Genomic DNA, 72089 nt, shown 5'->3' with positions numbered 1-72089 from the left:
CCTAAGATTTCTTCATTAATGTGTAATTTTATTTACTTACCCTCGTGGGTTAACTATAAATTAACAGGCCTACAAAGCTAAAATTCGAAATTCAATTTCCCACGGTGAACAGAGTAAGGATGGCCTACTGTAAAGTTTTGTCCTTCAATAAAGTAAACAAACAAGTGGTAGATAAGGTCATATCTGTTTGTTTTGGTTCTAGTAACTCAACTGTAAAACTAAAAAAATGTCTTACAATTTTAACAATCGAGTTTCGATATCCACGGTGAGCATAGCACACCATTGTGTAGCTCTGTGCTTACCTTTTTCTACATATTTTACGTATGTTGCACACAACGCTTTGCCCACTACACAATCTTTTGTCTCTCTAGTCGTACACTGTAACGTTGTGTAATTATAGTGTGTGTAATATTTCCTTTGTATGTCTCTTTATGGCCGATATCACCAGGTGGTTAGGTCACTTCACTTGTAATCGCGAGTTCGAATTTTCGTCGCGTTAAATATGCTCGTGCTTTCAGTCGTGTGGGAATTATAATGTAACGCTCAATCCCACTATTCGATGGTAAAAGAATAACCCAAGAATTAGTGGTGGGTGGTGATGACTAGCTGACTTCACTGTAGTTTTACACTGTTAAATTAAGGACGACTAGCGCAGAGAGCCCTCGTGTAGCTTTGCGCGAAATTACAAAAAAAACACACAAAAAATAGATAATTAATCTTAATTGCATTAATACTCCAAAACCTGTACATGCTGGTACATCCAACCTGTGTGTACAAAAACAGGAATTTTGAAAGGTTTTATAAGTGTGAGCAATTCGTTTGCTTATTTATTTGAAATTAAACAGAAAACTACACAGTGGACAAAGTGTTCTCTGCACTCCACGGGTATTGAAACCTGGATTTTAGCGTTTCAACTACACAAACATAACGTTGTGCCACTGGAAGACATTATGAGTACCAGAAATGTTAAATGTCGTAATCGTTTTCTTTTCAAGCTCCCTCTGGTGATCGAAGTTACAATATCCTTTTTCACTTTTTTCATTTTCTTTTGTGTGTGTTTTCTTGTAGCAAAACCACATCGGGCTATGTGTCAAGTCCACCAAGTAGAATGGAATCCCTGATTTTAGCGTTTATTTTCTTGTGTCGGACATGGCCTAATGATTATCGCGGCAAACTGTAAATCCCAGATTCCATATTTTGTGATCCGTTACTACAGATTCTTCTCCGCCCTGGAAAACTGCCAGTGCATTATAAGAGTGACAGTGAAATCTCATTATTCCATTAGAGAGGTTCCATTGTTGGCGGCGTGTACCGTTGATAAGCTGCCATCTCTCTTGACAGACTGTTATAATATAATGCCGTTTGGTGGGATCAACCTTTATCTGTATTTCGCGAATGTTCGAAATAAAGAAACAAATATATTTATACAAACAAGCCTTAAAAGGTAAGTTTAAACCATTTTTCTCTCACACAAAGTTAATTATTACTTTGTACTTTTCGACAATTTTATGATTACTGATCAATGTGGCGGTCAAATAAAATTTATTGTTTTATATATTTTGTTCTTTATTGAATTTTCCTTTAGGAATAAATTTCTTTCTAAGCCTAATGCTATAAATCGGACGCAAAATTCGACCAATAGATGGATTTTATTTGACATTGAAAACCAATGTCGTTCGTTGTGTTCGAATTTCGCGCAAACCTATATGAGGTTTATCTGCGTTATCCGAATCCAATTTCGCAGTGTGAGACAAGGGGAAGGGCAGCTAGTCATTACTGCCCACGGCCAACTCTTAAGCTACTCTTTTAACAGTGACAAATAGGATTGATTGTCACTTTATAACGCCTTCACAGAAGAAAAACATATCAGTGGAATGCATACTTCTGCCACGCAGTATTGATCAGTTGTGGCCCTCAAAAACAAAAACATAGAAACGTGTCCGAATATCCGTCATTTTCGATTAACACGCGCCGTTTTTACAGGACAATAGAAATAATGTTTTATCAGCATTCGAATGATTTCGACCGCCAATGTATAGCAAATACTGTGTGAAAAATCAACGTTAACACATGGAGATTTTTTGAATTTTCGTAACTTTTCTGTCACTTTGAATCTCCAAAACCTAATAACTTGTGACATATATCAATGTCCATATGTATAACAATTTTCGTCCAAATTCATTCAGCCGTTTTGGAGAAATCTTGGTGATAAACAGAGAAATAAAAATGTAACCTCCGACAAACACACACAAAGGAATGAAACCATAACCTCTGTGCACTCATTGTGGCAAAGACAAAAATGAAAACTTTTACGTACAATAGATCAAGAAATTTTGAACCAGTGTAACGATATGCAGCCATTTCTGTATTGTTTTGTGGTTAAAGTTATTAGTAGGAATTATACTTGAAGACGTGTAATAAAGTACAGAAATAAAATGCCCTTTGTTATTATTTACATGTTGTAACCTGAGTAAACAGTTTTGTTTCGTAGCAGCTTGAAATTTACTGACTGCATATATTTCATTATCTTTACAATATAGATTTTAAATTTACACCTGATCCACTCAACGCAGATGTGAAATTTACACGGTATCTTCTCAATGCAAATAAACGAAATGACAAAAGACATTTGTAAACAGCCCACTAAACAATCATATTGCATACACACTGCGATCCTATATTTGGGTTAACTGTCAATTGTATGCTTGTTCATCGTAATGTTTCAGGATAATTACTGTTGAACTATTTTAATGGTTTTGTGCTTGATGATATAAACATTACTACCTAACTGAAGTATGGTTTGTTATTTTAACATTTTAAAAACCCTTGGTTATTTAAGATGTTCTCTTTGCCACAGCCATTAATAGTTACACTGTTTTCCTCTAAACTATACTTATACAGCAGAGATATAGCATTGAAATTTATTTCGCATTATATTAATAACATTGTGAACATATTTAAACAATCTCTGGTTTAGTATTTTAAACCAAATTATACCAACAGTAGTTAAAGAATATTATTTCATGGAATAGTATTTATAAGTTTATCATCAAAGCTTCTGAAACTTATAAATTCGTGAAGTAAGACTGCACCTGATTGGTTCATCAACGGAACACCAGTATTTCAGTACAAACAAATGTCCAATCTCGAACCATCTGACACATTTTCCAGAACGTGTAATCACGTGCTTTATTTTTAACAGAGTAGTGCGAAATGGTGTACAATAATTTCTTGTTTTTATAATAACGTTTAGAAGCAACGTTATTAAAAGAAAACTAATTGGTTATTTAATCAAAATTAAACAGTTTTTATTTGATGAAATTTTACAGTTTTTTCATATACTACAGGAGACAAAATTTTATCATTTCTAACAGGAGTTTTTCGACATCAGGGACACCTCACTGATACGGTAAGATTTCAAATGATTGAAGTGGATATGATGGTACTTGTCCTGCAAAATAAATGTTAATGAGAGATAGAAAGTAGAGCCAACAATGATCATCATTCCCACTGATGTTTAATAAAGATAATTTATTTCATGTGTACAAACAAAGATATTAACAAAACATATTTTCATTGCATAATTGATAAAGGTTAATGTAAATAACTGGAATGGAAACAAACCCTTATCTCAGGTGAAACGTAACTAAAGTTTAACATGAATGGCTGTTATTATGACTTGATAACAAATTGTTCTTGATGTTGTTTTATATTGAAACATAGATCATATACTGACCTTTAATCCCACCACCAGCCATATCGTCCCCCATATCTTCCACCTCGACCACCTCGACCACCATAGCCACCACCTCCACCACCATAGCCACCAAGTCCACCACCATAACCACCAAGTCCACCGCCAAAACCACCAAGTCCACCGCCATAGCCTCCTCCAAGTACAACACCAGTAAGACCTATTGGAATAGAAATAAGCCTAGCGCCTCCTCCAAAACCTCCAATTCCACCTATGCCACCAATTCCACCTATGCCACCAATTCCGCCGATACCTCCCCCGTAACCTCCACCATAGCCTCCGCCGTAACCTCCGCCATATCCGCCACCGTAACCTCCGCCATATCCGCCACCGTACCCGGTTGCCTCAGCCTGTAAGTCTTCTTTCTCATCAATAGTTTTCTCCTCTGCTCGTATAGCCAGAACCAGAACGGTGAACCAGATGATAACAAACAACTTTAAGGATAGATAAAAGTAAAGAGACGTTATAGCTCTTCTTACAAACACAGCGGAAGGAAAAAAACTACAAAAAACGTGATGTTGATCAAGTCTTATGTTACCATGTGGTCCATTTGATAAAAAATAAATTAAACCATATTGTAAAATCAAATTGTATTGTTGATTAAGTCTTGTGGTACCATTTGGTTAACTTGAAGATTAATAAATTAAACCATATTGTAAAACCAAATTGTATTGTTGATTAAGTCTTGTGGTACCATTTGGTTAACTTGAAGATTAATACTTTGAACTGGATTTGTAAATTAAACTAAAAATGCAAAGTATGAAGAGAAACAGCCAGACATAGTTTCACCTAAACATATAACTTTAGTTTATTTTAAATATTTCTACTTTGTTTCTGTAACTTTTCATTTATATTGTTTTATATCAAATATCATTAATGTCTTACCTTTTTCTGAAACATCTTTGGTGGTTTCTAAACGAAACTTGTGAGTGATGTGGCTTCTAGTTGTGCTCATTGTCATATTTATAGTCAGAGTCAATAAACGATGCGTAAAGTTGTCATAATATTTTCTCAAATAGAGCTCTTCAATTGGTTTATTAACACCACGTGTCATCGTGAAGAGATTTTTTACTATTTTCTTGTTGTGGCTGAAGGCCACACCTTCCAAGTAGTTTTCGAAACCTTTTATCGCTAAAACGTCACACTTTTGGCAGGAGCTAAAAACAAAACAAAACGGGTGTATTAATAGGCCAATGAACATTCTAACAAATATATTTATAAACTAGCTTTATTACACTTATACAAAAACAAATATATATATATATTTATAAGTTCCGCATGAGTAGGTAAAAACTAGTATTACTACAAGAAAATTAATTCAGTTTCCAGACAAACGTATCTTTCCAGAAAAACAAAAATTGTATGTAGTGCTCACGATTTCTTCTTCGTTCTGCTGACATTCTAAGTAAATACTATTGTTATTGTAGCAAACTTAACAAAGAACGTGTCTCAAAAGTAAATAATATTCCCATAACAGGTACTTAGTCTTCTACATGTAAAGAAATTCAACGGAATGGTTTGTTTGTTTTTAAATTTCGCGCAAAACTACACGAGTGCTATCTTCGCTACTTGTTCCTAATTTAGTGGTGTAAGACCAGAGGGATGACAATTGGTCTTTACCACTCACTTTAAATTTCGGGCTACTATTTTACCAACGTATAGAGGGACTTACCGTCATGTTATAAGGCCCACTATAGCTGAAAGGGCAAACATGTCTGGTGGACGGGAATTCAAACTCGCGACTTTGAGATTACGATTCGATCACGCTAATTAACTGACCATGCCGGACCTCACCTGAATGGAAACTGACATGGTGTTTATTGAACTTCTTGCGGTTACCAAAAGAAAGTATAATTTTCTTCTTTATGTCTTACATTCTTTATCAATGAATTGGTGACCGATAATGACTCTTCACTCTGGTTGGAAGTCTCTGGTGAACAATAACTGCTGTTACAAGTTTCAAATCTCTTTCAGTCACCTTTTAAAACAAGTGTCCATAGAGTACAGCTTTATTGACCAATCAAAAAAATTCTTTTAAAATATTTATTTCTCTTCTGCACGATGGTAAAAATGTATATACATATATTGGTAGTCGATTTAGAAATATAGACATTTTAGCAACGTGTAGGTTCTGTAACATCTACATAAGTAAAACATGTAGCTTCTGGAATATTTGTAGAAGTAAAACGTGTAGCTTCTTTAGTATCTATACAAGTAACATAAGTACATATATGTTATTTCGTGTTTACGACTGTTCATTTAATAGCCACAGTTTGATATTACGTCAAATTACAAAGATAACCTAAGATTTCTTCATTAATGTGTAATTTTATTTACTTACCCTCGTGTGTTAACTATAAATTAACAGGCTTACAAAGCTAAAATTCGAACTTCAATTTCCCACGGTGAACAGAGTAAAGATGGCCTACTGTAAAGTTTTGTCCTTCAATAAAGTAAACAAACAAGTGGTTGATGTCAGAAAAAGGTCATATTTGTTTGTTTTGGTTCTAGTAACTCAACTGTAAAACTAAAGAATGTCTTACGATTTTAACAAACGAGTTTCGATATCCACGGTGAGCATAGCACACCATTGTGTAGCTCTGTGCTTACGTTTTTTCTACATATTTTTATGTATGTTGCACATAACGCTTTGCCCACTACACAATCTTTTGTCTCTCTCGTTGTACACTGTAGCGTTGTGTAATTATGGTATGTATAATATTTCAAAAGGTTCAAATGTTGGCGGCGTGTACCGTTGACAAGCTGCCATCTCTCTTGACAGACTGTTATAATATAATGCCGTTTGGTGGGATCAACCTTTATCTGTATTTCGCGAATGTTCGAAATAAAGAAACAAATATATTTATACAAACAAGCCTTAAAAGGTTAGTTTAAACCATCTTTCTCTCACACAAAGTGAATTATTACTTTGTACTTTTCGACAATTTTATGATTACTGATCAATGTGGCGGTCAAATAAAATTTATTGTTTTATATATTTTGTTCTTTATTAAATTTTCCTTTATGAATAAATTTCTTTCTAAGCCTAATGCTATAAATCGGACGCAAAATTCGGCCAATAGAGAGATTTTATCTAACATTGAAAACCAATGTCGTACGTTGTGTTCGAATTTCGCGCCAACCTATAGTGAATTTATCTGCGTTATCCGACTCCAATTTAGCAGTGTAAGACTAGGGGAAGGGCAGATTGTCATTACTGCCCACGGCCAACTCTTAAGCTACTCTTTTACCAATGACAAATAGGATTTATTGTCACTTTATAACGCCCCCACAACACGTAATGACAGAAGAAAAGCATATCAGTGGAGTGCATACTTCTGCCACGCAGCATTGATCAGTTGAGGCCCTCAAAAACAAAAAAAAAGAAACGTGTCCGAATATCCGTCATTATCGATTAACACTCGCCGTTTTTACAGGACAATAATGTTTCATCAGCATTCGAATAATTCCGACCGCCAATTTAGAGCAAATACTGTGTGGAAAACACAGTGTGAAAAATCAACGTTAAGATATGGAGTTTTTAAATTTTCGTAATTTTTCTGTGATCTTTGCCCTTCAAAAGCTATTAACTTCTAAGTAAGTTAGATCGATATCCAAAAGTATATTAATTTTCGTCCAAATTAATTCAGCCGTTTCCGAGAAATCTTACTGGTACGCACGAAGGTAAAAACATAACCTTTGACAAACACAAACATGAATGAAAACATGACCTCTGTCCACCTTTGGTGTTAGAGATAACAATTGAAACTTTTACGTACAATAAGTTAAGGAAATTTTGAACCAATGTAACAGTATGTAGTCTACACCTAAGTTGTTTTGATTGTTGAAGGTATTAATACGTATTATACTTGAAGACGTGAAATAAAGTATGGAAATAAAATGCCCTTTGTTATTATTTACAGGTTGTAACCTGAGTAAACAGTTTCGTTTCGTGATAGCTTGAAAGCTACTGAGTGCATAAATTTCATTATTTTTACAATGTAGATGTACTTACACCTGATCTACTCAATGTAGATGTACTTACATCTGATCTACTCAATGTAGATGTACTTACACCTGATCTACTCAATGTAGATGTTACATTTACACGTGATCTACTCAATGTAGATGTTACATTTACACGTGATCTACTCAATGTAGATGTTAAATTCCAAAAAAAAAAATTTCTGAGAACTCACTGTAAGCAGAACAGTGTTTGTTTTTGAATTTCGCGCAAAGCTACTCGAGAGCTATCTGCGCTAACCGTCCCTAATATAGAAGTGTAAGAATAGAGGGAAGGCAGCTAGTTACCCCCACCTACAGTCAACTCTTGGGCTACTCTTTAACCAATGAATAATGAGACTGAACGCACGTAATAACACCCCCACGGCTGAAAGGGCGAGCATGATTGGTGCGACGGGGATTCGAACATGCGACCTTCAGAGTGCGAGTCGAACGCCTCAACTCACCTGGCTAAACCGGTCCCAGGTAGAACAGAAATTGTATGAATGACATTTATTCTTACTGTACAACTAAACCATCAAAATATGAAAAGGATCTTTTCTCTGAGCTCTTTCTGGCCAAGTCCTACCACCAGTCTTTCCTTCAGTTTCTTCGCTTGGCTTGTCTAGGCCACTGAACGTGTAACCATACAACGATGTAGATTTTTTATTCTTTACACTATACTGGTTTTCTCTCTCTTTTTTTAAAAGTTTAACAATGGCATACTAAAAATAAACATGAAGCTATAACAAAGAAATGGTTTAGAATTTGTCACTGAGTTATACCTGTCTTGGTGGAATTAACTCTCTTATCAGTGACACCAGATAAACGAAACAACAATACAAGTGGCGAGCTTATATATTAATTTACAGTGTTTTATCTTTTATTTACATGAGTTTTGTTTGTTTTTGTTTTGTGGTTCTTTGAGATGAGCTATCTTATCTGCGTCCATCACAAATATTGAAACTTGTTTGTTAACTTTATGAGCCTTCAGATTTACCACCGAGTCACCGGATGGCTCTCACTAGAATGAACCTGTGTTTACATTTAGAAGGCGAAGACTCAAAATGCTGGTAATTTGAGTCTGTTTAGGTTTTTAGAGACAAGGTATTTCAAGTGATGAAAACAATGACATGTCTACCAGAACTTAACGTAACATAAAAGTGATAAAACATTTGATGAAAATTTTACCAAGACTTCTAATATAGAGGGGAAAAAATTCTTTAAGCTTAAAGGACCAATGATCGTGATAAAAATCACGCTAAAGTGCAGTATTTTGTTGTATTTATCATTTTCAATTAGTCCATCTCGAATTTATTATCACAGGTATATCCAACAGTAGACTTCCAAATTTGTCTTTTCTTCGCAACAGTTATCCGCCAAAAATCTGTCACGTTAATTGTAGAACTCGTCAACTGTTCCTGATTTTACTGCGACCAGGAACTGAACTAAAATTCTACCTTATACAGTATGATTAAAAAAATTGTCAAATACATTAACTTGTCCAAAATGTGCACACTATGATTTATTATTCGCGCCCCGTTGCTGTGTAACACCCAGTAAACCCACTATAAGAATGAGAGTTAGAACCAAATATTCTACGAGTTGGAAACAGTCAAAGAGTTGATAGAGGGCGCTGTTGGACAGTTAACCTTTCTTTAGTCTATCAGTAATAATTTAGGTTTTGCTGTCTTTGGCTTACTTAGTGTGACAGCTATAAAAACAAATAACCTGCTTATGTAGTTGCGAAGCAAATGATATTTTTCAATCTGTTGACTGACACGTAATGTAAAGCTGTCGAAGTTTCAATGTTTCTAACGTTATGAACTGTCAGAATTATGGCTAAGCCACTAAGTGTGGAGAGAGCCAACTGCCTAAAACATGTTTCTCATCTCTAAGGAACTGTTATTATACGTAAACTTCTATTCAGTATTTGAAATAAATGTCTTTGTGTGTACGTACGTGTGCATTACATGATTATTTTGATGCTTCGTTGTACAAAGTTACATAATTGGTTATTTATATTTTGTCCACCGCGTCGAATTCAACTCCAGATTTCAACGTTGGTGTGATATGGAACAAAAACGATAATCTTGAAGATAACTAATTCATTACACGAAGAGCTATTTTATTCAATAAGTTTCTATAGAAATCACATACACAATAAATCTAAAAATCCGCAAACCTCGAAGACAATTTTTATTTTGGTTTAAAAGAAATATGTTAAAATCAGAAAGCAGATGGCATCACATGTCTGTGTGATAACGTGGTGTTGAACTGTGGAGAGAAGCAAAATACGTATAAGTTAAACATCACAAGTAAATTTTAATAACCAAATTATTTAATAAGTAGACGTTTTGTATGATATAAAATTAAAGGTAGTAAGGTAATAAAGGTAATCACGTGGTGGTGTCTGGAATAAAAGGTTTTTTTAGCGCTTTCAATAAAGCTGAATTTTTTTTCAAAAGTTCCAACTTTGTTTTGCTTATGTAATAATGTACGTCGATAGCCAATGAAGTTAATATGATGGTTACTATGAATACTGTTATCTGTATTAAAAAAGTACACGTTATATATTGCCAAGTAAAATTCATACAAACCTTTAGTCTCGCCACCATCCGTATCCTCTTCTACCACCTAGACCTCCTCCAAATCCGCCTGTACCTATAAAGCCTCCACCACCTAGACCTCCTCCAAATCCGCCTGTACCTATAAAGCCTCCACCACCATAACCACCTCTTCCAAAGCCTCCAACACCAAAGCCGCGGCCTCCAAACCCTCCACCACCAAATCCTCCTCTTAAAGTGATGCCAGCAAGACTTATTGGAATAGCAATGACTTGGGCCCCACCGCCACCCTTACCAAATCCGCCACCACCAAAACCACCGAGTCCACCAAAGCCACCAAATCCACCTAAACCACCGAATCCACCTCCCCCAAACCCTTTTCCAATACCGCCTCCACTATAACCAGTTGCCTCAGCCTGGAGATCTTTAACTTCCACCTTAGTTTCGTCCTCTGCTCGCACGGTGAGGACAAGTAGAATGAAACAGACGATTGTGAAGAGCTTTAAGCAAAAATATACAATAATTATTAGATCTCGTATTCTAAGAAAAACAGCAAAATAATTAAATGATAACAGAGAGTTTGTTTTTCACAAGAATAGAGAAAGAAGAAATATAACTTCATATTAAAATGATTCTCTATTACATGAACTATTTCAAATATATACATAATAAATAAAACAGTGCCCTGAACTCTAACCTCAGTTCTGACAATGTTCCATGATAAAATAGTAATACATTTGCAAAACGTAACTAAATGTTTAGATAGTCTAGTTTTGAAAAAAACTATATCCATTTTATTTAGAAATTTCAAAGATAAACTTGTAGTTAAGTTCTTTCTCTTGAGGTTTCTTTTAATATCGCAATTAAGGTTTTCATGAAGTGATAACAAATGAAATAAGATCAGTTAAGCCTACATAAAACTCCAGTGCTGCATAAAACTTTAGTGCTACACAAAACTCCAGTGCTACATAAAACTCCAGTGGTACATAAAACTCTAGTGCTACAGGAAACTCTAGTGCTACATGAAACTCCAGTGCTACATAAAACTCTAGTGCTACACAAAACTATAGTGCTACATAAAACTCCAGTGCTATATAAAACTCTAGTGCTACAAAAACCTCCAGTGCTACATAAAACTCCAGTGCTACATGAAACTCCAGTGCTACATGAAACTCTAGTGTTACATGAAACTCCAGTGCTACATAAAACTCTAGTGCTACACAAAACTCTAGTGCTACATAAAACTCCAGTGCTATATAAAACTCTAGTGCTACACAAAACTCCAGTGCTACATAAAACTCCAGTGCTACATGAAACTCCAGTGCTGTTTCTCAGTATTTTTAGAGTTGCCTTTTTTTTTTTGGTAATAAACTAGATATCCTAGTTTCGCTTGTGATCCACAAACCTGAACAATAATAAAATATACAGGCTTCTCTTCATCAAGCGAGTACTTGGTCAGAAATAGAGAATTTTGTCACGCATAGCGTTTTACAAGTGTGTTTAGCAGACATATTAGTACGTGTTTGTGTTTTTGTAGCAAAACCACATCGGGCTACCTGCTAAAACATCCGCAGGCAATCGAACCCCTCATTTTAGCGTTGTAAATCCGTAGACTTATTGCTGTACTAGCGGAGGGCCGGCACATAATTAATGCTATAATAAGCATATTAATAAACCGCCTACCTTTTCCACCATATTTTTGATATTCAAATTGAAGGGATCTTTTTGAGTCAGTTTCTGTTTATCAGATCCCCATATTTATAGCCAGAGAAAGTCGCTAATGAGGAGAATTTCAATCATTTCCTCTTTGAACTCGGCGACCCTGGTGCACGAAAATGAGCACGTGGTCCAAAAGGTGGAATCTCTCTTAATTTTCTGGAACAGTGACCTTACTTACGTTCACCATGCACATCAGTCCTGCAGCACACATCCAGACACCAAGAGCTAGACCAGTATTTGTTGTTACTGTTTATTTTATGTGGCAAAGTGATAACATGAGAGCAACAAAAACTGGTAATAGCAGATGGCGTGCGCGTCGGACTTAATTCAAGTGAATGCTAACAAAAGTCTGTTAGCAAAATGTTACCCTCAGGATACAACAACAACCACGTGTTCCTTAAGTCTTGTTTACAGCGAACCGTTACCCTTTTCAAAGAAACTAAACAAAATGTAAGCTAAATTACTATGAGTATATTTACAATACATTTTTTGGTGTGTCGGTTTTATGTCTTTCTGAAACGCTATTGGACAAGAAAATAGGTCTTTAAACAACATCAAGTTAAATCACGTTCTAGCAATATTCCAGGATTATTAATCATATCCATTAAACACAACGTATGACCAAAAACTCACTGACTCATGTCAGAGAGCATCTAACTTTTTTTTTTCATTTATTATTTAAGACTGACAGAAACACGCATTAAATAGGTCAATAAAACATTGATTTAAATCACAAATTGAGACAAGATTAAACCGAAAAGCAAGCTCGAGTTCGACATGTAAATCTCAGAACAAAATCTGTGATTTACATGAAAAACAGTAAATTTATTTGAAGGCGATTCCATAGGTGGTAAGATAGTAGGTAATTTGACGTTGGAAAAAAGCGCTTTCCAAAACTTCGCTACAACGTATAACGTGAACATTTATTTAGAAAACAGGCCTGGTGGTAAAAGTGCTCGAGTAGTAGCCTGAGAGTTGCGGGTTCGAGTCCCTTCACCGAATAAGCTTGCCCTTTTATATGTCGGGGCGTTATTACGTGGAGGTCAAGCCCACTGTTTGTTGATAAAGTAGAAAGCCAAGAGTTAACTAAATTAGGGACAACTAATGCAGATAACTAAATTAGGGACAACTGATGCAGATAACTAAATTAGGGACAACTGATATAGATAACCTTTGTATAGCTTTGTCATTGATAAAACTACTTTACACTTCACATGAGATTGATAGTTAAAGACTTAGTTATTCTAAAGTTCAATACTTCCAACCCTCATTAATTAAAATGTTAGTAATGGTGTTCCCGTATTCTAAAACATTACCGTACAGTTAAGCTGGACTATAAAATCATCTGTTAAAAATATAACGACCGTAGGAAATCGTCATGGAATAACAAAATTTAATACTTTGTTAGACGTGTGTATAACTTATTAGTTAGCCTGTGGACGACTGTGTATAACTTATTAGTTAACCTGTGGATGACTGTGTATAACTTATTAGTTAACCTGTGGACGACTGTGTATAATTTATTAGTTAACCTGTGGACGACTGTGTATAACTTATTAGTTAACCTGTGGACGACCGTGTATAATTTATTAGTTAACCTGTGGACGACCGTGTATAATTTATTAGTTAACCTGTGGACGACTGTGTGTAATTTATTAGTTAACCTGTGGATGTCTGTGAATCCGAGAATTTATTGTTAGTGCCTTGTTATCCCTTTCTTAACCCTTTCGTTACGTAGCTCGAGTGTGTTTGTGTGCTTTACTTATAACAAAGCCACATCGGACTATCTGCTGAGTCCACCGTACTAGGTTCGAAATAATTATTTTGTTTAAATTTCGCGCAAAGCTACACAAGGGTTATTTATGCCAGCCATCCCTAATTCAGCAGTGAAAATATTAGATGTAAGGCAGCTAGTCATTACCACCCTCCGCCAACTCTTAAGCTACATTTTTACCAACGAATAATGAGATTAAACGCATGTAATAACATCCCCAAGGATGAAAGAGAAAACATGTTTGATATGATGAGAATTCGAACCTGTGACCCTCAGAGTGCGAGTGACACTCTATAGCCACTTAGCTAAGTATTAGTTAACGAACGATCTATAAATTGGATAATAACTAAAAAGGAAAGAAGCGAACATTTAGTGTTATGCCAGAAAACACTTTTAGGAACAAACATTTGTAATTCTAAGCGTGTAACAATCTTTACTGGAAATGTTCTTAATAAGTTGCTATTCAATTAATGATCTATTTCGTAACTGGTGAGTATCGTACCTCAGTCTCTAAGAAGCACCGCCCGAATATAGATTAATAATAGCCAAGAATATGTATCTCACCCAGTTATTTTTCTGAATGAGTGGTTCAAGACACATCCGTTGTAGACGTGTTATTAAAATAACAGATTGTTCTACTGATTGATTCAAAGTGCCGGACGAAAACCTTCCAATGACGGTACTGCTGGCTTTACTTTTACCAGTGGTTCACAACTGTAGGGACATTTGTGTCCGAGCCATAGGAGAACAAAGGTCTCTAACTTGGCCCGTTAGTTGAATGAGTTGCCATGAGATTAAACATTTATGTTCCCTTTTGGAAAAGTAAATATATATTGGTTCTTGCAGAATGTTTGGGTTATAAACGTTTGTGGAGTAACGAATGTTATTACGGTTTGGGTTATAAACATTTGTGGAGTAACGGGTGTTATTACTGTTTGGGATATAAACGTTTGTGGAATAAGTAATTACTGTTTGGGATATAAACGTTTGTGGAATAACGGGTGTTATTACTGTTTGGGATATAAACGTTTATGGAGTAATGAGTGTTATTACTGTTTGGGTTATAAACGTTTGTGAAGTAATGAGTGTTATTACTGTTTGGGTTATAAACGTTTGTGAAGTAACGGGTGTTATTACTGTTTGGGAAAAAACGTTTGTGAAGTTACGGGTGTTATTACTGCTTGGGATATAAACGTTTATGGAGTAATGAGTGTAATTACTGTTTGGGATATAAACGTTTGTGGAGTAACGGGTGTTATTACTGTTTGGGATATAAACGTTTGTGGAATAACGGGTGTAATTACTGTTTGAAATATGAACGTTTATGGAGTAATGAATGTTATTACTGTTTGGGATATAAACGTTTATGGAGTAATGAGTGTTATTACTGTTTGGGTTATAAACGTTTGTGAAGTAATGAGTGTTATTACTGTTTGGGTTATAAACGTTTGTGAAGTAATGAGTGTTATTACTGTTTGGGTTATAAACGTTTGTGGAGTTACGGGTGTTATTACTGCTTGGGATATAAACGTTTATGGAGTAACGGGTGTTATTACTGTTTGGGATGTAAACGTTTGTGGAGTAATGAGTATTATTACTGTTTGGGTTATAAACGTTTGTGGAGTTACGGGTGTTATTACTGCTTGGGATATAAACGTTTGTGAAGTAACGGGTGTTATTACTGTTTGGGTTATAAACGTTTGTGAAGTAACGAGTGTTATTACTGTTTGGGTTATAAACGTTTGTGGAGTTACGGGTGTTATTACTGCTTGGGTTATAAACGTTTGTGGAGTAACGAGTATTATTACTGTTTGGGTTATAAACGTTTATGGAGTAATGAGTGTTATTACTGTTTGGGTTATAAACGTTTGTGGAGATACGGGTGTTATTACTGCTTGGGATATAAACGTTTGTGAAGTAACGGGTGTTATTACTGTTTGGGTTATAAACGTTTGTGAAGTAACGAGTGTTATTACTGTTTGAAATATGAACGTTTGTGGAGTAACGGGTGTTATTACTGTTTGGGATATAAACGTTTATGGAGTAACGAGTATTATTACTGTTTGGGTTATAAACGTTTGTGAAGTAACGAGTGTTATTACTGTTTGGGTTATAAACGTTTGTGAAGTAACGAGTGTTATTACTGTTTGGGTTATAAACGTTTGTGGAGTTACGGGTGTTATTACTGCTTGGGATATAAACGTTTGTGAAGTAACGGGTGTTATTACTGTTTGGGTTATAAACGTTTGTGAAGTAACGAGTGTTATTACTGTTTGGGTTATAAACGTTTGTGGAGTTACGGGTGTTATTACTGTTTGGGTTATAAACGTTTGTGGAGTAACGAGTATTATAAATGTTTGGGTTATAAACGTTTATGGAGTAATGAGTGTTATTACTGTTTGGGTTATAAACGTTTGTGAAGTAACGGGTGTTATTACTGTTTGAAATATGAACGTTTGTGGAGTAACGGGTGTTATTACTGTTTGGGATATAAACGTTTATGGAGTAACGAGTATTATTACTGTTTGGGTTATAAACGTTTGTGAAGTAACGAGTGTTATTACTGTTTGGGTTATAAACGTTTGTGAAGTAACGAGTGTTATTACTGTTTGGGTTATAAACGTTTGTGAAGTAACGAGTGTTATTACTGTTTGGGATGTAAACGTTTGTGGAGTAACGGGTGTTATTACTGTTTGAAATATGAACGTTTGTGGAGTAATGAGTGTTATTACTGTTTGAAATATGAACGTTTGTGGAGTAACGGGTGTTATTACTGTTTGGGATATAAACGTTTGTGGAGTTACGGGTGTTATTACTGCTTGGGATATAAACGTTTTTGGAGTAATGAGTGTAATTACTGTTTGGGATGTAAACGTTTGTGGAGTAACGAGTATTATTACTGTTTGGGATGTAAACGTTTGTGAAGTAACGAGTGTTATTACTGCTTGGGATATAAACGTTTGTGGAGTAATGAGTGTTATTACTGCTTGGGAAGTAAATGTTTGTGAATTAATGAGTATTATATTTTTTTAATATTTTACTAGGAGTTTATAGTCATTTTTTCACGGACGAATCCTCAAAATGCATACTTTACTAAAGCGTACTTAAAAACGTCTCACGTTTCAGTTCTCTCTGTACTTGGTTATCTTGACGTTTCTTAAGTTTATTTGCTTGAAGTTAAGAAGAAAACAATAATTTAGGCTATCTGTTCTCTACCCATCATCGGTATTGAAACCAGGTTTTTAGCGGTCTCAGTCTGCTGTGCCACTCGGAGGAAGCATTGTTAAGACAAAAACCAATTTCGAACTTCTGCCAGATAGAAAAGACGCTTGTTCTTCAAGTCATGTTAACTTTCAACGAGTCACCCTTATCAAGCTTATATATTATTTATAAAATTATTGTCCAAGTTGTACCAGCTGTAGAAGTCAGTTTTCTATCAAACCATGTTAATTTTAAAACGTCCCATTTTGAAATTCTGTATAACAGCTAAAGAGTTCATTCGTCTAAACAAACCATCTAATTTTTCAGACAGTTTCCATTTCAATGTTATACCAGCTTTAGATATCCCTTGTCATGCTACCATTTCATGTTATACCAGCTATAGATATCCCTTGTCATGCTACCATTTCAATGTTATACCAGCTATAGATATCCCTTGTCATGCTACCATTTCATGTTATACCAGCTATAGATATCCCTTGTCATGCTACCATTTCAATGTTATACCAGCTATAGATATCCCTTGTCATGCTACCATTTCAATGTTATACCAGCTATAGATATCCCTTGTCATGCTACCATTTCAATGTTATACCAGCTATAGATATCCCTTGTCATGCTACCATTTCAATGTTATACCAGCTGTAGATATCCCTTGTCATGCTACCATTTCAATGTTATACCAGCTATAGATATCCCTTGTCATGCTACCATTTCAATGTTCTACCAGCTATAGATATCCCTTGTCATGCTACCATTTCAATGTTATACCAGCTGTAGATATCCCTTGTCATGCTACCATTTCAATGTTATACCAGCTATAGATATCCCTTGTCATGCTACCATTTCAATGTTCTACCAGCTATAGATATCCCTTGTCATGCTACCATTTCAATGTTATACCAGCTATAGATATCCCTTGTCATGCTACCATTTCAATGTTATACCAGCTATAGATATCCCTTGTCATGCTACCATTTCAATGTTATACCAGCTATAGATATCCCTTGTCATGCTACCATTTCAATGTTATACCAGCTATAGATATCCCTTGTCATGCTACCATTTCAATGTTATACCAGCTATAGATATCCCTTGTCATGCTACCATTTCAATGTTATACCAGCTGTAGATATCCCTTGTCATGCTACAGTCACGATGTTCAAGTTCCACCAAACATTGAAGCAATTAGTCCTTGATTTTTTTTTTGGAAGTCCTAACTTTCGAATTCCAGTTTGGTTTATTTTAAATTTCGCAGTATAAGACTAGAGGAAAGACAGCTAGTCATCATAAACTCTTGGGTAACTCTTTTTACCAACGAATAGTTGGATTGACCGTCACATAATAACGCCCCCACGGCTGAAAGGGAGAGCATGTTTGGTGTGACGGGAATTCGAACCCGCGACTCTCGAATTACGAGTCGAGTGCCTTAACCACCCGGCCATGCTGGGCCCGCACAAACAATTGAACCTAAGCTCAATATTTATTAAACAAGTACATGTATATTTTCCCAACGCCCTCTAGTAAAACAACATGGGATTGAATCCAAAAGCTTCCTTAACTCGTAGCTCTAAGTAAAATTAATGTTTTTCCAAATATTTTGGAGCTACGCCAAACAATTATTTTAAGAGAAATATAAGTGAATGTGTTTCATTATCGAGTTTCATTTTTAGGTAAAATATTAAAGATTTTGTCCTAGTTAGCACAAATATGACTGTAAACTGACGTTCTGTTACCTTAGAACTTTTAAGGTGTTCTGGATGGTTGTATACGTTATTGAACTGTGGACTGTCATTCTTAATTGGAATGTTAAAATCAGAAGGTATTTTGTCTCCCAATAAACAGCGAGAAAAAGAACCACGAAAGTTACGAAAATATTTGTGTCTGAATGAAGTATATGTTTATTTACGTATTTTTTTATACAGCAGTTTCATGTACAATAAAAAGAACTTATATCTATTTAACTTTAATAGAAACATCTTGGAAGCAGAGGGCGTTGTTTCAACACTTCTGAGGGTGAAAGTGGAGAATGACCTATAAAAACGATAAAGTATTGTAACATATAAATTCCAAAGTCAATAAATTATCTCTTAAGTATTAAAAAGACACTGGTTTTATATAAACACAAGTTCACCTCAGGAATAAATATATCTCTTCCTTTTTTTATAAGGAGTACCTTAGTATAACTTTCGTGCATTTGTGTATATATCAACACTGGGGGTTAACCTAATAAAGAAAATAATTAATTAAAAAAACAATTTAATTATAAGTATATAGTGTAACAAACAATAACACATAATTAGAATAAACGTACTGATCAATTGGGTTTTCAATATATATAGAAATAGCACAGGCAATTTAACAATGAATTTTAACACTGACCTTTAATCCCACCACCATTTGCCTATGCCGCCTCCTAAACGTCCACCAAGTCCGATCCCATAGCCGCCTCCTCCGAAGCCGCCTCCTCCGTAGCCGCCTCCTCCATAGCTGCCGCCTCCATAGCTGCTGCCTCCTACAACCAGTCTTACTGGAACAGCAAGAATATGGGCTACACCACTGTATCCACCAATCCCTCCTCCTATTCCCCCAATCCCTCCTCCTATTCCTCCAATCCCTCCTCCTATTCCTCCAATCCCTCCTCCTATTCCCCCACCATAGCCTCCCCCACCATAGCCTCCACCACCATAGCCTCCACCACCGTACCCTCCTCCGCCGTACCCTCCTCCACCGTAACCAGTTGCTTCAGCTTGAAGATCTTCAGTCTTGCCATCAGCTTTATCTTCTGCACGTGCCACCAGGACCACCACAGTGAAACAGACGACTATAAATAGCTTTCAGTAAAAATACAGAACTATTAGAAGTAAACAGAAATTATGCATTTTAAACAACATATTTAAAACAAAAAGATAATTATACAACAATATTTGAAGCGTATTAAAAAGCGTGAACTTCTTAACATATGAAAAATTTGCCAAGACATGGATTATAGTAAGCGCTTTTTACACACAAAGTAAACTCGATTTTTCGAGCACTCTCTGCCTTCTTTCAGTCTTACATTACATTAATTTTACCAAGAGACAAATATACGTAAACAAATTATGGATAATTAGTAAAATATTACGAAGTTATAAAACTTGTCAAATTGTCAGATCGTCCAAAATTATCTTGGTTCAATTTTTGATAAATGAAACATTCCAGTGTGTTTCTCTCAGAATTTATGATATTTCAATCGTTAAGTCGTACTGAGTTAACATACGTCTTCTGTTCACCGTGTGAGAGTTAGTTCAGAATATTGTTTCGGATTGTTCTCCGGACAAAGCAGCTAATAAAGCATTATAACATACAATACAACGATTGTCCTCATAACTCCTACCATACCTTTCTCATCGTTGTCTTTGTAGCTCTCTTCAAGAATTGATTGACGAAGTTGGTGGTAGTGTTCTGGTCGACTCTATTTATACCCTAAATTGGGAGGTGGTCCAAAGAATTAAATCCTTTCTTCTTTCAACCTATCGGCGTACAGTGCGTGCGAAATGATCACGTGATAAATTGAGAACCATAATTTGACGCTTCCCTAGGACCGTTCTCGCCTATTTACCCAAACTAAGCCATTTCCAAATTGCACAGGCCAATGAACATAATAATAACAAGGAAGGGAAAAAAATAGAAAAAACAAAACAAAAACGAAATCTTGTGTCTGATTTTATCACAAGCAAACAATGGCAGAAAATGTGAGTAACATATAACCCTCGCGATAAAACAACTAACAAGTTTACTACAGATGAACCTATTTACCATGGAAGGTTACACTTCAAATGGAAAAAAAATGTATATATATATTTATATATCAATTAACATAAGCACTCAGAACATTTATAATTTCTTTCATGTTACGTTTACGTATAACGTGATGTAAACAGTTGAAAAAGTAGGTCCCTAAATAACATTCAATCAGGTTTTGAAATGACAAAAATAACAAGAAGGCATTCACGATGAAAAAACAACAACAAAACTAACCTAACGAAAAAGATGTGGTAAACTAAAAGTGATGGATATATGTGTACATATATGAAACTACAGAACATCTGCCGCTCAAATTTTTTGCATTATCATGAACAAAACTACATAGAAAATAGGTCAGCGTATTATTGCGGTGCGTCTAGAAATAACAGAAATGCGCTGAAATGAAACCAAAACAGTATTTGTCCATTTCACAATTAACGCACGTGGTCTACGTAAAAACACAAATGAGTAACTGACTTAACAGAATATTATTCCGCTCACGTGTTTTTTGAAGAGTTAATAGGAAAACGAACAGTGATCTCACGAACCTGTCAAGACAGTTTAAAGACACCTTGTCGACGCTGTAAGTTTTTCAAAGACTAGATATATCATACTATTATTATTGAACCACTGATAGCTTGTTACAATATAAATATGACAATAGGCAGCGAGAGAGTAAAATTTATAGATCCTTCAATAGAACATTTTAACTTCAAAAGCACCGTACTGCTAGATACATTTTAAAATGAGGAAACTAACTGTACGAAGAAATGCACGTAAACTGGTGCATAGTGGCTTCTTTTAATATCCTGAAGTTTCACGAGTATGAATATTTCACGCAGAACAGTGAACTAACTTTTCCACGAGTCGTTATTACAGCCTCTCTTAATTACAATCGGATACTGTTTTGGTGGTAAAACTGTGAAGATACGTTTTCTGACAAAAAATATAAGTTGTTTATCTACTGTTGAATTTTATGCCAAAATAAATTTGGTGTAAGTACTTCCTTCTCCTTATTACTGGAAAAATGTATTTCATATTTGTGGCAGCAAATAACGAATTTTAATCTATTACTCAAGAGATTCGTTTCTTTGTTGTTAAGCTACACAACGAACTATTTGTGCCCATCACGTCCGTCAATAAAGATTTATCATTTAGTCAAGACATGACCAGGTGCTTAAGACATTCGACTCGTAATCCGAGGGTCGCGGGTTCGATTTCCCATCACACCAAGTATGCTCGCCCTTTCAACTGTGGGGTGTTATAATATGATGGTCAAACCCACTATTCGTTGGTAAAAGAGTAGCGCAAGAGTTGGCGGTGGGTGGTGATGACTAGCTGCTTTCCCTCTAGTCTGACACTGCTAAATTAGGAACGACTAGCGCAGATAGCCTTCGAGTATCTTTGCGCGAAATTCAAAACAAACCAAATCATTTACTCAATGTAAATAATTCCGACACTCATAGCTAACAAATCTTTATGGAATTGTACCACGGACATGATATGTTGTGGATGAGTTTTAATGGAATTGTACCACTGACATGATATGTTGTGGATGAGTTTTAATGGAGTTGTACCACTGACATGATATGTTGTGGATGCGTTTTAATGGAATTGTACCACTGACATGATTGGTGTGGATGAGTTTTATGGAGTTGTACCTGTGGATGAGTTTTATGGAGTTGTACCACTGACATGATATGTTGTGGATGAGTTTTAATGGAATTGTACCACTGACATGATATGTTGTGGATGAGTTTTAATGGAATTGTACCACTGGCATGATATGTTGTGGATGCGTTTTAATGGAATTGTACCACTGACATGATTGGTGTGGATGAGTTTTATGGAGTTGTACCTGTGGATGAGTTTTATGGAGTTGTACCACTGACATGATATGTTGTGGATGAGTATTGTGGAGTTGTACCACTGGCATGATATGTTGTGGATGAGTTTTGTGGAGTTGTACCACTGGCATGATATGTTGTGGATGAGTTTAATGGAGTTGTACCACTGGCATGATATGTTGTGGATGAGTTTTGTGGAGTTGTACCACTGGCATGATATGTTGTGGATGAGTTTTGTGGAGCCAAAACCACTGGCATGATATGTTGTGGATGAGTTTAATGGAGTTGTACCACTGGCATGATATGTTGTGGATGAGTTTTGTGGAGTTGTACCACTGGCATGATATGTTGTGGATGAGTTTTGTGGAGCTGTACCACTGGCATGATATGTTGTGGATGAGTTTAATGGAGTTGTACCACTGGCATGATATGTTGTGGATGAGTTTTGTGGAGTTGTACCACTGGCATGATATGTTGTGGATGAGTTTAATGGAGTTGTACCACTGGCATGACATGGTATGGATGAGTTTAATGGAGTTGTACCACTGGCATGTTATAGTATGGATGAGTTTTAGTCTCACATACCACTAAAACACAAAATGATTTCTCAGAGGTTCTTCACATCTGCACCATGTAGCAAGTTATTAAAATCCCGAATTGTTCAGCATTGTTCAAGTTTAGCGCATAATAAACAGTAGAAAACGAAAAGTTCAATAAGAAATAACTATTTACATTATAAGATAAAACTGAAGGTGGATCTATTATTGATTTTTTTTTTTATCAGCTAACGATATCATAATTAAACGTTTAATTTCTTAACTTGGTGTTTCAAGACGTTATCTACATATTTATGTACTGGTCTTGATATAAATGTTGAAGATTTATGGTTACAGGTTTGTTTTAACTGTATTTCTTGAAGATCTATGGATACAGGTTCGTCTCAATCGTATTTTGTTTTACTAGCTAATAAGGCTTAAGGCTTAATCTGTACAAACTATAACTACACACAATTTTACTTTATCTCTGTAGGCCTTAAGTGCTAGTGCTACGTTTAAGATTTTGTTAAATTAAAATTTTTTCACGATGGTGATAAACCCATTTGAAGTATAAACGTATTCTCAAGACAACTGGTATGGGTATTAAAACTTTAATTAAATAAAGCACAGAAGAACGTTTCGACCGTCTTAGGTCATCTTCAGGTTAACAAACAGAATTGGCCCGGCATGGCCAAGCGCGTTAAGGCGTTCGACTCGTAATCTAAGGGTTGCGGGTTCGAATCCCGGTCGCACCAAACATGCTCGCCCTTTCAGACGTTGGGGCGTTATAATATGACAGTCAATACCACTATTCGTTGGTAAAAAGAGTAGCCCAAGAGTTGGCGGAGGGTGGTGATGACTAGCTGCCTTCCCTCTAGTCTTACACTGCTAAATTAGGGACAGCTAGCACAGATAGCCCTCGAGTAGCTTTGTGCGAAATTCGAAACAAACAAACAGAATTTGCAAATGACGGTTGCCGGGTAAATGTCTAAGGTATGAGAGTGTAAACAGAAACGAGATTGTAGGGGCGCTGCAGTTTGATGTCATGTTGTTAAATAATATAGGTATAAAAGTGTTCCTCTGTATTCGTTCAATTTTGGTTTGATTTTGTTTGTATTTGTTTTCCTATTTATTATGTTGTTGTTGTTTTTTTCTATGGTTCGGTTGTTCATTTGATTTGCAGTGTTCAAAAACTTGCGAAAGTCTCTTATTGTGTTCTTTGAATCTGGTTTTCATTTTTCTGCTTTTTCCGATATACGTCGTGGCAGTTGTTGTATTGTATTTTTTAAATAATATTACTATTGTGTTTTTCAGTGTAGTTTTTACATAGTATAGACTTTATTGTTGTTCCTGATTTGCAAATAAATTTAATGTTTACTGGAGTGTCATGTTTTGATGTAAGTTTTCCGAAATGATGGTATTTTTTTCGCTAATATTGGGAATATACAGTAGTGTAAGATTTTATAGTTAGATGTTTTATTGAATCTAGATGTGTATACCAAGGGGAATCTAGGTGTGTATACCAAGGGGAATCTAGGTGTGTATACCGAGGAGAATCTAGGTGTGTACACCGAGGGGAATCTAGGAGTGTATATAGAGGGGAATCTAGGTGTGTACACCGAGGGAAATCTAGGTGTGTACACCGATGGAAATCTTGGTGTGTACACCGAGGGGAATCTAAGTGTGTACACCGAGGGGAATCTAGGAGTGTAAACCGAGGGAAATCTAGGTGTGTACAGCGAGGGGAATCTAGGTGTGTACACCGATGGAAATCTAGGTGTATATATAGAGGGGAATCTAGGTGTGTACACCGAGGGGAATCTAGGAGTGTAAACCGAGGGAAATCTAGGTGTGTACACCGAGGGAAATCTTGGTGTGTACGCCGAGGGGAATCTAAGTGTGTATACCGAGGGGAATCTAGGAGTGTAAACCGAGGGGAATCTAGGAGTGTAAACCGAGGGAAATCTAGGTGTGTACACCGAGGGAAATCTTGGTGTGTACACCGAGGGGAATCTAAGTGTGTATACCGAGGGGAATCTAGGTGTGTACACCGAGGGGAATCTAGGAGTGTAAACCGAGGGAAATCTAGGTGTGTACACCGAGGGAAATCTAGGTGTGTACACCGATGGAAATCTAGGTGTGTACACCGATGGAAATCTAGGTGTATATATAGAGGGGAATCTAGGTGTGTGCTTATTATTATTTCAATGGTTTTTGAAGGAAATTTGTTGATGTTGATGAGATTTTGTTTCATTTGGCTAACCTGAAGATGACCTAAGAAGATCGAAATATTGCTCTGTACTTTATTTTAATTAAAGTTTTAATACCAACACCAATTGTATTGAGAATACGTTTTCATTTTTGGTTCTTTTTACTAAACGTGACTGCAGTATTATAACATATGATCTTTCAAATAAACATTGGTATTACGTATTATCGTCCTGTCATTTCTTTGTGTTAATACAAACGCCTCTGGCCCGGCATGGACATGTGGTTAAGATACTCGACTCATAATCTGAGGGTCGAGGGTTCGAATCCCCGTCGCACCAAACATGCTCGCCCTTTCAGCCGTGGGAACGTTATAATGTGACGGTCAATCCCACTATTCGCTGGTAAAAGAGTAGCCCAAGAGTTGGCGGTGGGTAGTGATGACAAGCTGCTTTCCCTCTTGTCTTACACTGCTAAATTAGGGACGGCTAGCTGAGATCGCTCTCGTGTAGTTTTGTGCGAAATTCAAAACAAACAAACGCTTCAGTTAAGGTTTCAATAGAGAAACTGAAATGAACATTGTGTTTCAAAACATTCGCTTTTATGTGCCCTTAAGATAAGGGGTTTCAGAGAATGTGTCATTGAGACCATGAAATAACATTGATAAACAGTTTTAAATAGAACTTATAACATTTGGTCTACTTTATAATGGATGAAATGTAGTTATTAAATAAAATAAGAACGGGGTTTAAATGTGTCAGTTTAAATAGGTGGAAGATCTATTAGAAATGCACGATTAACCAAGATAGACGAAGTCAAGGAAGGCAAAACATATTCAAGTAATTTTGTAGCGGGAACTGTCGATTTGAAGGTATTTAAATAATTTTCAGCGAAACGAAACACGCGGATAGTTTCGATCTAATTTCCCATCAAAAAGTAATTTTTAACTAGTTATCCAGTGTAAGGACACTCTCTATACATACACGTGTATGAAGGTGTCATTAGATCAATTTGAGAAAAGCTGGTTTAGATTGTGTTGATTATCTGGGACAAAGAGTGGGTTTTGTAATAGAAATATTCTTCCTACACTCACTGAAAAATAACACCACACTAGACTTTCTTCGTTAATATTACTACTGGGAAAAAAAAATACATTCTTAGCTAAGAAAAATAAACCCAAGGCTATTACATAATAACAACCTCACAGAGAATTATTTTTTGGCCACAAATTTATGCTCTAAGTTTATGAATATAATCCTAGATTTATGCAATTTCTGAATACTTCACCCCGCTTATACAGCGGTAAGTCTGCAGATTTACAACTCTAAAATCAGGAGTTCGATCCCCCTCGGTGGACGCAGTAAATAGTCCAATGTGAGTTTGCTGTAAAAAAAAAAAGACGTACGCTAAATACTTACAGAGGTGTTTTTTTACAGGAGTGGATCTTATTTTCTTGTTTAACAGTTGTAGACTTTGACCTATTCACTCATTAAATTCTTACAGGGGTTAATTCTTATCTGACAGTTATAAACCCTGGCTTAGTTGTCAAATACTTACAGGGAATTCCACTGGATGAGAATATTACTTTCAAATATAGCGACTAATGATGTAGACATTTTTCACTTATCGAAATTGTAGAAAATAATCTAAGTTTGCTTTTGTGACTTATCTGTTATAGGTTGAACTTCATTGAAAGAGACGAGAGTCGTCGCTTTAACTCATATGTATGGATATGTGTGTAAACGAAGGTGTTTTAACATGCCTTTATAATTGTTAATGTATTTAAATGTACATGAATATGATACAAATATCTAAGACGTACATTTTGAAGTACGTTCATGCTAAAACCGTATCCTAACATTTGGTTCTTTGTCTTATATTGTTGCTTTCTCAATCTGTTGGCAAACAAATATTGAAATGTAATTTGGCTGTGAACTCAATACGTACAACGTTACGTAGCAGCATAAGCGCATTAATACATTGTAGCTAAAACACAATCGCGTTAGATTACTGCGTGTTGAAGTTTTTCTTAGAGGTACGTAACAGGATTTCCTTCGTCAAAGTTTCTTTAATACAAAGTTTCAAAATGCACTGTAGCGTGTTCTTACTAAATATATCTACAGGAATACTTATTAGTTTAAGAATGTGATGTGATTTCTCGACAATAAATTTAATCTGCCTGTCTAACTAGTTTTGGAACAGTCGTCTTCATGCTGTTGTTGATAATTTGTTAATTCAACAAACCCGTTTTCTGAGCTATATTTATAACCATATTCGAACCAAAATTGTTTTTCTGTAATAACGTGAAATGATTAACACAGTACACCTAAGTGTGCTGATTAACACAGAACACCTAAGTGTGCTATTCATTCTCTGAAGCCGTCGCTCAGCGCGATGATACAAACAGTGCTTTCTTTTTTACTGAAATATTGTAAAAGAATAACGCAGCTAAACACACATATGCACGTGCTTATATGACAATTTTAATTTTCAGACTGTATTAAAAATGTAGAGGTGTCGTTGCGGACATTTATCTGTGAGCAAACAAAAAGCAATTTTCAAAAAAAAAAATTTTTCGTTAGTTGGACAAAAGTAAACTCGAACCGTTTTGTTTTGTCTGAAGATTACATGTTCGAAGCTATTTTTATCAAAAATGTAAACATTTACCAAAAAGACCCGAAGATTGAAGAATAGAAACACTAAAAGTATGAAATGTATAGGATAGTGTGATTTGTAATACACCAGGAACACCTGAAGAGTGAAAGGTGTAAAACCTATAGGATAGTATTATTTATAATACACCAGAAACATCTGAAGAGTGAAATGTGTAAAACGTATAGGATAGTATTATTTATAATACACCAAAAAACCTGAAACGTGAAAGGTATAAAACTACAGGTGTAAATAAGAATGGAATAGTATTATTTCTAATAACTACGGGTGTAAATAAGTGTGGGATCGTGTTATTTGTAATACACCAGAAACACCTGAAGAGTGAAAGGTGTAAATAAGTGTGGGATCGTGTTATTTGTAATACACCAGAAACACCTGAAGAGTGAAAGGTGTAAATAAGTGTGAGATCGTGTTATTTGTAATACACCAGAAACACCTGAAGAGTGAAAGGTGTAAATAAGTGTGGGATTGTTATTTGTAATACACCAGAAACACCTGAAGAGTGAAAGGTGTAAATAAGTGTGAGATCGTGTTATTTGTAATACACCAGAAACACCTGAAGAGTGAAAGGTGTAAATAAGTGTGGGATAGTATTATATACAAGATTCAGGATCTGGACCTGGTGGTTGCCATAGTAATTGTATTACGAATATCTATTGCAAGTATCGAAACCCAATTTTAGTGTTAAACCATCACTCATCACACCGCTGAACAACCTAGGGGATTGACAGACATAAGTGATTCAAATCTAGGTCTTTCGAACAATATTGAGGGGTGAGGACTCAAATAAAACGTCTTTCTTGGTGTACCACAGAAACTGATATGAGCTAATTAGTAGCTGCAGAAGTAGCGTAATGAACAAAACTAATTCTAATAAAGGTGTAATTGTTTAGACAACCACGACTTAATACCAACAACTGAGCTGTGTCAGGGATTCCCCGCAGTCAACATGCACCCTCTCTCTCAAAACACGTCAAATTCAGAATGTTGTTCTCATCCTTTCTGTGCTCGTGCCTGGCACCATCTGTGAAAAGGTAAACGTCCTTTTAAGTCATTTTATTGGATAGGTGATTTCGAAATCTTTCAAGGAATAAAAAACACTGCATTCGTTACAAAAGTAAGCAAATTCATATAGGTACGTTAAGTCGTGAAGTTAGTTTAAGTCAGTTGGAAGACCTGATTACTATTCTCGGACATAACACGTCATAACATCAGTATCACAGAACCTACTACTCTGTCTTACTAGCCTAGAATGACGAACAAAACAAAGAAAAGTTAATAATTTGTTTAACAAGAGCGTAGAAATATAATTTTCTCTATGGTGAAAAAAATCACATTTTCATTGTAAACATATTTTCTTTTTAAAGAAATTAGTTCGTGAACACAATAGTTAAATTATATTTTAAGTAGTTCGAAGTGTTTTGACTCTAATGTTCCAGCTAATGTTATAAGAAATATCACGTTAAAAGATTCGTTAGGATTTTTGTATCATTAGACTAGTTTTAACTTGATAAGAACAAGTTAATGTTTGAGACCGTAATATTTCAAACAGAAAGATTTGACTTTTTTCTTCCTCAAAATGTTTTACTTTAAAGCCGAACGGTTTGGTTACACAATTTTATCAATAGGTTACACAACCAAGAGAAATCTCTGTTACAAACGTAGAGTAGGATTTCAGCGACAACACAAAAGATTCATCATTGTAAGATTCGTCCTGTCGATAAAGTCAAGTTTTGTCATTTCTACACTACTTGCATTATCCTTGAAACATTAGCTATAGTAGTTATAGTGTAGCAGCCGAAGCAATATGTAATTAATTATATCATTAAACATTATCATGACAGTTTAATTATTGTAAGGTGATATTACCATTCTACCTTTTAGACTTGTAAGGCAAAGCTGTGTTGTACATTATTGTAATGCGTTAATTCTTTTAAGGTTTAAGTATCTATAGTTTTGTTTTGTTTTTAATTTCGCCTGAAACTACATAAGGGCTATCTGCGCTAGCCGTCTATAATTTAGCAGTGTAAGACTAGAAGGAAGGCAGCTAGTCATCACCATCACCCGCCAACTCTTGGGCTACTCTTTTACCAACGAATAGTGGAATTGACCGCCACATTACAACATGCACGCCCTTTCAGCCGTGGGAGCTTTTTAATACGACGGTCGTTGGTTAAAAAGTAGCCCAAGAGTTAGCAGTGAATGGTGACGACTAGTGGACCCTCTTTAATTTAACTTAATGTAACAGTTCTGATAACACTTCCTTATCATAAGATATTAATGATCCACCTAAGTTAATGGAAATTTAATAGGTATAAAGATAAATTTAATAGGTATACAGATAAATTTAATAGGTATACAGATAAATGGGCATTTAAAATTTTGTAGACAAGAAATAATTTATATGTTCAGTAGTATTGTTGTAAACAAAAAGTCGTTTATATTTTTAGTAGTATTGTTGTAAATAAGAAGTCGTTTATATCTTTAGTAGTATTGTTGTAAATAAGAAGTCGTTTATAAGTTTAGTAGTATTGTTGTAAATAAGAAGTCGTTTATATGTTTAGTAGTATTGTTGTAAATAAGAAGTCGTTTATATGTTTAGTAGTATTGTTGTAAATAAGAAGTCGTTTATATGTTTAGTAGTATTGTTGTAAATAAGAAGTCGTTTATAAGTTTAGTAGTATTGTTGTAAATAAGAAGTCGTTTATATGTTTAGTAGTATTGTTGTAAATAAGAAGTCGTTTATAAGTTTAGTAGTATTGTTGTAAATAAGAAGTCGTTTATATGTTTAGTAGTATTGTTGTAAATAAGAAGTCGTTTATAAGTTTAGTAGTATTGTTGTAAATAAGAAGTCGTTTATAAGTTTAGTAGTATTGTTGTAAATAAGAAGTCGTTTATATGTTTAGTAGTATTGTTGTAAAAATAAAGTTGTTTATATGTTTAGTAGTATTGTTGTAAATAAGAAGTCGTTTATACGTTTAGTAGTTTTGTTGTAAATAAGAAGTCGTTTATATGTTTAGTAGTATTGTTGTAAACAAAAAGTCGTTTATAAGTTTAGTAGTATTGTTGTAAATAAGAAGTCGTTTATATGTTTAGTAGTATTGTTGTAAATAAGAAGTCGTTTATATGTTTAGTAGTATTGTTGTAAATAAGAAGTCGTTTATATGTTTAGTAGTATTGTTGTAAATAAGAAGTCGTTTATATGTTTAGTAATATTGTTGTAAATAAGAAGTCGTTTATATGTTTAGTAATATTGTTGTAAATAAGAAGTCGTTTATATGTTTAGTAGTATTGTTGTAAACAAAAAGTCGTTTATAAGTTTAGTAGTATTGTTGTAAATAAGAAGTCGTTTATATGTTTAGTAGTATTGTTGTAAATAAGAAGTCGTTTATATGTTTAGTAGTATTGTTGTAAATAAGAAGTCGTTTATATGTTTAGTAGTATTGTTGTAAATAAGAAGTCGTTTATATGTTTAGTAGTATTGTTGTAAATAAGAAATCGTTTATATGTTTAGTAGTATTGTTGTAAATAAGAAGTCGTTTATAAGTTTAGTAGTATTGTTGTAAATAAGAAGTCGTTTATATGTTTAGTAGTATTGTTGTAAATAAGAAGTCGTTTATATGTTTAGTAGTATTGTTGTAAATAAGAAATCGTTTATATGTTTAGTAGTATTGTTGTAAATAAGAAGTCGTTTGTATGTTTAGTAGTATTGTTGTAAATAAGAAGTCGTTTGTATGTTTAGTAGTATTGTTGTAAATAAGAAGTCGTTTATAAGTTTAGTAGTATTGTTGTAAATAAGAAGTCGTTTGTATGTTTAGTAGTATTGTTGTAAATAAGAAGTCGTTTATATGTTTAGTAGTATTGTTGTAAACAAAAAGTCGTTTATAAGTTTAGTAGTATTGTTGTAAATAAGAAGTCGTTTATAAGTTTAGTAGTATTGTTGTAAATAAGAAGTCGTTTATATGTTTAGTAATATTGTTGTAAATAAGAAGTCGTTTATATGTTCAGTAGTATTGTTGTAAATAAGAAGTCGTTTATAAGTTTAGTAGTATTGTTGTAAATAAGAAGTCGTTTATAAGTTTAGTAGTATTGTTGTAAATAAGAAGTCGTTTATATGTTTAGTAGTATTGTTGTAAACAAAAAGTCGTTTATAAGTTTAGTAGTATTGTTGTAAATAAGAAGTCGTTTATATATTCAGTAGTATTGTTGTAAATAAGAAGTCGTTTATATGTTTAGTAGTATTGTTGTAAATAACAAGTCGTTTATATGTTCAGTAGTATTGTTGTAAATAAGAAGTCGTTTATAAGTTTAGTAGTATTGTTGTAAATAAGAAGTCGTTTATAAGTTTAGTAGTATTGTTGTAAATAAGAAGTCGTTTATATGTTTAGTAGTATTGTTGTAAACAAAAAGTCGTTTATAAGTTTAGTAGTATTGTTGTAAATAAGAAGTCGTTTATATGTTTAGTAGTATTGTTGTAAATAAGAAGTCGTTTACATGTTTTGTGTTAGCATTGTAAATATGCCGTTATTTATTGAGAAATTACGGGATGGTTTCGATAAACATTACGATGTCAGCTCGTTTAGAGTTTTATGTCACATGATAGTTTTGGAGGCACAACTCTAATACACGACCTGTACATGAATTGAGCTTAAAGAACTACGTTTTAATTGAGTACCTCAACCACTTACGTTTAAGCCTCATAATCGTTCCAGAATTTTAAACCTGTTTTTACAGAACTCAAAAATATTGGTTGACATGACATTTTCTTAAGGTTATTCAAGTAATACGTCCTTTGTTTTCAAAGGCATTTAAAGTATTTGGTACGTTTACTGTGAAAGACACATGGACTAAACGACTAGGTCAGATACCCCAATAGTTCAGACGTAACCATGCTTAATTTAGATGTGGAAGGTCAGCCAGTCATAAACCATTGCGACATATTCTACGCCAAATAATTTAAATTTCTATATATAGCAGAACCGTGCAGACTATTAAAAGTATAACTGAATTATAATCGGTTTATTTTTTAAATAAGAGAGAGTGCAGCGACATGTTCTTTGAAAAATACGAAAGGCATGAACCAGTGTTGAAAACAGGTATGTACAGGGGGGAATTTCCTCTTTGCGAAAATCAACCCCGAATGAGAGTATTTCACATTCTGTCGAATTTTAATTTCTCTCCCAGGTTTAGCATTCTCACCCCACGCCCCGCCTCCACCATCGGTGGAAAATTCTGGACTCAACACTGACAGGAACAGTTTAACTGTCGTTTACAAGACCAGACTTATCGGTTTCCAATTATGGTACATTCGACTGTTAGTAACTTCACGTAACGGAATATAAACATTACTTTGTGTTGTTTCTCTTTGCTTGCGTCTTTCCCCAGAAAGGTATACAGAGCACGTGGGTTTGCTTTCTCACGTTCTTCCTGCATCACACGTGAATATTTGTCTCTACCATTTCCCATAAAATCTATAAGGATAAATACCATTCAGTACTTTTGTTACAACCATTGTTCTAAAATCAATGGATATTTTTTTGTACAAATGATTGATGAATAATGAACAATGCTAACAAGCGAGTTGTTAAACTTGATGAGGTTTGTTCTCAAAATGAGAACAAGTAGGATCTTAAAAAAAGTCGTTATAAGCTGTGCTATTCCTTAATATAACTTTATTACAATGTGTTGTTACTTCATCTACTAACAATTTATATTCTATTTCGAAGTTGCGGTCACCCGCTAGTACAGCAGAAAGTCTACGGATTTACAACGTTAGAATCAGGGGGTTCTATTCTCCTCGGTAAACTCAGCAGATAGCCCGATATAGATTTAGTATAAAAAATACACACACAAGACGTTGCGGTATACAGCTTTATATACTCACGTGTCTGAATAGCAGTCGTGTCATGATAGCACGTGTCAGGTCAAGTACAGTTCCCTGCTCTGAAGAACTCGGATAGAGAAAGATTTTATTAAACATCATTAATCACCATAATAATGTATACTAACATCTTATATTTTAATTAGATGGATACAGGTCACTGTTTGATACTTGAGTTCTGTTTTCTACTGAAAAGAAAATCCAAACCTATAGTATTTTCGTTCAAAACTTTATCAAAGTTTCATTTTTCAAGTAAAAGCATAAGAAGAAGACAAGAAACAAAGATTATTGTGACGATCTTAACTGCTGTTGTGCAAGGAACAGGTAGCCTCCTGGTGGTGGTATTTGGTTGAAGTTTAGCACAAAGCTACATAACGGACTATCTGTGCTCTGCCCATCACTTGTATCTAAATCCATTTCCTAGCGTTGTAAGTTCACAGACATAAGTCTGTGTCACAGAGAAACGTCGTGGTATTAATATGTTCAAGGTGTGTCATAAAACATCTGTTCTAGTTTGTAACTGTATCCCTTGCATTACATTTTAAGTCATGTTTTAGTTTGTACTTGTATCTCATTCACTACATCATAAGACATATTTTACTTTGTACTTGCATCTCTTTCACTACATTATAAGTTATATTTTGGTCTGTACTTGCATCTCTTTCACTACATTATAAGTTACATTTTAGTAATAACATCTCCATTAAAGTTCAAAAATAATATTTAGAAATATTTATACCATTTACATCATTGTAAGTAAATACTAAGTGTTTTATCTATTGCTCATATCACTGCCCTCATGAGGTGACAAATTGAAAACTTTCTACATTGTAATTGCAAGATGGTATCTGTCTTGTTCTGGTACAGCCTATTAAAGGATCTTCCAGAATAGAATAACACAGTTAAAAATTTTGTACCATTTGAAAATGAATTCAGAACTTGTTTCTATCAGTAGCAACAGAATAATATTTTTAAGTTTCTTGAATCTACTTTTGGTCTGGGAAACCGCGGCTACGAAACCTTCTGCTGGGTTTTCAGTTGACGTGGCTGACTTAACTTTATCATCAGTTGACGTGGCTAACTAAACTTTATCATCAGTTGACGTGGCTGACTTAACTTTGTCATCAGTTGACGTGGCTGACTAAACTTTATCAACAGTATTCATAAAGATTCGAAGGAATTCTTACAAACTTTTCGATTAAACTTTTTATTAGATATTTTAATGTCATCTGTCCCCGAAGTATAAATATTTTTGTGATCTAACAATAAACTGAGACTTAGTTTGTTTATTTCAGGAATATGTCCGCTTTCGTTAATTATCTAAACAACAATTATCACTCTGTGATCCACTTATAGATTCCAACAAATAGATCATAACTTACTCCACTTTAATACAGTAATTTCGAAACATATTAACGGTACAAGCGTCAGTTACGTCTATTTTCTTTGTTAAAATCAGAAGTCACGTTTGTCAGATTTACGAATAGGTAACGCTTGCGTTTTTGACTCATTTTATTGCGTCCGAAACGCAAAAAAAAAAAATTTAATTAAGGGCAAATACAGACCCGCTGTTTATTAAAGTTAAAACACTTATTCTCGATTTTCAGGGCTGCATATTAGATCCAATCTCGTCCAGGGTTTTCAGAAACACGATTATTTTTCTTGATGACAGTCACGGCTTTCGTGCATCCAAAGAAAGAAAAATCCTACTTAAATTAGAATGACTTTTGAAACATCTTTACTCACTTTGAGTTCATAGTTACCTCCTTTTACCGTTTTTACTATCTCGTAGTTAAGGAATGCAGAGCGAATGAGGAAAGCACTCCATGTTTATATAGTTTAAATTATGTAATTCGGTATTTTTCTGGGAAATTAATACCAACGTCTATACTTATACTATGCACTACATTCATTGAAAGTTTACCAGAAATATACTAAAACTAGATTGTTTCTGATTTTGTATCAACGTCTTCAAGTCTAACTGGTTTTACCTTTTCTTTAAGCGAGAAATGAGCTGACAGAGAATCCAATACGTTTTACTACGTTCTTCGAGGAGCGTTGACTCATCGTTATTGTTTGTTAACGACTTTCTTCCATGATATTACGAAATGATATAGGTTCAAAATACCACTTTAGGATAAAGATATGAAACTCTGTATCCTGAAAACTCTCTTCCGTGATATTATGAAGACACGAAGGTTTAAAAATTCAGTTAAGGGTGGATATATATATATATATATAATTCTACATCCCAAGAACTTTCTGAATTTCTCCCCAAGTGGCTCAGTGGTAAGTCTGCAGTCTTACGACACTACAGTTTAGGTTTCAATACCATTGATGGTTGGCAAATCACGGACATTGTGTATGATTTTGTTTTACAACAATAGAACCAGCCCACCCAAACGTTTTGAATAACATTGTTAGATTCCATCGTACCACAAACAATAACTGTAGAAAATAAAATAGACCCAAGTTTTTAAAGAAAGTCACGTAAGAATATAACAACATGTTAGGACACAACTAAAGATATAACAACATGTTACAGTATAACTAAGGATATGACAACATGTTACAGTATAACTAAAGATATAACAACATGTTACAGTATAACTAAGGATATAACAACATGTTACAGTATAACTAAAGATATAACAACATGTTACAGTATAACTAAAGATATAGCAACATGTTACAGTATAACTAAAGATATAACAACATTTTACAGTATAACTAAGGATACAACAACATTTTACAGTATAACTAAGGATACAACAACATTTTACAGTATAACTAAGGATACAACAACATTTTACAGTATAACTAAAGATATAACAACATGTTACAGTATAACTAAAGATATAACAACATGTTACAGTATAACTAAGGATATAAAAACATGTTACAGTATAACTAAGGATACAACAACATTTTACAGTATAACTAAGGATACAACAACACTTTACAGTATAACTAAGGATACAACAACATTTTACAGTATAACTAAAGATATAACAACATGTTACAGTATAACTAAAGATATAACAACATGTTACAGTATAACTAAGGATATAAAAACATGTTACAGTATAACTAAGGATACAACAACATTTTACAGTATAACTAAAGATACAACAACACTTTACAGTATAACTAAGGATACAACAACATTTTACAGTATAACTAAGGATACAACAACATTTTACAGTATAACTAAGGATACAACAACATTTTACAGTATAACTAAGGATACAACAACATTTTACAGTATAACTAAGGATACAACAACATTTTACAGTATAACTATTCACGTCTGCGTATTTCTGTTATTAATATGTTGAATATTATTTTGTTGTCTTTAAGTGGTCACAGCAATCAACTCCTAGATTTATAGCATTTAAAATTACAACAGTGCCTTGTCATATCGTATCATAAATACAATGATACATTTCTTTTATATGAATGAGAGCAAACATACACAAGATTGAATCTGATTCGATGTTGAAAGTTCACAATTAATTGTAGTGAGTACATTCGAACAAACATTCAACCACAATAGACTTCAAAAATAAGCCCACGAATAGATGCCATTGAGAATTTGATGCATTATAAAAGTATCGATCAATTCTAATTATTGTGCCGGACAAAACTAGTCCAAGAGCTGAAGCGGATGGTGCAACTTCTCTTGTCTATCACTTGAAAATTAAGTAACAGCTAACGGAGCTAGCCATTTAGTTACAGTCACTCGTTGCTTGTGACTGTTGTACCATCCAGTTGCCATAATCGTTGTTTGTGACTCTTGTATGTGAACTTCTTTTGTGTTCTAATAATTATTTCGATTCTGTATAATATCGTATTTGTTAAGAATCATGTCATATTTATTCAACTATTTTACAAGAAATTAATACCAAAATTGTACTGTGTTTGTCACATAGATATATATTAGCTTACTTCTGCTGACCAATATCAAATCTGCAATTACGATTGTCCCCATTTTTACCCAATTCTGATCTTTCCTTTGATTCTAAATTTCGTAATTATTAAAATAAATATCATCCGTGTCGCGTAAGCAAAACTTCAATTCTTTTTAGCAGGTTAAATAGTACGGGAAAGGTCAGATAAAAAGTTACTGATAATTCTGCTCATAAAAACAAACAGTTTAGAACGTGCTTGTCAAGTTTAATAAATATGGTGGAAGATTTATCTGTTTAATATATTATTGTAATGATTTTTTATACACTCTTCACTGATTTATAGAACCGAGAAACTCACTAAATGTCATTCCTCTCTCTTACAGTTAAACTTCCGACGACCCTTGATGTCGTCACGAATTAGACTTCAGCGCCACCAGTCGGGTTACTTTGTCTGACCTCATTCTCAAGCCACGTTCTGATAATTCAAAAAATACGGTGCTTTGTTAGGCTTTTCAGACGAGATTCACAAAAGGTTTAAATAAACTACAGATTTAGGGTGAACGTTAAAAAGTTTGTTTTTTTCGGATCTCGGTATATAAAAAACAAGTCGTTCCTAAAGTACTTCACTGCTGATCCAGGCACAGTGTATAAAGAAAAAAATGGGATTTAGAAATGTCATTGTCCTTATAAAAATACCAGAAATACTAAGATATGTCAGACGAAATCTGAATGTATAAAATACTCACAATTCAATGTTTTTATCAACGTGGGTCCTAGCAAGACTTCTTATTAATAGTAGTCCTTTTTGAAATTAGACTAACGATTGTAGTTCCAAAAACTATAGCCCATGTAAATTACAACAAAGAATCCCATAAAAACTAGTTTTATTCTTTACGGATAAAAGTAATTAATTAATTAGTGTTTTTCAGGATTACACAGGAGAGCTGATTTGTGATCTAATTTATATATCACGCGTCATTAGAGGATTAAATACATTTGTTAAATCGGGAAAACATTTCGATAAAGGCAATAAATATAAACAGCATTCAATATCAACTGATAAATATGAACAACATTCAGTATCAACTGATAAATATGGACAACATTCAGTATCAACTGATAAATATGGACAACATTCAGTATCAACTGATAAATATAAAGAACATTCAGTATCAACTGATAAATATGAACAACACTCAGTATCAACTGATAAATATGGACAACATTCAGTATCAACTGATAAATATAAAGAACATTCAGTATCAACTGATAAATATGAACAATACTCAGTATCAACTGATAAATATGAATAACACTCAGTATCAACTGACCATATGAGTAATACTTAGTATCAACTGATAAATATGAATAACACTCAGTATCAACTGACCATATGAGTAATACTCAGTATCAACTGATAACTATGAAAAACACTCAATATCAGATGATTTCCTTATAAATTATTTGAAATGAATGATAGGAAATGAGACGATTAGAAACATTTACGTTCTCACAACTTCAAGGGAGCCCTAGTAATAAATAAAGAAACGCATGTCCTAGTTTCCCATAAAATTAACCACCAATGGTATTTCAGCTGATTTGACTTGTGTATCTAAACGGTTATGTTTTTAAATATAATTGTTCAACGATTACTCGTTCAATTTTTGCATATAATAACAAATAAATGTTTTGTTTTCTTTTATCTTCCTGTGTAGCCACTTGAAAAGCTTATTTATTAAACTGTTTGTGGTGTCTGTTGAACAGGTCGGTGAACAACATAAATTCCAATGTACAGAACACTCGCCTTACTGATGAAGAATAGACCCTAGTTTTTTATATTTGTGTACCACCTCTCTCATGTCATTTAACCAATGTATTTGGATCTTCCTTAACAAAAATTACAAAACTAGTATCAATTTATAAAATAATTGGAGCAGAATTACCTAGTTGTCTACGTAATTGACATAGTTAACAGTATTAATCATGTTTTACATAAAGTTGACATGATTTAAAGTGCTGACCAACTACTGTCATGTTAACAGTATTAATCATGTTTTACATAAAGTTGACATGATTTAAAGTGCTGACCCACTACTTTCATGTTAACAGTATTAATCATGTTTTACATAGAGTTGACATGATTTAAAGTGCTGACCAACTACTGTCATGTTAACAGTATTAATCATGTTTTACATAGAGTTGACATGATTTAAAGTGCTGACCAACTACTGTCATGTTAACAGTATTAATCATGTTTTACATAAAGTTGACAAGATTTAAAGTGCTGACTCACTACTGTCATGTTAACAGTATTAATCATGTTTTACATAACGTTGACATGATTTAAAGTACTGACCCACTACTGTCATGCACGACTGTATTGATAAGATCCTACTTTCAATGTCTCTAACGAAATCTCTGTTACGGTTGAGTGATATAACACTGTATTTACAGATAAACATTGACTAACAGTATAATTAACGCTTACATCCAAAAGTGTTAAAATGAGCTGTTTTTTCTAATATTAAAGAACTTAACTAAATACTTATTTGTTAATAAATACTGGTTGCTTTTTACTGTCTGAGTGACACCTGCAAAATTCGTATTTTTATTGTTTTTAAGGTGGATATTATTGCTGGATTTCAACATATTTATTAGGTTTAAGAAATACTCGGCTGTTTGACATATTCTACGTGTAATGAATATTCCTTTCCTTGTTACTACAATCTTACAAATATTTTAACCTACTGAAGCGCATTTTTAGTTTCGGTTAACACCTTTTGTTGATTTTATAATTTCGTAATACACTGGTCATTTTATTACTAATAATTCTGTTATTTCAACATATAAAATTGCTACAAGGTTATAATTTATATATTGTTTTATATTACGTGTTTTCCCACCATTAACTGGTGGAATCAACAAAACAGTGTAAGTTGTATTTAGTTATGTTTGGATTTAACAGTGAGTGAATATTGTTTCCGGTCCTTCTGTCTTCTATCATTTCGAAGTGAACGATGATAATGGTCTGAAACACAAATTAATTTAGTCAGTTTTGTTAGAGTTATTTGCTTATACGATTATCTGTTTATAAAACAGAACTCAAAGATAGACAGTCGTAATAATGAACATTATTTCCAGTAGCAAAATTCAATTTATTTAATTCGTTTTTCGTATGAAATATAAACTATAAATATAAACTATGAACAAATCCAATGTTTATTAGAATTCATTAAGTGCAAACAAAAATGGAGCGTTTGAAATAAGATGTAACAAATCGGATTCCACTGCCTCGATCTTGTCAAGTAAAGAGAAATAATTAGACAGTGCACATACTGTCCATAACTCTTACCAGAATACGTCATCTGTTTCTAAATATCATCTGTAAAACAAAAACACATTTTTTTGTTATACTTATATAGATGATTCCAAGAGCCACACATCTTAAGTATTTCTATTCATACTTGAAATATTTCTAATGAAAACCTGAGGTTAAAACTTATGTTGTATCTTACATTTAAACAAAAAGTGTCAAAGTATATCAGTTATTGCAGAACGTTAAGAATGTATAACCTGTAAGTATTATTTTTTTAAACGAAAATGTCTTAATTTGAAATAGAACACTCTAACTCTCCCTACTTCAGTGTGGTTAATGCCATCCTTTATGATGTTTCCTACCACCATAACCTCTAACTCCGCCAAGTCCACCAACTCCGCCAAATCCACCAAGTCCACCAACTCCGCCAAATCCACCAAGTCCACCAACTCCGCCAAATCCACCAAGGCCACCAACTCCACCAAATCCACCAAGTCCACCAGCTCCACCAACTCCGCCAAATCCACCATAACCACCGACTCCTACTACACGAGCGTGAGCGACGCTAATTGGAATAGCAAGAAATGTTCCAACGCCATATCCGCCTCCAAAACCTCCACCATATCCTCCTCCAAAACCTCCACCATATCCGCCCAAACCGATTCCACCACCACCATATCCGCCCAAACCGATTCCACCACCTCCATATCCGCCCAAACCGATTCCACCACCTCCATATCCGCCCAATCCGATTCCACCTCCACCATATCCACCATAACCTGTAGCTTCAGCTTTCAGATCTTCCGTCTCTGCTGCCTGATTATTCTCTTCCGCCCAAACTGTCAACATGAGAAGACTGAGAGAAAATAGAGCGAAGATCTGAAGACAAGATACGGAGTATTAAGTGATATTCCAGGATACACCGATAAGAAATAATACATTAACATACACAATATCTCTGTGAAAAGAATTCCTGCCAAAAAAGTACGAAACTAACGTTGAATGGAACAATGATAACTTTACATTATTCAAACTGAATCTCCTATTGAATGGAACAATGATAACTTTACATTATTCAAACTGAATCTCCTATTGAATGGAACAATGATAACTTTACATTATTCAAACTAACTCTCCTATCGAATGGAACAATGATAACTTTACATGTATTCAAACTGAATCCCCTATTGAATGGAACAATAATAACTTTACATTATTCAAACTGAATCTCCTATTGAATGGAACAATGATAACTTTACATTATTCAAACTAACTCTCCTATCGAATGGAACAATGATAACTTTACATTATTCAAACTGAATCTCCTATTGAATGGAACAATGATAACTTTACATTATTCAAACTAACTCTCCTATCGAATGGAACAATGATAACTTTACATTATTCAAACTGAATCTCCTATTGAATGGAACAATGATAACTTTACATTATTCAAACTAAATCTCCTATTGAATGGAACAATGATAACTTTACATTATTCAAACTGAATCTCCTATCGAATGGAACAATGATAACTTTACATTATTCAAACTGAATCTCCTATTGAATGGAACAATGATAACTTTACATTATTCAAACTGAATCTCCTATCGAATGGAACAATGATAACTTTACATTATTCAAACTGAATCTCCTATTGAATGGAACAATGATAACTTTACATTATTCAAACTGAATCTCCTATCGAATGGAACAATGATAACTTTACATTATTCAAACTGAATCTCCTATTGAATGGAACAATGATAACTTTACATTATTCAAACTAAATCTCCTATTGAATGGAACAATGATAACTTTACATTATTCAAACAAAATCTCCTATTCAATGGAACAATGATAACTTTACATGTATTCAAACTAAATCTCCTATATCTTCAATAATCATGCTTGACTTATTTACATAACATAACTAAGATGCAATTAAACAGTGATCAAATATTTATATATTCCCTAAGACACTATTCTAACTTACTACTAAGTTTTAGGTTAAACAACAGAGATACAGTATGTATAACATAGATTTAATTTACCTTTTGGGCAACCATGGCTGAGATGTTGAAATGTTTTATCAGAAGTGAATGAGGAATGGACCACAAGAAGATCTATTTATACTGAGTTAGAGGAAGTCGAGCGTTTCCACAAAAGACCAAATTTGTGAGTTGTCCACGCATGCGTCTTAAAACGATAACTGACCTTTATCAAAGAATAAGATACATAAAAAGATCCGGAACGATATGATATTCCGTACAAACGAATTATTTAAACACGATCACGTTTGTTGTTCTTGTCAGGCAAGTGAAACCTAATAACGAAATATACAAAATTCAGATGTCACGTAGCATCAGCTCTAAAGATAGACTCCTGAAATACACCTGACGTAAATTACCTTGAGAAAAAAAAAGAGAATAGCATTACCCAGTTATAAGACACATTTTTAAGAACCGAATAGAAATAGTTAATAGAATATACTGAAAAAAAATTTTTGACGTCTTGTACACATAAATAACCTGTTTCCTTCGATACTCCTTAAGAAGTATTTTCCAAGTAAATTATACTAATCATTTAGAGAGAGTAAAAACAAACAGACAAACACTACGTTATCTATGATGGTAAAACTATCACAATGTATGTTTTTTTTAGGTTTTAAAATAAGTTGTGTTTATAGAAGTGAGAACCCAAGTACTTTGTTAATACAAACTCGATTATTTAAATGTTTACTAAATATATCATCCCTAATTTCTACTTCATGTTTCTCAACTAAACAGCTGAAAAGTAATAATAGATCCAGTTTTCAGTACTTAAGTGTTTGTTATTCTTAACTTTACTGTAACATTTTTTGTCCATCGGAACACACAGCTTACATCAGTTTTAGTTATTCTGTACTCTATACAGTTTTCATTTTTTTAATACAGAACATTTAGGAAAACAATATAGCACAAGAAATTTATTGATGTGTGTTTTCTAAACAAAGGTTCATTATGCTCACAGTTCGTGTATCTTTGTTGTTGTTCGTTGGAATACGAACATTTTGTGCTCTTCCACCACGAAAATGAAATGCAGGAAAGTTTATTAGTGACAACAAACTCGTTTGAAACAAGTCACGAAGAACTTTATTTTAATTTGGGAAATAAACTCCGCCTGCAGCGTTTCATTAAATATAGAATATGTTTGAATCGACAGATTAATCTCAAATTGAAACCCTTCCAAGCCAATTAAGGTTCAAAAACATAAAAATAAAACACTCTACAGCACTACTTTCTTCACAACTGGGTCTAGAATGTTGGTCACATTTGGATTTTCTTCGTTGTTAAGCCCTGAGCCACATGATGGACTATCTGTGTTATCCACAACGAATATTGAAGTCCAGTTTTTAGCTTTATAAGCTTTTAGACTTCCGACTGCATTTCTAGGGGCTAATGTTAATTAACTAGCAATGTGCTAAATAAATTTATCAGGGTTTGATTTGTTTGTTTTAAATTTCGCGTAAAGCTACTCGAGGGCTATCTGTGCTAGCCGTCCTTAATTTAGCAGTGTAAGACTAGAGGGAAGGCAGTTAGTCATCATCACCCACCGCCAACTCTTGGGCTACTATTTTACCAACGAACAGTGGGATTGACACTCTTATTATAATGCCTTCACGGCTGGAAGGGCGAGTATATTTGGTGTGACGGGGATTCGAAACCGACACTCTCAGATTACAAGTCGAATGCCTTAACCACCTAGTCATGCCGGGCCAACTTCATTAGGGATCAGAGGTAGTTGTCAAACGGTTATTTTGTAATAAAGTTTTAAATACAGTATTTTAAAGTGTATTGTAATTTCCACTGTTCGTTCCGATGTTGTTAGGTTAGTTTTTGTTTTCTTGGGTTTATAAAATTTAAAATACGGTAGTAACATCAGGAGAAATTGAGCAATTTTTATAGCATAATTTTATTTCTTTTATGCCTTAGATTTTCATCGAAGCTCATAAGTTTGAATCTTGTTTTACGTCATTTTGAGGGGATGTTGATTTGGGCACTCGACTCGCGTTTCCTAAAGTTGTGTAGGGTAAAACGTAACGTTTCCTGAAGATGTGCGGGGTAAAACGAAACGTTTCCTGAAAATGTACGGGGTGAATTAAAACCAAGTTTCTTCTATTATTACTCGATTTTTCTTTTCTCATTTATTGTAATAGACACTTTCATCAAAATAATGGTGATCTCTGAAACAAATTTTCCAAGCAGTATTGATAGGGATTAGTCGCTTCTATGGGCTGTTATCCAATTCTGTATGTCTATGGCCTATAATAAGCCATATTTGTCTACGTTTCACTTATAAAAATAAATACAATTTTTATTTCAAATACATAATTCGTTATACGTGTATATTTTAATCAAAACAATCTAAGTGGAAAAACATAGGAATTTATGTTTGGTGATAAATTGTTGAAACGTTTTTAAACCATCCGCGTGGTCATTCAGAGTTCAGGGAAACACGAGTTGTCACATATTTGAAAAGCGAACTTTAAGTCTTAAGTTTTACTTAAAATATGTTTAATCAACATTAACTATTACAATTTTATTTCACGTTTTATAATAGTACAATATAACAATAATATACTTAACAGCTGAGTTGCCAGTAATTACTTCTTTATAAAAAATCGGATTAGATTACTGATCAAAGTTCACTGATTATATATAGATTAACTTAATTTCTCATTGCTTAAGGTGCCAGTTAATGTTTGTAAGCCTGTTCAATTAAATAAGTATAAAGTTTCATTACTTCCAGTTTGTAGACCTCCAAATTGCAATTCTAATTTTTATATTTTAAACTTAGAAAAATTTCTAAATGAATTACAAAACTGCATATCTTGTTGATATATATCTCAATATTTAAGGAAGATAATGATAATAGTAATGTAATCAATGACTTATTATATTGTAATGGATTTCAACAATATATATATATATATGTTAACAGAAGATCAGAACGTTGAGATAGAACATTGGTTAAATCTTGGTTAGATTTTGTGTATACATAACTTACAGGTACAAATCCAAAAAGGTATCTGATCAAGGTAAACATATCTGATCATAGTATGATTTTGGTTAATTTAAAAAGTATTTTTAAGACAGTTAAAATACGACAAAAACATAGTTTCACCTAGTACGTGGCATCCAGTTTTCTGTTCTTCATCGTGTTGCTAACGATTTGATATCCAAATCTATATTCTTCATCTTTTTACTGATTATTTAAATCTAGTTCAATATTCTGCATTCTTTTACCACAAACTCTACATCCCGATCTCTATTCTTCACTGTCTTACCAGCAACATGACACCCAGATCTCTATCTTCATTGTCTTACCAGCAACATGACACCCAGATCTCTATCTTCATTGTCTTACCAGCAACATGACACCCAGATCTCTATTCTTCATTGTCTTGCCAGCAACATGACACCCAGATCTCTATCTTCATTGTCTTACCAGCAACATGACACCCAGATCTCTATTCTTCATTGTCTTACCAGCAACATGACACCCAGATCTCTATTCTTCATTGTCTTACCAGCAACATGACACCCAGATCTCTATTCTTCATTGTCTTACCAGCAACATGACACCCAGATCTCTATTCTTCATTGTCTTACCAGCAACATGACACCCAGATCTCTATCTTCATTGTCTTACCAGCAACATGACACCCAGATCTCTATTCTTCATTGTCTTACCAGCAACATGACACCCAGATCTCTATCTTCATTGTCTTACCAGCAACATGACACCCAGATCTCTATTCTTCATTGTCTTACCAGCAACATGACACCCAGATCTCTATTCTTTATTGTCTTACCAGCAACATGACACCCAGATCTCTATACTTCATTGTCTTACCAGCAACATGACACCCAGATCTCTATTCTTCATTGTCTTACCAGCAACATGACACCCAGATCTCTATTCTTCATTGTCTTACCAGCAACATGACACCCAGATCTCTATACTTCATTGTCTTACCAGCAACATGACACCCAGATCTCTATTCTTCATTGTCTTACCAGCAACATGACACCCAGATCTCTATTCTTCATTGTCTTACCAGCAACATGACACCCAGTTCTCTATTCTTCATCGTTTTACCAGCAACATGACACCCAGATCTCTATTCTTCATTGTCTTACCAGCAACATGACACCCAGATCTCTATTCTTCATTGTCTTACCAGCAACATGACACCCAGATCTCTATCTTCATTGTCTTACCAGCAACATGACACCCAGATCTCTATTCTTCATTGTCTTACCAGCAACATGACACCCAGATCTCTATCTTCATTGTCTTACCAGCAACATGACACCCAGATCTCTATTCTTCATTGTCTTACCAGCAACATGACACCCAGATCTCTATCTTCATTGTCTTACCAGCAACATGACACCCAGATCTCTATTCTTCATTGTCTTACCAGCAACATGACACCCAGATCTCTATTCTTTATTGTCTTACCAGCAACATGACACCCAGATCTCTATACTTCATTGTCTTACCAGCAACATGACACCCAGATCTCTATTCTTCATTGTCTTACCAGCAACATGACACCCAGATCTCTATTCTTCATTGTCTTACCAGCAACATGACACCCAGATCTCTATACTTCATTGTCTTACCAGCAACATGACACCCAGATCTCTATTCTTCATTGTCTTACCAGCAACATGACACCCAGATCTCTATTCTTCATTGTCTTACCAGCAACATGACACCCAGTTCTCTATTCTTCATCGTTTTACCAGCAACATGACACCCAGATCTCTATTCTTCATTGTCTTACCAGCAACATGACACCCAGATCTCTATACTTCATTGTCTTACCAGCAACATGACACCCAGATCTCTATCTTCATTGTCTTACCAGCAACATGACACCCAGATCTCTATTCTTCATTGTCTTACCAGCAACATGACACCCAGATCTCTATTCTTCATTGTCTTACCAGCAACATGACACCCAGATCTCTATTCTTCATTGTCTTACCAGCAACATGACACCCAGATCTCTATACTTCATTGTCTTACCAGCAACATGACACCCAGATCTCTATCTTCATTGTCTTACCAGCAACATGACACCCAGATCTCTATTCTTCATTGTCTTACCAGCAACATGACACCCAGATCTCTATTCTTCATTGTCTTACCAGCAACATGACACCCAGATCTCTATTCTTCATTGTCTTACCAGCAACATGACACCCAGATTTAATTTACATGTTTGTTTGTTTGTTTTCTGAATTTTGCGCAAAGCTACTCGAGGGCTATCTGCGCTAGCCGTTCCTAATTTAGCAGTGTAAGACTAGAGGGAAGACAGCTAGTCATCACCACCCACCACCAACTGTTGGGCTACTCTTTTACCAACGAATAGTGGGATTGACCGTCACATTATAACGCCCCCATGGCTGAAAGGGCGAGCATGTTTGGTGCGACCGGGATTCGAACTCGCGACCCTCATATTACGAGTCGAACGCCTTAACACGCTTGGCCATGGCGGGCCCTTAATTTTGTAAAAGCTCCGTGTGATGGGTATAAGGAAAAAAGCTACTTAACTGGTTCATGAATTGTTTGAATAATAGAAATAACAAGAATTGGAGAAATAATTATTGGTTAATGATTATAAAATATATTGTTTCACAAGACTTTATTTTGGGTCAACTATTGTTTAACTTATATGTTAATGATATTGTAAATATAGGTTTGAAGAGTTTAATACAAATGAAATATATAGGAATACTGATAAAAACCCTGATCATTCACTCGCAATATACAAATGTTATTAGCATGTATGTTTAACAGATTTATGATGAAAGATGTAATAATAGATATAAACATTTATTGGTAAACAATAAACAGCATTATTATTGAAAATGTGTGCATGTAGAAAATTTTAATTCTACGACATAACTAGGGCTAGTTAGAGATAATGATTTTAGTTCGTCTAAAGATATAGCTGTGAGTTTCAATAAATTAAAACCAATTACATCAATATTATGAAAGATATAAAATATTTTACCAATTGATAGAAAAAAATAATTTATATAAATTTAGCAGAATCACTTGTATATTATAGATTAAAAATACCTGGTTGAACATGTAACATTCATTTAAAAAGAATAAGCATATTTCAAACAAAGGATGTTTAAGATAAGAATCTTAAACAGGAATACCGAACTTCGTATAAAAATTTCATTAATGAAGGAAAGTTTAAAAATCAGTTATTTGATATAAATGCACTTTATAAATGCATGATAATTTCGAATTTCTATTATAATTAAAATCGTAAAGTACTGAAAAATTGTATGTACAACACTAGAACATTAGAAAATATATATTTTAACATTCAAAATTACAAGAGTAATATATTATAAAATACCATAGATAATGAACCAACTCCACAGGAGTTATTGAATATACATGCAATTGAAGAATTAAAAAAAAAACAGTCGGTTATTAGACAAAATGATTAATGTTCACTGAATGACAATGTATTCAAACAGGATTAATATTAACATTAATCTAATTAACTTATTTTAATACGCTTATTGTTTATTAATATGCACATAATGTGTGTTACCAAAACGAAAATAACTTATTCTTCTTATCAATGCAAAAATTGAGAGGATTTTAACTAAATAAATAGACAAACAACTTATTCTTCTTATACATGAAAAATTAAAAGAAATAGACAAACAACTTATTCTTTTTATCCATGAACAATTAAGAGAATTAGACAAATAACTTATTCTTCTTTTCCATGAACAATTAAGAGAATTAGACAAATAACTTATTCTTCTTATCCATGAATAATTAAGAGAGTTAGACAAATAACTTATTATTCTTATCCATGAAAATATTAAAAGGATTTAAATTAAAAGAGAAAGACAACAGTATTCGTTGACAAACTTTAACTGGACTATCTAAAGCTACCTTTCAACTAATTCTACAAACTTTAAATTATGATATTTGTGTTACAACAAATCGAATAAAGGATCAGTTACCGAGATAATATAAAATATAAACAATTCACACTTGTTGAGTCAGTGTTGTTCACGAAACATCTAGTCATTTATATTCCATAACTCCTGTGGAGTTGGTTCATTATATACGGTATTTTATAATTTATTACTCTTGTAATTTTGAATTTCAAAATATTTATTTTCCTGTTTCACAAGTAGAACTTCGAAAATTGAACCTAGATACAAGTTGCTCAAAAATAATAATTCGCTGAATAATAATAATAGTAAATACATCAAGTAATATCAATATAATTTTCAGATAATAAAACTTTCGTATGAATGATGTTAACAGACATAGATGAACTAAATAATAATGAAACAAATACATTCAAGATGTGTCAGTTGTTGTAATTAGGTGAACACATTATTTAGGTAGTAATAAGATCTACATTAGTCTATTAGGTGAACACATTCAAGATGTGTCAGTTGTTGTAATTAAGTGAACACATTATTTAGGTAGTAATAAGATCTACATTAGTCTATTAGGTGAACACATTCAAGATGTGTCAGTTGTTGTAATTAGTCTATTAGGTGAACACATTATTTAGGTAGTAATAAGATCCACTTTTATTGTAGTCGTTATACTTACAGTTCTTTATCATATTCTATAGTGTATTCTACAATTGTAACGCTATATTCACCATAACTATCAAGACTATGTTATCCACCATAAATACCGAATCGATCAAATCCACTATAACCACCTAGTTCACCTAATACTGAGTCTAATGAATCTACAACAACGACTAAATCCACTGTTTTCACCGAGACCACTAATTTACCATTACCACTGATTTCTACCACACGAATAGAAACGACACTATCTGGAAAAATAAGAAATGTTTTCACTCCACTTCCTAATCTACCATCATACACTTTCTCCCAACTTCTCCACCATATCTTTCTAAGCCGAATCCCCCACCTCTATATCCACCATATCCTTTAGCTTCATCCCTCGTTCCTACAGTTTCTTTACTTTCATCAGCCCAAACTGTCAATACCAGAAGACAGAGAGAAAACACAACGAACACCTGAAGACAAAGTAAACAGTATTAGTAGATACTCAAGATATGGACTTAAACTGAATCAAAAGGGTCTGTGAGGTGATATAATTGGAATTAGTTTGTAATATCCAGCAAGTAATATAAACCAATGTTTTATTTTAAACTAGAAACCAAGCAATAGAAATGCAGTATGTATAACATAGATTCACCTTACGTATTGAGAAACCATGGTTGAGATGGTGAAATTTTGAATCAGAGGCAGATGAGAAACGGACCACAAGAAAACCTATTTATACCGACTTGATGGAAACCAAGCGTTTTTACACAAGCCTAAATTTATCAGTAGTCCAAACGTGTGTGCTTTAAAACAGTGACCTTTAAAACTGACCAAAGACACAAACGTTATTCTCGTTACATTAACAAAGGTACTGTCTGTTTTATTTTTCAAATTCTTGATATAGCTATAAAACAAAAATGATATAAAATATTGACAATATTAACTGAGGTATTGAAAGTAGGACTAGTCAAATTAATAGTGCTTTATTTTTAGTGAAGTACAGTCTTACACTTACTGTTATTTTTGTTACTATTATAATGATGTAACAATAACTTCCTGTATATAGTTCTGTTTGAGAAGTGTACGAAATTCGTTAATGATTCCAGACAAAGATGAACATTATTAAAAGTGAAAAATTGCGTAAACGTAATAAGGAAGTAATTAATTATTATTCTATAAGCATAATATTATTTTAGAATATAAGTTCTCAGAATATCATTCATAGAAAATAAGAATAGTTATTAATATCGGCGTAATGAAACTCGTGCTGTCTTGTACGTAACATTATCTAAACGAAACGTTTTAACAAAGCTTTTCGTTTGTAACAACAGCCAATTTTCGTCTTTTAGCAGAAAAAACAAAGTTAATTTTAAAGTATTTTAATTTATTTTTTCGAAAGTTATTGTAACAAATAGAATAATTTTTTGATGAATAATTGAGAATACTATGTTTTATTTCATGTCAGGTTTTCCTAAGATCAACAGAAGTTTAAGTTGAACTTATTTAAATCCTGTCAAAAGGTGATTGATACTGATGCGAAGAAAACGAAAACCAGCGAAACCTCCTTGTGGTTCATGTTTGTTTTACTTATGCATAAGTCCTCCAGTGGTACAGCGGCAAATCTGAAGAATTATAACGCTAAAAATGGATTTCAATGCCCGTGGTTGATAAAGCACAGTCAGTCTAATGTGTAACTTTGCGTTTAACAGAAAAACAAACGCGAAAGCGTACACATATATTGAATTTTTTTCTCATCTCGATTTTAGTTTATAATACTCTATGAACAACTTAGTTATACTGATATCCTTCAGTGTAGCTCTCGAAAAATCACATTATTTTAACTTATAGACATAATAAGGTTACGTGGGGGAAAGATAAGATATAAAACCTAAAAACTAACATTTGGACTTTACGTTTGTCCTTGAAGACATGTTCGTTTCATTTGCTTGTTGTCAATTTTACGTAAAGCTGCACGAGGACTATGTGCGATAGCCGTCCTTAATTTAGCAAAGTCATCACCATCCACCGCCAACTCTTGGGCTACTTATTTACCAAAGAATTGTAGGATTGACCGTATCATAATAATGTTTTTCCACGGGTTAAAGAGCGAGCATATTCGCTGTGACAGAGATTCGAACCTGCGACCCTCATATTGTAAGTCGAGCTGCCTAATCACCTGGTCATGTCAGGCCGACATCTTAGTTAATACGAATTTAGTAAAATCTATACACTTATATTTATTTAGTATGGATATTTTCCTCAATATTTGTACATTAATATGACATGAATGAAATAAACAGAAGTATATTCTCACAGTTACAACGAGTTAAGTGCCTTCATGTAAACTCATAGCAGGTTAAAGTTCTGTTTGTTTTTTAATTTCGCTACACGAAGACTATCTGCGTTAGCCGTCCCTAATTTAGCAGTGTAAGACTAGAGGGAAGGCAACTACACATCACCATCCCCTTCCAAATTTTGGGCTATTCTTTCACCAACGAATAGTGGGATTGACCGTCTCATTATAACGCCCCCACAGCTTAAAGGGCGAGCATGTTTGATGCGATGGGGATAGTAACCCTCAACCATCAGGTTACGAGTCGAACGCCTTAACCCACCTGGCCATGCCGGACTACCATGTTAAAGATATCTTATTTTTTATTAAACAAAATTAAAATAATGCTTCATGGCATCGTGTGATGTTTTAGTAGCTGGCAGTCGGACACTTGTAATTACACTGGGTAACAAACTTTTTACTTTTTCATGTTCCTGGGCAGAAAGTGTTATTTCCCAATTGATTATGCCTAAAGTAAATAGAGAAGACGTATTTTTGTCTTCAAACTTTGCTCTTGTGACCTGGGACCGTATAACGAAATCAAGATGGGAGACTATATTTGGGGGCTGATACGTGATTTACATTACAGTCACAAATTTCGAAAAACTCTTCACTTCTAAACATCTTTGTTCATTTTTGTTTAATTTTAGTATAAATACGTGTAAATCTTCATTCATATGTTGTTTTATTCAGACATTATGTAAGTGAAAATGTGCAAATTTGCCCGTTTTTACATATAAAATAGATTAATTTCTAAATTTCGTTATCCACGTCACAAAAGTAGAGTTTGAAGGGAATAATGGCCATTTTCTGTACTTTTACAACACAGGCAATTAAGAAATAACACATACTATCCAGAAACAAAATTTGTGTTACATAGTGTTATTGTTTAACTACATACACGCACATACTTAGAATATATAATAAATTTGTTGAACTTACAAAAAACATGTACTTTTTAACTGCCACAACAGAGAATTAATTATGAGTTATATTGTTTGAAACTACCCGAACATGTATGATAAAAAACCGTCGTGGTTTCTGTGTTGTTTATTCTCAGAGTTCACAGAAAACAAAACAAACAGATAACTTCTGTTTATAATATCAACTGAAGAAAGTTTAAACAGTCAGGTTATTCCTCCTAAACTACTGTAGCGAAACTCTTGACAGTTTGTACGATTTAATTATTAAAGTCTTCGTTTGATAGAATATTTATTTCTTTATGATAGCTCAATCCTAAGGTCAATGTGTTCTCAATCCTTCAGTGGGTAAGGTTAGTGTAGTTTAATTAATAGAAGCCAATGTTGTCGGACCTCAAGCATATCCTCCGCTGTAATAAATATATATATTATTCTCAACCTAAAGAAACGTGTTCATCTTTCTGGAACGTTATTTTTATGACATGCTCGACACGTTGTTGTTTTTGTTGAACAGAACAGTTTTGTTTATTTTTGAATTTCGCGCAAAGCTACACGAGAGCTATCTGCGCTAGCCGTCCCTACTTTAGTATTGTAAGACTAGAGAAAAGGCAGCTAGTCATCACCACCCACCGCCAACTCTTGGGCTACTCTTTTACTAACGAATAGTGCGATTGACCGTCACATTATAACGCCTCCATGGGCGAAAGGGCGAACTTGTCTGATACGACAGGGATTCGAACCCGCAACCCTCAAATTAGGAGTCTAACGCCTTAACCCACCTGGTCATTCCATGCCTGAACAAATCAGATCTGTAACATAATAACTAAGACAACAATATAAAGATCTGTAACTATTGTTGACATTACAACGCTGATGAATATTCTTGTCAGAGTTATCTTGTATTATTGTAAAGAGAAGTGTTCGTAATATCATTAATTATATAAACTTTGATAATTATATATTTGCCCATAATGCAATACACTATACATATTAGGAATATAACAAACAGCAAGGAAACAGCAATTATCAGTGAGTTACACATTCTCGAGTTTTTAGCGGTGGAAGATTTATGGGAACACTGATATATTCTCCATGTATTTATGTTACTTGTTTTCTTTTTGTGAAATACTTTGGAATACTATTTTGTTGCTCGAAATCCTTAACATAACAAAACAATAAAACAGTAATCAAGTTATGATTTTGTTATATTGTAGCAATATGTAATAATATGTTAACAATAACCTGTCTATCTTCTTCTCCAGTTACACGTATTTACTGAGAATGGAAGTCAAACATTTCCACAAAGGACGTCTTTCACTGTTTGAAAACAACAGTTTCTTCTTAGTCCTAATCATAATTTATATAATATGATTGCTAATAAATTAGAAGTCTCGTAATAATGATAAATTCGCTTGTTGTAATACAATAAATAAGGCAAACAATCATCACCAACAGGTATTAATTTAATAGTATCACGACCGTTAATAAGGTTTCCACAAAAATTGTTTTCCGACTAAACCAGTAATCACTCACCTTAATTAACCCAAATTCTAATTTCAAAATAAACTAACTAATTTCAGTTCCTTGTACTATCATGATTGTTTTAGTTTACTGTGTTACTGGATATATAGACAGCGATATATTATTGTATGATATTGCTCGATATCTTATTGTATGATACTACTCGATATCTTATTGTATGATGCTGCTCGATATCTTATTGTATGACACTGCTTGATATCTTATTGTATGATACTGCTCGATATCTTATTCTATGACACTGCTTGATATCTTATTGTATGATATTGCTCGATATCCTATTGTATGATACTGCTCGATATCTTATTTTATGATACTGCTCGATATCCTACTGTATGATACTGCTCGATATCCTATTGTATGATACTGCTCGATATCTTATTGTATGATACTGCTCGATATCCTACTGTATGATACTGCTCGATATCCTATTGTATGATACTGCTCGATATCCTACTGTATGATACTGCTCGATATCCTATTGTATGATACTGCTCGATATCCTACTGTATGATACTGCTCGATATCCTATTGTATAATACTTTATTCTTTTGATGCTGATGTGGAGAAATGAATTAAAAAGGTTGTTCAATTCTAAGAAATAGATATAATTCAAATATTCATTAGATAATTCAAACCATAAACTTTCATAAGGAAACAATTGGATAAGATAATTAAAATTATTATGAGATATATATAAATATTATTTGGAATTTCGGGGTAAAGGACACACAATAAGAAAAACTGTAGAATTAGGGATGTAGAGTTTGTTGTTGTTTTGTTTTTAGGATAAATGGCTTATGAAAATTTTTCATTTTCTGTTCGCTCGTTAATTTCAAATATTGGTGAGAATGATGTACCTTGTGTTATTCTTTACCAGTTGTACCAGTATTCCTCAGTGTCTGTTTCCAACATCTTACGCGCTTTATTAACAAAATTTTATGATGTTAAAGCTGACCCTAAGAAAACGTCCTTATCACTTTGATCAATAACTTACACAAAATTATTGACACTAATACTTCAGTTAAAGAAATATTTGGACTTTTAGTTTCTTCTTTAGTATCTATAGGAAAATAGCTATATAGAAAAATCCACATATTTTCTTAATAACTGTGAGTATACGTTTATAAAGTGAGAATACGCTAAACATCTATTTTCTCTCCGTTACAAGTAATATAACTGTGTAAAACTTAATTTCAACTTGGCCGGCATGGCCAGGTGGTCAAGGCATTCGATTCGTAATCTGAGGATCGCGGGTTCGACTCTCCGTCACACCAACCATGCTCACCCTTTCAGCCGTAGGCGCGTTCCAAGTAGACTTTCAATCCTACTGTTCGTTGGTAAAAGAGTAGCCCAAGGGTTGGCGATGGGTGGTAATGTCTGGGTACTTTCCGTCTAGTCTCACACTGCAAAATTAGGGACGTCTATTGAAGATAGCTCTCGCGTAACTTTGCGAAAAATTCAAAACAAACTTTAATTTTTAATTAAACACCAACTTCGGTCTGGTATGGCCAGGTGGCTCCGGCGCTCCACTCGTAATTAAGGGTGCGAATCTCAGTCCCATCATATATGATCGCCCTTTCAGCCGTAGGGATGTTATAATGTTCCGGTCAATTCCACTATTCATTGATAAAAGAGCAGCCCGATAGTTGGCGGTGGGTGGCGATAACTAGCTGCTTTCTTTCTAGTCTTACACTGCTAAATTAGGGAAGGATACCGCATTTAGCCCTAGCCTAGCTTTGAGCTAACTTCAACCAATGACAGTTGTATTGTTTTTGGTTTTAACAATTTTGTTTCTGTATTATTGACAGATTTTTGTCAATCAGAAACTGAACAAAAGAAGCTTCGGTTAATGAATTTTGATTTGAACTATTTTGGTCAGATCTTTTCCACGTAACTAATTGTGATTTCTTTTATTTTCATAACTCTTATTAGGGTTTTAAAACAAATCACTTTTTTGACATTATATCGTCTCGGAGCAGTTTCTCAATGACTCTTATCTTAAAATAATTGTTCAAGCAACTCTAATAAAAATGTCTAACCTCATATTTTGTTAATATTTAAATAAATCTTGTAAAGTCAATGGATGGTATCAGTATTCTCCTGAGATACTAAGTCTCATAGTGCTGTATACTCACAGCTGAGATGGTTTGAGCAAATTCATGATTACTGACCATTATTTTTTTTATCAACCATTCGAAAATAACTAAAAAAAATCCATATATTTTACAGTTTTTGCGCTAAGTATTTCAGTGACTTAAAGGGTTCGAAGCCAACGCTTTTAGGCAGCTGTAAAACTGAGAAGAAAAAAAGAAACGAATGTGAACTGTAGTTGCCTCTCAGAACTAATCGTTTGCGAACTATAAGTAATGTTTATATTATTGAAACATTGAGTATTAGTGTTATTATTATATAATGCATTTTACTTTACTTTTCTAGCACTAAATTATGATATCTTAGGCGACATTTATGTTCCAAATCATTGCACTTTTAGTAATGCTGTTTTCAAAGAATCTTTTCGTACCATTGTAACAAATGGCAGGAATATTCAAACAGTTCTATGTCGACTTTTTAACCATACAATTTCTATGAGATTTTCGCTAGTTCTTGTAAGTACTTTTTGTCATTTGATTTTCTTATTTTAATAATTTAGGTTACTGTTGTTTTTGTTGCTTTTGAATTTCGCGCAAAGCTACTCGAGGGCTATCTGCGCTAGCCGTCTCTAATTTAGCAGTGCAAGACAAGAGGGAAGGCGGCTAGTCATCACCACCCACTGACAACTCTTGGGCTACTCTTTTTACCAACGAATAGTGGGATTGACCGTCACATTATAACGCCCCCACGTCTGAAAGGGCGAGCATGTTTGGTGCGACCGGGATTCGAACCCGCAACCCTCAGATTACGAGTCGAACGCCTTAACACGCTTGGCCATGCCGGGCCCATTTAGATTAGTATTTTACTTTTTGTAATTCTTAAAACTTATTTAATTTTGCTTGTTTATTAAACAGGTTCGCCTTTAGCTATTTTTCAAGTTTTTATCTCGGAATTTGAGTAAGTTTTATTTATTTATATATTAACGATAATAAATTTTATCTCGCTGTAGATTTCTACGAATGTAGCGGAGTTTAATAATACACTAACAGCAGTTTGCTTGCAGGCATGTGAGACGGTATATCTGGAGTGAAAACACGTATTTAGAAACCTTCTTATTGCTGTATTTGATGAGAATTAGTAGAACAAATGGTATTGTAATTCCTACTCGAAAAAGGCTTAGTGATAAACTAGATTTTTATAATATAATAAGGTTGATAAACAATAGATAGTTAAGTTATAACATTTCTATTATCGAGTAGGTTTCCACGAAATTTATCTCACAAAAGTCCACGAGGGTAATGAATGAAACTTATGCTTCAGGATAAACTAGTTAAATGTAATTCTAATTACCACCATTATAAATAGTTTACATCATAACATTGTTCGATTAAAACCACTATTGTTTAAATATACCGTATTTCGCTGTAGTTCATTCTGTAATAAAACTGAACGTTCTAAGAAGTTGTCCAGTCCTCAAACAAATATGTGAGTCAACTACTAGTTAGACGCCTCAAACATTCTCACTAGCAGTAAGAAATAATGTTACAAACGTTCGCTGTACATCTAATAATGTTAATTAAGATTCGCTGTTGTTTGTTGTGTTTTAGTTTATATTATATGGAAGTTACTCGAAAGTTATCTGCTCTAGCCATTTTTACTTTTGAAGACGTATACTGATGATTTGTTTGTTTTGAATTTCGCCCAAAGCTATCTGTGCTAGCCGTCCCTAATTTAAGACCAGAAGGGAAGAAACTTGTTGTCATCATCCGCCGATAACTTTTGGGTAACTCTTTTTACCAACGAATAACGCAGCTGACCGCCATATTATAACGCCACAACGGCTGAAAGGGCGTGCATGTTTGGTGTGACGGAGATTCTAACCCTCGACCCTTACACTAGAAGTCTAGCGCCCTAACCACATGCCTATGCTCGGGCTAAATGGTTATATTAGAGAGAGAAGATTACTAGTTAACATTACCCACTCTTACCTTGTGAATACGATAATCAAAGAATGAGATTTGACTGTTACTCTTGTAACACACATGTGTGTGTTATGTTTGTTCTTTATAGCTAAGCTACATCGGGCTATCTGCTGAGCCCACCGAGGGGAAAGACGTATAAGGTCTAAAGGTCAATTTGTACGTTTCTATTTAATCGGTAAGAAAAAATAATATTTTGCTTAATTATATTGTCCTATATTAATACATTAAACTCACTTCTTAATATTTTCAAAGACTTTTGGCGAAGATTTTTATTTATAATCCGACTCATATAAAACAAAAACTAGACTTGGACAATATGTTAAATAAGTGACTTGAATTTCTTCGGTAGTAGTCTCAAAGAAACCAACCGTTACTATAAAAAAAGGGTAAATTAATTTGTTCCACACGTAACCTAAGCCTAATTCAATAAACTTCAAAATTCAAAACTTTCTATAATCAAAATTTTCAAGCTGATGAAATTATATATTAGTTCTCATATTACATATTAGTTCACATATTACATATTAGTTTTCACATTACATATTACTTCTCATATTACATATTAGTTCTCATATTACATATTACTTCTCATATTACATATTACTTCTCATATTACATATTACTTATCATATTACATATTAGTTCTCATATTACATATTACTTCTCATATTACATATTACTTCTCATATTACATATTAGTTCTCATATTACATATTACTTCTCATATTACATATTAGTTCTCATATTACATATTACTTCACATATTACATATTACTTCTCATATTACATATTACTTATCATATTACATATTAGTTCTCATATTACATATTACTTCTCATATTACATATTAGTTCTCATATTACATATTACTTCTCATATTACATATTAGTTCTCATATTACATATTAGTTCTCATATTACATATTACTTCTCATATTACATATTACTTCTCATATTACATATTAGTTCTCATATTACATATTACTTCACATATTACATGTTAGTTCTCATATTACATATTACTTCTCATATTACATGTTAGTTCACATATTACATATTACTTCTCATATTACATATTACTTCTCATATTACATATTAGTTCTCATATTACATATTGGTTTTCATATTACATATCAGTTCTCATATTACATATTAGTTCTCATATTACATATTGGTTCTCATATTACATATCAGTTCTCATATTACATATTACTTCTCATATTACATATTACTTCTCATATTACGTATTAGTTCTCACATTACATATTACTTCTCATATTACATATTACTTCTCATATTACATATTACTTCTCATATTACATATTACTTCTCATATGGTTGATCTTATGCTACTCTCAGCTCTGGCTGTTTTTCGATTTGTTTCGTTACTCATATTATTATTACAAACTAAACCTCTAATGTCTCATGAAAACATACAACATTATTCACTAGTGTGATATTATTGAGAGATTTTATACAAGTCATTTATCCCCAAAATATATTAAATTAACGTAACTCTTATCCAGTATGACTAAATGAATATCCGTTATGATTTTCTGAGATCTGAATTATTCTGAGACACTGCTTTCACTCGTCTTCCAGAAAACCATTTCTGATTTTGCTTAAAATCATTTGAACAATATCTAAAAAATACAACATACCGCTCCTACGCTATTGGCAGCTCGTGTTATTTCCTTATAAAGACTAACATTTGATAATTTATCTGTCTCTTATGATAGCTTACGTGAAAAGTTCAATTTATTTTTTATTAATTATTCTGAAGAAAAAGTGAAATTTGGTCACACTAACAATTTCCACAGCAGTCGTACGTAATAAAACATTAGTACCATTAAGTTACAGAACACAGAGTTACTAGCTAATGTAAGAACAAGATAAAACATTAGTACCATTAAGTTACAGAACACAGAGATACTAGTTAATGTAAGAACAAGATAAAACATTAGTACCATTAAGTTACAGAACACAGAGATACTAGTTAATGTAAGAACCAAATAAAGCACTGATACCATTAAGTTACAGAACAAGGAGATACTAGTTAATATAAGAATAAGATAAAATATTAGTACCATTAAGTTACAGAACAAAGAGATACTAGTTAATATAAGAACAACATAAAACATTAGTACCATTAAGTTACAGAACAAAGAGATACTAGTTAATATAAGAACAACATAAAACATTAGTACCATTAAGTTACAGAACAAAGAGGTACTAGTTAATATAAGAACAAAATAAAACATTAGTACCATTAAGTTACAGAACACAGAAATACTAGTTAATATAAGAACAAAATAAAACATTAGTACCATTAAGTTACAGAACACAGAGATACTAGTTAATATAAGAACAAAATAAAACATTAGTACCATTAGGTTTACAGAACACACAGACACTAGTTAATGTAAGAACAAGATAAAACACTGGTACCATTAAGTTACAAAACACACAGACACTGGTTAATGTAAGAACAAGATAAAACACTAGTACCATTAAGTTTGAATTCAATAACGTTACAACAATCATACAGACATCAACGAAAACTGCTCTTCGACCTAACAATAATCTATTGCTACCAGAAATAAATGACCTTATAACACTAAATTGTTGTTTTCGTACCGTTGGGTGTCCAATTAAAAACAATTAACGATTTCTTGTTATAAGGTCGTTTATGTCTGGAATTAAAATGTTTTCTATACACCAATATGGACTACAGATATTAAATGATATTGTATTAGATTAGCGAAAGCAAATTGTAATTTCATAATAAACTAATTAATTTTAGTTCTTCGTAGTGTTGTGAATAGTTTAGATGTAACACTGTATATTTAAATAACACGTTATTTTATGCCTGTTAATCAGAAGAAGAGTACAAAACAATTAAAAGTAATTTACCAAACGCTAAAATACATATGTGATTAAAACACCCATCACACTTTACTAGTATGGTTTGTTTAGTGAATTTCGCGCAAAGCTACTCGAGAGCTATCTGTGTTAGATGTCACTAATTTAACAGTGTAAGACTAGAGGGGAGGCAGCTAGTCATCACCACCCACATCTAAATCTTCAGCTACTCTTTTATCAACGAATAGTGAGATTAATTATCACATTATAACGTCCCCACGGCTGAAAGGTCGAGCATGTTTGGTGCAACGGAGATTCGAACCCACGACTCTCGGATTACTAATCGAGGACCTTAACCACCTGGCCATGCCGTGCGAGCAGTTTTAGTAACTGTAATCCTTTAGAAACAAAGGATTCTGTGAAGAAGTCACGATAGTTGGTTTTTAGTTAATTTAACATTCAACTATTCGTACTTTATTTAAAATAATTAAACTTTAATTAATTTGTAAATGCAACCTAGTCAGGGTAAAATAACCAAACCTACTACATTGTCGTTTACTAGCCGGTATTGGATTGAGATGCGGTTTTTTAAATTATATTTTAATGTTGCTCTGCTTATTCCGTTTGTTCTTTGAGATTACCTAACATTAAATACATTTTATGTTAAATTAATATGAAATTATTCATTAAACAAAAAGCTGTTTCTAATTCATATAGACCTATATTCAAAATATAATAATAAAATAAAATACAAGCTCTTCCATACACTTGCCTGGTTATGATATTGACGGTTATAACACCTGACGAAACAAAAGAGGACACTAGAGGGCAGTATCTTACTGTTAGAGTTTCTATGTGTTGATCATTGACTAACGTTCTAGCAGTTACAAACTAGATTCTGAGTGATTAAGATGTTTATTTTTATCTTCTACATAAAATTCTAAATTACTAATAACTTCAGTTAAATAAAATAAGGAGCATCTATCATGGGTCCACTTAAGTATAGGTTTAACTCTCTTTTTGTTTTGCTGAGAAGTTAATAATAATTTTTTACACACCGTAGTAACTAATTAAGTGTTTCATTGGAATCAAGCACAAAGCTACACAATGGACTATCTGTGCTCCGTCCACTATGGGTATCGAAATCCGGATTTTAGCGTTGTGAATCCTCAGACATACTGCTCTGTCAGTAGGGAGCCCTAAGTAATTAACATTTAAAACAACACAATTCGAAGAAACTTTTGTGAAATATTGTTGGTTTTTAATTAAACAATTAACTTTTGCACGAGAAACGTTTTTGATTTCGAAATGCGTTCCAGTATTGTTGAATTCTCAACGCGAACCAAGTCGACAAAATTTATTGTAAATGAAACATCCGATTTTGTAAAATAAGCTTATTTATTTTCCAGTATTTTGGGTGTTTCGTATCTCCTAGACTTTATATAAATATATTTCTTTATACCCACAAAACAAGGCTTAACCTGAAGAGTCACAACTCATATATTACTATTTTAGTTTTAATATTAATGCATGTCTTACACGGAAAGTCAGAACACGGTCCTACTGATGTCATAAACATGATTTTACTAATATTTCTAAGAGGTAGGACGAGGCTAGGATCGCGATGGACACAAAGTGGTTAATATAAAGCACATGGTTAAGCACCGTATACCCTGATAACAAAACAAAACTGTATTAGTACTGGCTGCTTCCAATAAACGAATTCATTTATTAAATGTTGCTTAATTGATAAAACACAAGGTATAAGATAACCTATATCAGAAATATTCAAAGCTATCACTGCGGGTGTGCTTGTACTCAAATAGAGAACGACTAATTTTATGTCTAAGATAAAAAATATAAACAATTATAATTAATTTTTTGCTACAATCATATTAAGGATTAAACTTTTTGCAGTTAAATTCGTTTTAAATAATTATAATAGCAATACAAATTAATAGCTCTGTTCTCAAATATGACGTGTGTGTGTCATTATTGTTTTCAAATAGTCTTCTGATGTAATAGAATTGTAACAAGAGTAGGATTATACAACTGTAATAATGTCATATTATTCTCAGATTTTTCTGGTGTCATCGACTTGGTGTTCTTAATAGTTCCTACACATTATGGTAATTTTATTTATTACTTCAGATTGATATTTCATTACTCAAAATTCTAAAATTACAAAATTATTATATCATAGCTTCCTTTCTACTTGACTGTTGAAATCAATTATTTAGAATTTATAAGTAACTTGTATTAAGTTTAACGTTAATTAAAAATCATAATTCTTCTCCCGCTATGCTTTTCCAATACTGTAGCAACCAGCATGTTACAATACACAAACTGTTATTTTTTTATGTACTATTGCTGAGACGAAACGTTTCTCATTAAACTCTATTTACAGCGAAGTAGAAGACGTGAAGCGTTTCTATAGATGACTCTTCTTACGAACGAATGTTAAAGAAAAACATTGTTCTAGATTCTGATGGTAATTTTAATTGTGTAATTATCACTATATAAACAACTTAATGTCTTTTTTTATAACATTATGAAAGGTATCAACAAGTAGTACCACTAAGTGTCAGTTGACTATAGAGCAGACTTACTATGTCCTTGGACGTAGTAATAACCCATCCGGTTAAAGAACGCAAACTCTGATTTCATAATAATAAATTCATAAACCTTAATTATAACCCTAATAATGGTTCTAATAATTTCATACTTAATTTCATATTAAACTCTTCAATGTGAATAAATTAAGCCACAGCAAAAACAAATATCGTTTTTTTGTTTCATTTGTACAAAGTAAGAAATGTTAAGCCTAAACATAATACGTCTTAAGAATTACCAAAAATTAAAAGTCGTAAGATGTACAAATACGTTTTTATTCACATATAAGATAGCTTATAAATAGAAGTGACAACACTGCTTAATCTCTGTAAGAAAATTTACAAATTCTCAAAACTCAGATTCTAAAATAAGCAGTTTTTATTAAGAGTAAACACATGGCGTTTTTATTTACAGATTAAAATCCGGGGTTAACAAGAGTTAGGTTACCCATCTCATGGCTTTGCGTCGTAAGTCTTCCGTAATTGTTCTAAGTTCTTTACAGTTGGCTTAAAAATTAACTAATTTCTAGCTAATAATTTAAACAATTATGTAAAGATAAAGCTAGTTTTTGTACAATGTCCGTATCATAAACACATATAAGCAGTAATTATATAATGAATTTTATAAACAATGGTTTAGTTTCTTAATATCCCCAGCTGGTACAGCAGTAAGTCTAAGGATTTACAATTCTAAAATCAGCGGTTCTATTCTCATCGCTAGACTCAGTAGATAGCTTAATGTGACTTTGCTATAACAAAACACACAAACACGTTGCTTAATATTTTTTATTGTTCTCGATGACGTGGAACCTACTTGAAATGAAAATATATCTCAGAACGGCTGGTGTCGGTATTAACACTTTTATTAATAAGTAGAGAAGAACGTTTCGACCTTCCTAGGTCATCTTCAGGTAAACTCGAATTAACCTAAAGATGACCTAGGAAGATCAAAACACTGTTCTTTCCTTATTAATAAAAGTGTTAATACCGACACCAGCCGTTCTGAGCTACAGTTCATATTGTTTTAGGGTTTATAGGGTATATATATATATTATACTTACATAATGCAATTGAATAAACGTATGAATACAGTAACCATTTTTCTTCTCTATCGAAAAGTAACTATAACTACAAGTACAGGGTATATTAATTCATTATTTATCTCTAAAATTTATTTCACCAAATTCACCCGTTTATTAGTACTTTTGTCAGATTGACAGAATTTTGAACAGACTTTTTTATCTTTAACTGTAAAGGTAGAGCGTTCGATTTGCAACTTGTGGATATGTTCGTCTTTCTAGCAGTGAGGGTGGTATAATATTATGGTCAATCCCACTATTTGTGATACAATAATAGCCCAAGAACTGGTGGATTGGGTATTCATGAGATGCCTTTCTTCTAGTTCAAAACCAGGGTCTGGCATGGCCTAGCGCGTAAGGCGTGCGACTCGTAATTCGCGGGTTCGCGCCCGCATCGCGCCAAACATGCTCGCCCTCCCAGCCGTGGGGGCGTTATAATGTGACGGTCAATCCCACTATTCGTTGGTAAAAGAGTAGCCCAAGAGTTGGCGGTGGGTGGTGATGACTAGCTGCCTTCCCTCTAGTCTTACACTGCTAAATTAGGGACAGCTAGCACAGATAACCCTCGAGTAGCTTTGTGCGAAATTTCAAAACAAACAAACAAGTTCAAAACCAGTGACAGCTGGCGCCAAAACCCTGAACTATTTTTGTGGGAAAATAAATTGTAAAAGCAAACCTTTGAGAAGTGTCCCATTTAGAGTTTCACCTCAAGACTCAGGAAGTTAAACACGTGGTTAATGTTTGTCTACTTCCACGTGACTTGTTTCTGTTACCAATTTCTTACTTATACACAAATCGTTTTGTTTTTTCCTTGTAGTTGTTGAGTTATAATATTCTTGAAAATGATGTATTTTTATATTACCGATGTAGTTGTACCAACATTCCTCACTGTCCGTCTCCAACACCTGATGCGATTTATAAATAAAACCTTAGGTGCTAACGGTGACGCGGAAAATGCTCGCATCACTTTGATGAATAGCGTACAGAAAAGTGTTGACAGTAAAAGTTAAGTTAACAAAAAATAACTGAACTTTTAATTTATTTTCTTCGTCATTGTCTAGTATATAAATAACCATTAAAAAAGGCATCTCGTGATGACAAGAAACCCATCTTTGTTAACCTGAATATAACCTGAGAAGGTCGAAACGTTGTTCTCTACTTTATTTTAATAAAAGTTTTAATACCCATATAAGCCGTCTTGAGATGCAAAAAAAAAACATTTATTTGTTACCGATAATTTACTTAAATTATCTATGTTAATTAAGCGAGAATTAACTAAATAAAGCTATATTCTACCATTAATTAAGAAGTTGCTTGGGAACTCCGTTAATGCTAATAACGATTTAACAATTTTCACAACAGCGACATCGTCTTCTTAGAACAATTTTATTTCAATACATTTTTACCGATTTTGTTTTTAAGTTCCTTCAAGCATTTACATCAAACAAATAATTCGGCAGTTGGCATGCTGAGGTTTTCAATAATATCTTTCATTCGTTTTTGAAGAACTATAAGTCTATATTATAACTCAGTCAGAATCTGTGAAACCAAATATTGCACAATCGATTTACAATTCGCAACAACTTCCTTTAAGAACAGAAAAAGCATATACATTATTTTCATCAATGTTTGTCGAAGAACATAAACTAATTTAACTCCATTACATAGTTTATAATTTCATATAATTACAGTCAAGAAATATTTTACATCTTCAATTTACAGTAATGAGTCGTACATTAAAAAAAAAATCAACCAGACAAGGTTGCAACCTAAGCCTTTTCTGTTACACTGATTACTCTTACCAGAAAGCCAGCCTTATCGAACTTAGGTTGAAAATGCACTGGTGACGTTTTAAAATAATCTACTGTAACGAATTTGCTGTTATATATTTATTTTAATATCTGCGTTTGTTTCCGTTTGATGTATTGTTCGATGTATGTTGAGCAAGTCTGGCCTGTTCTCTAAATTTGTAAAAGAATCTCGTAAGTAAAAATCAACAATATATGTTTTACAAAACACTAGCATATCTTCAAATTTTGTTGAACGTTCGAGAATCTAATTGGTATAAACGATAGTGAGAAACAGGAATAGAATAATATTGGTCAACTACAGTCAGTATATTAAAAGCATCAGAAGCTTTAATTGTAATTAACGCTTATTAATCAGAAAACTACGGAATTTGACCAAGAATGTTGATAGATTTTAAACATTAAACAACGTTCAAGTTCAGTAAATAAAGTAAGTATTTCTTTGAGGACATTAAATATGTTCGTCGGTGAAACATCAGTTTATAATAGGCTTAGAGGCCAGCCAAGCAAGCTTAAGAGAGGTGTAACACTATCAAATCTGTATTAATTTACAAGTTGTGGACCTAGACCGTGGATAAAATACTGAATTATAGACCAGATAGAAGACTCAATATTGTTTGTACAACTTGTATTTAAACCAATATTTTTAATAACGGTTATTACAAATTGTATCGTTGTTTGTATATTAAAATATATTTGTCTCAGGAAAGAAGACTGTGTGTATCAATCTTGTTGGAAAATGTCGTAAATTTGATACAAATCGACATTTAATTAACTTTTGAATTACAACTTTCGGCTATTTGAAATTGTAATATATATACTTAAAGCACATAACATAATCAATTGGATACCCGTCCGAGATAAATTATTATGCGTATCAGAGCTATATAAAACATTATAGGCTGACAATAAACTGTGGTCTTTAGATTAAACTTGCCAGTATTGGGCACTTAAGAATTTCCTCGTTAATTAATAATAATGACATTAACTTCCTGAAAGTGTGTTGTACATCATACCCTTCTCTTAAAGTGTGTTGTACATCATATCCTTATCTTAGAGTGTGTTGTACGTCATATCCCTTTCCTTAAAGTGTGTTGTACATCATATCCTTTTCCTTAAAGTGTGTTGTACGTCATACCCTTATCTTAGAGTGTGTTGTACGTTATATCCCTTTCCTTGAAGTGTGTTGTACGTCATACTCTTTCTTTAAAATGCATTGTACATCATATCCCTTTCCTTAAAGTGTGTTGTACATCATATCCCTTTCCTTAAAGTGTGTTGTACATCATACCCTTATTTTAAATTGTGTTGTACATCATATCCCTTTCCTTAAAGTGTGTTGTACATCATACCCTTATCTTGAAGTGTGTTGTACGTCATATCCCTTTCCTTAAAGTGTGTTGTACGTCATACCCTTTCTTTAAAGTGTGTTGTACATCATATCCTTTTCCTTAAAGTGTGTTGTACATCATATCCCTTTCCTTAAATTGTGTTGTACATCATACCCTTCTCGCTTCCTGAAAATGTTGTGAAAAGTTAAAATCTTGTCTGTCCCTTTAGACTATCGTAGTATACTTCTGAAAGTTTGTATTTTTTTGGTACGAAGCTCAACACGTAATAATACGTCGTACATACGTTTAACATGAAAACATGGTGGTGATTTTGGATGGTTACTTTTACGACACCACAGACGAGTTCGATAGACCTGGTTTTAATATTTTTCTTGACTTAATCAGGTCTATCGCATAACGACTACGAACACAGCAAGAATTGTTATCAGTTTCTTTGTAATTAATTAAGCACAAAGCTACAGAATGGGCTATCTTTGATTTGCCTTCCACGGGTATCGAACTCCTTTTTCTAGCGTTGTACTTACCAAATAATAGTGGGATTGACCGTAACATTATAACGCCCCACGATTGAAAGAGCGAGCATGTTTGGTGTGACAGGGATTCGAAACCGTGACCCTCGGATTGCGAGTCGAGTGCTTTAACCACCTGGCCATGCAAGACCCATTAAATAGCTATAAACGATCACCACTGTTATTACATGTACTGTTTATATCACGTGTCCATTGCCACTAAATGTCACTATTAATTTTAAAATATTAATATTTTTTTTAACTTCTAATAAAACTGGACATCCCTAATTTTGAATAACTGACCAAAAGAGTGTCGGGATCAGAACTCGATACTGGTGAATATTTCCCTGGCTCCTTAATGAGAATGACGGAAATCCCTTGACATTGTAATAAGGTCATAGTTCAAATACTTTAACAGGACGACGTCCTCAGGGTATTTGCCAAGTTAGGATAATTCAATGAATATTGAAACTGTTTGAGTAAAATGTTAGAAACGCAATGTTCTTTGAACAAACCGCTAAGGTTGATAGCTACACAATATACGTCTGTGTATAATGTTTAGATACGTAAACGATAATTTATTTCAAAATGTGACCCTTTCCAACTTAAATCGCCCAAAGTATCACATGGCGATTTCCCTAAATAATAATTGTTATTTCAATTACTTCGAGTTTGTTTAGTTCACGATTTTATTTCACTTATCCAGTTTGTCCTTTTAAATTATTGAAAGCTCAATAAGAAATTTTAATTTAAAATATAATCGAGTAATTTGTTAAACAATAAAATTATCTTATTTCCAGATAAACGTATCACGTGATCTTTTATCGATTCAAATTATTTTCGGTTTGTTTGATTCACGAGGTTATGCTAATTACGATTCCTCATTTTCCTTATTAGGCTATAAAAAGTTGATGTCGAAGATTGATTTGAAATAGAGCTAGTAGGCCCGGCATGGCCAAGCGTGTTAAGGCGTGCGACTCGTAATCTGAGAGATGCGGGTTCGCATCCCCGTCGCGCCAAACATGCTCGCCCTTTCAGCCGTGGGGGCGTTATAATGTGACGGTCAATCCCACTATTCGTTGGTAAAAGAGTAGCCCAAGAGTTGGCAATGGGTGGTGATGACTAGCTGCCTTCCCTCTAGTCTTACACTGCTAAATTAGGGACGGCTAGCACAGATAGCACTCGTGTAGCTTTGTGCGAAATTCAAAAACAAAATAGAGCTGAATGATTTATGAAACATAGCGTTGCAGTGAAATTTTAATTTTATATAAAAATAGGCACATTGTACATAAGTGCGAGGTTTAAATATTCCGCTTGTTGTCGAGAAGACCTATATACAACGATAAGTTAGTAATAAAACTGATGGTTTATGACGCTATACGAAAGTAACTTTTTTAATCTGCCAAAGCATTTCTTGCCATCGAAGTTTCAAACTTTACTCGTGAATAAATATCTGTCAACAAAACATTATTAACTTACAACTTTGTACAAGATAAGAAAACTGTCATTCTCAAGAGAAATCAGATTGTTGAAATTAATAGAAAGAGCTAAAATAAATTCAGACAGTTTCCAATATTTTGTACGAATCACGTCTGCTTAGATATACGTGTATGGTTAATTCCATACAATATAATTTTAAGCGATAAGAGATAGAATACGATTCTAATGTCAAATTTCGAAAGTTACAAGCGAATTACTTACGATATGCGCATATTACAACACGAATCAGATTCTACAAATGTGGGTATTAAAGTGACAGTACTATTAATCCAGATACAAACTTCGAAAGTCAAAACATTGTACTTCTAATGTGCAACTATCTCCAACAAGCAGAATATAATATAAATATAACACCTAGGTTCACGAACAGATGCAAGTTGGCTAACACACGCTAGGCCTAAACAAAATGCTGAGAATGATACATGAACGGTTTGTTTGTTTGTTTTTTAAGTTTCGCACAAAGCTACTCGAGGGCGATCTGTGCTAGCCGTCCCTAATTTAGCAGTGTAAGACTAGAGGGAAGGCAGCTAGTCATCACCACCCACCGCCAACTCTTGGGCTACTCTTTCACCAACGAATAGTGGGATTGACCGTCACTTTATAACGCCCCCACGGCTGAAAGGGCGAGCATGTTTGGCGCGACGGGGATGCGAACCCGCGACCCTCAGAT

General features: G+C 33.6%; 3 protein-coding genes across 3 annotated transcripts; all 3 read right to left on the bottom strand.

Moving 5' to 3' along the window:
• Positions 1-3317: 3317 nt before the first annotated feature.
• On the bottom strand, positions 3318-4714 carry LOC143250287 (uncharacterized). Its single transcript, XM_076500748.1, has 3 exons — positions 4640-4714; positions 3737-4188; positions 3318-3451 (listed from the first exon to the last, which is right to left on the bottom strand). The coding sequence occupies exons 1-2, from the start codon at positions 4652-4654 to the stop codon at positions 3739-3741; spliced, it is 465 nt and encodes a 154-aa protein (XP_076356863.1). The 5' UTR covers positions 4655-4714; the 3' UTR covers positions 3318-3451; positions 3737-3738.
• Positions 4715-9879: 5165 nt separating this feature from the next.
• Positions 9880-12140, bottom strand: LOC143250286 (uncharacterized). The gene is made up of 3 exons (XM_076500747.1): positions 12007-12140; positions 10357-10823; positions 9880-10033 (listed from the first exon to the last, which is right to left on the bottom strand). The coding sequence occupies exons 1-2, from the start codon at positions 12016-12018 to the stop codon at positions 10359-10361; spliced, it is 477 nt and encodes a 158-aa protein (XP_076356862.1). The 5' UTR covers positions 12019-12140; the 3' UTR covers positions 9880-10033; positions 10357-10358.
• A 29386-nt stretch (positions 12141-41526) lies between these two features.
• On the bottom strand, positions 41527-70318 carry LOC143250365 (uncharacterized). Its single transcript, XM_076500810.1, has 3 exons — positions 70223-70318; positions 51137-51301; positions 41527-42072 (listed from the first exon to the last, which is right to left on the bottom strand). The coding sequence occupies exons 1-3, from the start codon at positions 70316-70318 to the stop codon at positions 41527-41529; spliced, it is 807 nt and encodes a 268-aa protein (XP_076356925.1).
• Positions 70319-72089: the final 1771 nt, after the last annotated feature.

Source organism: Tachypleus tridentatus, chromosome 5, assembly GCF_004210375.1.
Source record: "Tachypleus tridentatus isolate NWPU-2018 chromosome 5, ASM421037v1, whole genome shotgun sequence".
NCBI lineage: Eukaryota > Metazoa > Arthropoda > Merostomata > Xiphosura > Limulidae > Tachypleus > Tachypleus tridentatus.
Note: the sequence above shows the minus strand (reverse complement) of the source record. Positions and strands in the feature narration are given on the sequence as shown.

Coding starts and splice junctions, on each gene's coding strand:
- LOC143250365 (XM_076500810.1), bottom strand. CDS start 70,318: ATGACCTTATTACAATGTCAAGGGATTTCCGTCATTCTCATTAAGGAG. Junction 51,302..70,222: donor CTGATCCCGACACTCTTTTG/GTCAGTTATTCA, acceptor CTTTGTCTTCAG/GTGTTCGTTGTGTTTTCTCT. Junction 42,073..51,136: donor TTGGGAGAAAGTGTATGATG/GTAGATTAGGAA, acceptor TCTTGTCTTCAG/ATCTTCGCTCTATTTTCTCT.